This window comes from Tyto alba, unplaced genomic scaffold (genome assembly GCF_018691265.1).
Source record: "Tyto alba isolate M040663 unplaced genomic scaffold, T.alba_DEE_v4.0 Super-Scaffold_38, whole genome shotgun sequence".
Classification (NCBI taxonomy): Eukaryota; Metazoa; Chordata; class Aves; order Strigiformes; family Tytonidae; genus Tyto; species Tyto alba.
Genome location: NW_024881313.1, coordinates 5,343,964 through 5,415,301, shown reverse-complemented (window position 1 = coordinate 5,415,301; position 71,338 = coordinate 5,343,964). Strand labels below are relative to the sequence as shown.

Below are 71,338 nucleotides of genomic sequence, written 5' to 3'. Positions count from 1 at the left end.
ACCTATTATGTAAATGTAATAATTTTTGCAAAAATGCAAAAATGCAAAAATTTTTAGTTTTAAATATAAAAACTGAGGCATGAAATTACAGGTTGGTTTTGAACTTGGCAACCTATGTTTTTCAGTATGTTGGATTTTCTCTATTGCCTGGGTTCTAGACAAGTGGCAAATCTTCCTGAGATAACCTTATTATCCATCTTGAATAAGTTTGTTATTAAAATAAATTTTAATTTGTCAAAACAGATCACTGGAATCAGACATCTTACTTCCATTGAGTGAGTCACAGTGCAACTTCTGATTTCTTCGTAACCTTTTCCTAATTTTCTGCTACAAGTTTGCCAAGAAAATGAGAATATTACTGGAAAAAGAGTCAAGAAGATCCCGATCTTTGTAGTCAAGGAAAAAACAGAAGTATGTAGTTGCTAAATAAGGGGATTGTTGTAGAGCAGATTCAAAAGTCTAAAGGAAAAAGCAAGTGCAAATAATGAACTTGATGCCCACTGGAGTGTTTTTGTCCCCACTAGGTTACTGCAGCTAGACAAGGCACAATGGCATGCAGCCTCCTCTCCCATTAGGGGATCGCAGAATATGCACCATAGCCCATCTCATATTTGGTCTCCTAGAATATTTTTCTAGAACTAAGGTTTTTTTTTAGAAATACTAGGCGCCCAGCATGAATAAGAGAAGACAGAGTTGTCTGCCATCAATAAAACTAAGCCCTGGGGTGTTGGTTGCAGGGTACCACAAATCTGGTGGTTGGTATTATCTCCCATTACAACTAAACCTAAGACTTTGATTTTCGCTGTTGATATAGGAAGTCTGAATTTCTGGTTTACATCACTGTGATGTTTAAACTTTAAAAATATTTTGAGAAGTCTGTAGAAACCAATAAATGACATGAGATTGTAAACAGAGCTGACATGCAAAAGCCAAAGACCTTTTGGGAAAAAAATAACTTGTTGAAGCGCTGAAGATCCTCTTGGACTCTTTCAGAAATACTTGGCTACATCCATAATCTCAGTATTTTGGGTAAGCATGACTGTGAATGTATGCTTTAGTCAACAGTTCTGTATCACTCTAGCGAATGATGTCATGAAAGATATTTCATGATGCATATGAAAAATAAGTAACAGTCAGCTATGTCAGTGCCAAATACAGACCGAATAAACCTCCTCAGCTGCTTGATGGCTCAGGACTGTTTCTCTGTCACACTTATCCTTTCCCATTCCACATCCATGGCTGATCCTCTTCCTCGTCAAAATCCGCAACATTTCTTCAAACTTTACGTACATTTGAAAAATAAAGAATAAGTGAATCAAAAGCTTAATACACAAGCACACAGTGTGAGAGAAATTTATTCTTCGGACAGGTAGCTTGCTGCTGACTGTTGTGAAAAGGGTCTGCCACAGTCCAGGACAGCAAATACAGCTCTGGCCAGGGCTGTGCTGAAAGGAATAGCCCAGATATTGAGCTGCATTAAAGCCATGCTAAGCAGGTTAGGAAACAGGAGAAAAAGTTGATCCCAGACACAGGGGTCCCCTTCAGCCACCGATCTGCTCTCCAGTGTAGAGCTGGTGTTTTACTTATGAAGCACCTGAAAGTGATGCCGATGGGTGGAAGTGTGCAGAGCAGTGAGAAGTCACACTTGTGCCTAAACAGAAGAGAGTCGTTATAACACATATATTCCATCTGATTCCATCCCCTTTGCCATTTGCTTTGCATAGCTGGAGCAGGGCAAAGCTGAAGAAGTAGAGGGTACCTTTGGGCCTGCGCTGAGACACAACGCAGGCATGATATTGTGGAATTACTGATCGTTTTCATCCCATCTAGGAATCCTTTAAATATTTCAGGCTGCAGAAACCTAAAGTTGCAGACAGGCAGTGACTACAACTCCCTTGTTCCTGAGTCAGACATCTCACCTTGAGTAGGGAAGCAGTGTTTTTACTCATTAGTTTTGGGATGCTTTTCCATTAAAGTTCGGGGGCAGAGAGCCAAAGCATACATGCCAAAATGCAGGGAGTAACTGAGTGCTGCTTGTGCAGAAATTCAGGTGCTGCGGCAGTGACAATAGAGTCAAAAGTGTCATTAACATAGCTGGAAGGTGCCCCGTCACAAAAATTATTTTCATTATGAAGATGACAGTGTAACACCCTGAATCTTAGGGATTATTATTTCTTAGCTACAGCAATTGAATATCCTGGGTTTGATTTCTGGCCTTCAGTGCTTAACTTAGCTGTAATTACCCAGGACTGTGATTTAAGGAGACAGTATCTCATTCCTTTCTCCTCACCTAAGAGTAGCTTAAAAAAATTACGTATTATTTAAAATGGAGTCAATAACATGCTCCTATCATCTGAATGACCCAAGGACCAGATGTGGCAGAGAAGGAAGAACCATTATTAAATTAACTCTTTCATCAGGTGGGTCAGCACCTGACACCGTGGAAGCGAGTCAGGAGCAAGGCCCTTATCTTGGCCATGAGAGCCTATTCCAGAAGAAGACTGACAGATCTCTTTCAGTCCCAGACTAAGTGATGTGGGGCATATGAGTTGGCAGGAATTCACATCTCCTGCTCTGCCAGCTCCTTTTAGCCACGAACATTGGCAATGCTGCCTTGTGAGCTGTGGAGCCAGCAGCACCCCAGTGGGTTACCTAGCAGGTGCCTCCACTCCCTGCACTGACCCAAGATGGACAGTTTATTTTTTCCTTGCCTCCTGTGAAGAGCCGTACTGTTCAGACATTTAAAAACATCCCCTACCAGATGAACAAAAAAGCTCCAAAACAGTGTCAAGTCTTTGCTGATATTTCCTTGCTCTGAATTTTTAAAGAAGGAGAAGGATTTTTAGAAGTGCTTAAGAAAGTGGTGGTTCTAATTTATTTATGATATCAAAATCAATTTTATACTCAGGAATAATTTTTACTCTATTAATTCTGTGGGTTCAATACACACTGGGACAGAAGAGAGTGATTCACCCAACACAGCATTGGCACATAAGTGCAATAAGTAGCAGCTTCTGTCACTAGCAGACCCTATGTGTTTTGTTAGCTCTTCAAATATTATTGTTATTGCTATTCTTGTCATCCTTGTTGGTATTTTAGCAACAGCAACTGTATTAAGGGCTTTAAAAGAATTATGAGGTTCGGGATCCCAGCATACAAAGGTTTTTAGCTTTTTATTTAGACATGTATAGCTGGTGCCTTCCTACATGCTCATCACTTGGAGGAACTGGTGCAGAAGATGTTTTGCAAGAGGTTTTCAATCTGGCAATGATGAATTGTTTTGTGGAAGTCAATCCAGCTGTAAAGGATGCCATGGGGGAAGAAAAATAGATGCCTGAAAGAGAATGACACTGATGCTGAAAACATCAACAAAACAGAAAAAAAGAAATGCTACCCGAACAGTGTCCAGGTAAACACAGCATTAGCAATGCCTCTGTTTGCAAACAGCTTCCAAGAGAAAAGGCAGTATAATACACATGCAGTTCCAACATGTATTTGATCTAATCATGGTGAAGATCCAGCCATTGCAAAGGTGGCAGCAGTTGTACTAGTCTAGATCAATATGACTACATTTTCTACTTTTTCCACCCTTTCTCTGGAAGCATCCCAAAGCCAAACAGGTTAGGTATAGCGCATTGTTGGCACATAGCAATCTGAGGGATTGATGAGTCATATAGATTTAAGATAACACAAGGAAAAAGAGACAGAAAAAGATTTAAGAACTTTAAAAAGTTTTAAAGATACAGTTATGAAAAACTGTAAGCACCAGTAGGCACTGAAGTAAGTTTCAAAAATTCCTCAAGCAACTAGCAATAATATAAATGCAGCTTGAATAAGAAACCTGGAGCTGAAATCTTTTTTTCCAGACATAACAAAAGTTTCTGACAGGTATGTATTCCTAAATGCCTAAGAATCAATCTTTTGACCTGGCATAGGCCTCTGCCTAAGAGAAACTCCCGTGTTCCAGTTGAAATCTCCAACCTGACCTAAATTCCTAAAATTGCTAAATCATTTAAGACTGAAGTAAGTTTCAGAGCTACATAACTCTTCTTGTTCCAGCAAATCCACTTGAGTCAAAACGTGTTTGTCATTTAACCATGAACTCTATTGCTGGCTGGAACTATCTCTCTAAATGCTGTGGTTGCAAAATACAATTCAGTCTCCCCTTCCACCTTGTACTATCTTGCCTTTCTATCCTGAATTACTACAGTCTCAGTGACAAATTGTTCCTGGCGTACCACTGTGTCAATAAAGATAAAGAAACCAAATATAAACAGAGATTTGTTTCTTCCAAAAGCTTTCAACGTACAGCAAATATGTCTTGAAAGTACCAAGTGCTCTGTCTTTCTTATTTCCTTCCACTTTGTTCGTTAGTGGCCAACAGTAGCACAGTGCTTCAGGCTATCGAGATTATCAAGACACTGACTGCCTCCAAAAAGTCAGGATCTCTTATCACATCACATGTCCTTGGATCACACAGATGGCACTACCATGGAAGTGACTACTTCAACTGAAAAAGAAAGGGAAATACAGTAGTTTCTACTGGTAAGTGCTAACCAGGTGTGGCAAGCAATGGGTTTTTCCTCTTCCCTTCCTAGCTCCCAAACAAAGTCAATTCATTCCTGCCACCTCTATCAAATGACTATATTCTCTGCACTTCAGTATATTTTGTTCTGGTTGAGATTGTTTAGAGGACTTCCTCCTAGGATATATATATATATTTTTTTTTTTAATCTTCTTTTCTTTGGCTCTCAGCTGCTGTCCCTGATGGGTTTTTTTTGTTGTTGTTGTCTTTTGGCTTTGGATGTTGTTTTTTTGTTTTTTTTTTTTTTTTTTTTTATACGGAAGGATCAATTACTTCTAATTTATCACCCTCTCCAGGAAGAAGGCAAGTGTTCCTGAGGTCACAACTGTTATTTCCACTAGCCCTGCACTCCGAGGGTGTCTCTGTACGTGTGTGCCATCTCCTGCTCTGGCACATGCCATTGTGACTGTGTTGGTAGGAGGAATTCCTGCTGAGCTGCGGGCTTAGCTGGTGCCCAGCTACCGTGTGAAGAAGGAAGAAAGCATTAAGGCACAGGTTCAAAATAAGCATGTAGGTCCCTAACATCCATCAGTACAGGGCCACCACCAGCTGTCCTCACACTGAGATGCATCTACGCAATGAAAAGGTGTCCACAGAAGAACAAAGGGTGGATTTTCCTGAGCTAAGGCTAGTGGGCCAGGGCAAATGGCCTCCCTCGTGGAGGATGGAGAGGGAGCTGGATCCTATCCAGGCCCACCTCAAAGAAGATGATGGACTTCAGAGGTCTGCTGTGTTTTGAACTGTATGTCAAGGAGGGAAAATGGTACCTTCCTGGTTTTAAAAGGATTTGACATTTATTTTCTTTTCTTCAGATTGTAGAGAGAAATACACTAAATAGGTGGGCAAGGGTATTGATCAAAAGAGAAAATCTGTGCCCACCACTTCTCTGTGGGAGCCTGCTGTGCATACACAGAGAGTCAGCAAGAGCGGGGCAGTTTGGATGAGGTTTTGGAGAAAGAGCATTGGCAGCTTGTTTAAGTTGTCAGGATGAATCCAGGGGATAGGTTGCAAAAAGCAAGTGAGCTGCAGGTTCACATCACTTCTTGTTGCACGGTTAGCTAGTTCAACCTGTGAACGGGTGGCTCGATGTCCAGAAACAAAGCTTTTCACTTTTTCAGTATCTTGAATGTAAGGTCTTTCTGTGTTGAGACATAACTGACTTCCCAGCCCGAGTGTGTGTATATATATATATATGTATGTATATATCCCTTGCAAGGGGATGTACTGGGAGATGAGGCATGAAAGTATGTATGTATTACAGGCCTGTTTAGGAGGATTTCATGAGCTGCTCTCCCATGATCTGTGTCCAGCTCTATAAGCTGCAGTCTCAGCAGCACTGATGTAGCTATTTCAGAGCCCTGCCAAAGAATTTGTAGTATGAGCTTAGTAAGATACACGATACATCCAGGTATTTATACAGTGGTTTCACTGGTATAGTATCTGTGTATCTGACATAAAGGAGAGCTGGTTCGAGCCATGTGATGAAATTGTGACACGTAGAAAAATGGGTCTCAGGTATACGCGCAGCTTGTGCCATTTGATTCAGAATATGCCAGATCTGGCCACTGCAGATTCATTCTCTTTTTCTCTTTTCTGCCCGTGCAAACACCTTTAATGATTTCTCTTTTTTCAAAGCAGTGAGCAAAAATTTGAGCAAAATTAACAAAGGAAAGTTTTATTCTATTTGTTTTATACCTAACAATGCTAGGACTGATAACTGAAGCCCCTTATGCATGGAAGGATTCACAAGAGAGTGGCTAAAACCAGTACTGGTTGTAGGATCTCTTACGCTGCAAGAAGTACAATTAGAACAGGGGCAGCCGTTAGAAAAGTAATAAAAATGTTGCTACTTGATCACATTCAGGGTGACAAGCTAATGGGATGGTGAGAAACCAGTCAGATAAAAAAAGCAGGAAATTAATACAGTCTAAAACTAGTTGACAAATTCTTGACATTCGTATGTTTGTAACTGACAGTACCTGCCTGCCCTGAATAAGGCTCCAAACTTCAGACTTGCATTGGTTGTTGCACAGATTTCTACTCCATCGCTTAGCCTCCACCATAAATGCTCTGATGCTAAGGAGCCTGTCCCTCCTTTTCAACACTGGCATGAAGCACAAAGGCAGGCTGAGGAGCAGTGCATCCATCTAACACGGCAGAATCGATAGCAAGTAATCGAGTAACATATTTATTAAAGCTGATGTTAATGCTTCTCTGAGAGAAGATTATCTAGGAATTGCTTACCTTGATTAAAAGTATGTTTCACAAGAAGTAGGTTTATAAATTGAAATAATCAGAAATGATGCATAAAATGTCACGTGCAAGAAAATTTGCTGATGTGTTATTAAACAAAACAAATTATTATCAGAATTTAGCAATAAGGAAAACCCAAACAGATATTTATTAGATTCAGTGAATGTAAGACTAGAAGAGTACTTGAAACTATCAGGAGACTTCTCTGGAATAAATGACTACAGATGGATTTAGGAGCTGTAAACAGCTGAGATGTAATCTAAGCTCACCTGCAGCTCCATACACAGACACATATGCACTCTCTGGTCCCCAGGAATTCAGACCAGGATTCTGGTAAAAACACTGTGGTGCTTACCCATTCTGCATGGCCAGCTTTCCCTTGCACGGTAATGAGTCTAGGGGACCATACGCCATAGGGACCGACTCTGCTTTCCTTTTGAGTAACTGAGGAGAAACTCTGAGAAGCTACTGTACTGCAAATGGTGGTAAGAAAGGAGGAGGCCATCATTGCCACCTCGTAATATTTTTCACAGACTCAGATCAAGCTTTTAGTCAGACCTAGGGAAGTTGGTTGTCTCTTTTCCCCGATCAATGAGCTGCCAGAGCAGGGCAAACTGATATAAACCGTCACATTCGCTGTTGTGCTGAACTTGATTAAGAGGTTCAGGGAGCTCTCTTGGCTCACGCTAAAAGAAGCGTTCACGCTACGACACCATCTGTGTAGTGGTCTTTGCATTGATTTATGAGGAATCGTGCATAGAAATAATGCTGACTTTGCAGATCAGGATGAGGGGCTGACTGCCTTCACGGGCAGACGGAGTGTCTGACACGCAGAACAGGCGCGGCATTGACTGGGAGAGGGCACACCAACTCTGACACAAACACCTTCTCTGTGGCATACTGCTAACCGAGCACACCCTTATCCATCGCCGTTTGAGGGCAGGATTTTAAAGTCCTGAATGCTATCAGCCAGAGACACCTGACCAGCATCCCTAAATCTACCACCAGAAAAGCTCTTCCGAGTGAAGGTTATCTCCAATTTAAGGTACCAGGGCCAGCCTGACAGAGGTTTCAGTCCCTCTCAAGGGGCCTGGGTGCGCTGCCGAGGGTCTTAGGGACCACGACTCAAACCTCAGGTCAGATGAAGACCTAGCAGCCAAAAGCAACTGGAACTGTACAGAGCTTCTGTACCCTCTTAACCATTTAAACCCCACCATCTTGTTAAAGGAAAAGCCTAAGCAATTAAATGGGCCCGTCTAATGTACGTCGTTGTAGTGGCCTATGGCGACCACAAAGTTGTCTTCCTTGAGGAGTGGGATGTGCCAAGCTGCATGCAGGGGGAAAAAAAAAAAAAAAATTAACACCGATTACACCGATTATAATATAGAATGTAAGGACTTCTTGCAGTGGATGTCTGTCCTGGCATTTGTGCCATAAATCATAATGTGAAGTCTTCTGCATTTAGCTTAGCACACACATAAGTTTGGGTTTTTTTTTTTTTTTGCAACAGCAAAATAAACATTGTTAACTTCGGTTATGCTTCCAGTTAAAAATCCAGAGATCTCTGACATGGAAAATAAAAAGCGGGCAATGGAAGACCCTAGCAGATTCCAGTTCATTTGTGTTTTTGAAAGAAAACTGTTATTTTACTAGAACTCAAGAAACCAGATGCAAGAAAATGCTAGGAGTATCGTAACACACCACTGAATAGTATCACACTGGACACGATGAAAAAAGGGAAATGTCATCTGTGATAACAGAAAAATGAGAAGCTGCACCCATTACACACAGTTATCACTGAAGAAACACTTTCAGGGTCTGCCCAAACAGCCTTACGCCTTGTAAATGCCAAACCAAGTCTGAAACGCTCAGATAAGTAGAAGTGATGAGAAGTGATAAAAGGCCTTTCCAGGGGACAAAACAAGGTGGAAAAGAATCTCTAGGATGTGCGAGGAGAGGAAGTTCGGGTAGCTCGAAGTAGATGTGTTGGGGAAAATGCAGTTCAGTAGGTGGGAAAGGAAAGGCATCGGGTAGCTATTTAGACACACAGGTTGAGTGTAATTAAAATCCGTGCTTGTATTTTTTTTCTAATTTATTTGGGAATTCTAAAAAAGGGGGGTTAGGGCGAGGGCGCGAGAAGAACTTTGACTACCAGAGGCAGGTGGAGAATTGCTTTGCGTTTTTGCAGTTTGATTTTTATTTCCCTTTATTTCCTACCTTATTTCCAGCCCGCCGAGGGCCGTTACCCCCCCGGGCCGCAGGCGGGGTCCCGGCCCCGCGGCGGGGTGCCCGCCTGTCCCCCGCTCCCACAGACACGCGCCCCACCCACACCCCCCCCCCACCCCAACAGCCTCCTCGGGCTCCGTGGGCTGCCCGCCCCGCCCCGCCCCGCCCCGCGGAGCCGCCCCCGGAGCGGGAGGTGGCGGCAGCGGGCCCATGGCGGAGGTAAGGGCGGCGGGGCGGCCCCGGGGGCCGGGCAGGCCCCGGGACTACCCCCCCCCCCCCAGCTTCGGCCGAGCGAGGGGGGTGGTAGTTGGGGGGGGGGGGGGGGGGCGAGCTGTGGGGAGGACACGGAGGACGCTCTTCTGAGCCAGACCCCCCCCCCCCCCAAAAAAAAAAAAGCCCAAAGTGCCCCCCCCCCCCCAAAAAAGGCCAAAGTGAGGAGGGACACCTCCAGAAGGGTGCGGGGTGGGCCCGTGCGCTGCCCCCTCCCGCGGTGCCCCCCCCACCCCACCCCGGGAGCCCAGCGAGCTGCGGGCACACGCGTGGGTGTGTGTGTGTGTGTGTGGGGGGGCACCTGCCGGGGGGCAGGGGCCCACGCTGCTGCTCGGCTTTTCCTGCGGAATCGCCTCGGTTATTCCTCGTGGGGGGCACGAGAAGCGTCGTGCGGCCGCACGAGCGCAGCATCCCCGCAGGGCTGCACCCCTCCGCCGTGGGGCAGGGGCACAGGTGTGTTCGTAGCCCCGTGATTACACTCGCCAGGAACATTTCTTCCAGCTGGGGAGCCTTCCTGGGCCAGCGCTAACCTCCAGCCTCGCCGTGGCTGCCTCTGTTATCATCATCATCCTCATCATCATCCTCATCATCATCATCAGCGCGGCATCTCAAACGATGCACTCGGGCAGTGGGTGCGCGGCTGGAGCTCGAAGATGAGCCGGGCCGTTCAGCTGCAGGGGCTTGCTCTGCTCGGAGAAGTCGCTAGTGGGCACAGAGTTGCATTTTTTTCCTGAGTAGTTCATGATCTGGGGCTTTTGGGATACGCTGCGCCGATAAAAAAGATGCAGTAGTGCCAAGGTGATGATTCGGTGACTCAGATGTTCAGTGCCGTTTGAAATATCAAGCTCAACTACCAACATTTTTGAAGTTCGTTTTGAACCGTTATGAATAGCTGGGTCTTATTATGAATTAACAGACCAGCATCAACTGATAAATTTGTCTTGCATGGTAGGTTTTCCTATTTTCCTCTATTCCTTTGCTTTGTTTTGTTTTTTCTATTTCCCCATGTGATAACTTGGTTATTTTTGCAAAGTAGTTGCAAAACTAGTTTCAACATCCGAACTGTAAGAGATCACTCCTTTCTGTGTAGAGAAGATGATTCATTTATTTGCTGAATGTAAGCCTGGGCCTCTCTCCTAAGCATTTTTTTTTTTTTTAATTATTATTATTTAAGTGAAAGAATGATTGGAGCACGATAAGGCAGTATTAAGTTCTTGACCTAAAATATAAATGGACTACTAAGTGAAAACCCCCATGTCTCTTCCATCAGACTTCTTTTGAAGTCTGCATGACAGGTCCAAAACATGAAACACAGAGGAAAAAGTTGATCTTTGTTTTAAAAGTGACCTCTGTAGGGTTGAATAAGTCCTCTTGTGCTGTCAAAATATTATTCTAACTGTATAATGAATTTCAAAGTGGTTTAGCTGATTTATAACCTTCATTTTGCCTTTTGTAAAAATAGACCCGAGCTATATTTAGCATGTCTCTTATCCATGCTAGATCTGGACAGAGTAAACAGATGAAAGTGATTGCTTTGTTCTGCTCGGTATTGTGGGACAGTGTGATGCTCTGAAAAGTTAGCAGCTGGATTCACCCACCCCTGGATTAATTTTACTCACTGGGCTTCAGTCCCTGCTGAGAACATCGCTGGCAACACAATGCGGGCTGTTGATCCTCATCCTTAGGGAACTGGTATTTAAAACCGCTCTGGAAGACAACTGCAGATGAAGGAGAAAATTAATTCAGTGGCAGAAGCATGCTGTTGGAGCATGCTAAACTGTATGGGGTTGCCTGGCCTGTTTTTCTGTTCTGTGCTCAGATGAGATGTGGTGCAGCCCGAGCACTTTGCCTTAGACGATGGGTAAAGCAAACACGTCGGTTCCTACGCTCGGCTTGCTGCCCGGCGCACGGGGACCAGCCCTAACCTTTGCAGCCACCATGCTCCCAGCAAACTGTTTCATTCAGCCCCTTTCTGGAATCAAATGTAAATTTGCTGATGAAATTTAAACCCCACAATGTTTTGTTGCCTTAGTAATAAAAATCGCAGGATGTATTTCTTCTGAAATACACTTTTTAATGGAGAAAATAATGATGTTATTTCAGAGTCTTGCTGCCTGTTTTCTTAGATGGATGTGTGTAACAGGACCAGGGATAAAGAGTGTTTGTACCACAGCAGAGAGTACATTTTAAAAAGTTTTCCGTTCTGAATCGTATACATAATTCACCTTCCTACATTACTTACAGCAGATCGTAGTGGATCATTGATATCAGATGTACTCCTATGGCTTAGGACATTCACTTAATGCATCTGGGCTGCTCTGATGGGGGTCAGCTGTAGAATCAAAGCTTGTAGGTTTGGTTCTCATGAATGTTTAAGATTGGGATTAAGGTACCAGGGCTCCTGCATGGGAACCATGAGTTACATCTTTAGAGAAAATAATTAAAAAAGCAATAAACTTTTGCTTTGAATAGCCAGGAAAACATGCATTAGTTCGTCCAAAGAAATGGAGTAGTTACTATAGTAATGGAAGGTCTTACCATTTGCAGAATATCCTGGACCAAGAGTTTAGGCTCTAGTGGGCGTGTCTGCTAAGGAAATAGATAAAAAGCATAAGAGTGAACCTTGTCTTTTATTTGGGGTGAGTATTCCTCATGGTATTTTTTTTTTCCAGATACAGCAGTGTTTGTGCACCACCTAGTCTTCCTCTTAACAGTTTGCTGAAAAAAAAAAAAAAAAAGATTGCAATCTTTTGTTTTTTTAAGAATTTATAACAGGAGCACAACTTACTCCTTAAATGCTGACAGGATATTCAGCACCTATTTGAATGCCAACATCCGCTGTTGAAAACATGGGTGCTTAACTGATTTTGCCCTGCTCAAACCTACTTACACAAGTGGGTCACATAGAGTAGGCCATATGTGAGTAGGTCAGGTTGACTTACACAGGTAGTTAGGCATGCGTGTTTTTTTTTCCCAATGTGCTTGTAAATTATTGTTGGATAGCTATAGGAATGCGTCTTAAGTAAAATACTAAATTACACTGGGTGGCTGTGTAAATTGTGAAATTTTAAGCAAAGAAAATGGGGGAAAAAAAAAAAAAAAAAGGAAAAAAGACATGCAGCTGACACTGGATATAGGTCTTATATTGGTGGGGAAAAGAGAGAAGCCATCCCACAGGCATGTAACGTGGGATGCAGTCTGCCCCACTCTGTCAGCTGCCTTTTCCTTAGGCTTTTGACTGTAACCCTCCTCCAACAACATTTCTAAAAGCTCTTACATTGAGCCGTAAGTCCATATGCAAAATGAATGAGACGCATTTTCCAAAGCACCTTAAAAACTGTGTGTGGGGAAATGGGAGACCTCAGCGCTGCAAGTTGTGGCATCAGTCCTACATGTATGGTGATAGTATTCACAAATGCAGAGAAAGTCTCAAAGCTTGTCATACAACAGTGTCTTAGCTGAAGATCATGCAAGAGTTAAGAGCTGTGCTACTTGATTCAGTGGTTTTCTTTTCCCTTTCTCTCTGTATATTGGCATTTCTATGTGTACATGTATCTGTATGTATATATATGTGTACGTGTATATATATTTGAAGAAAGGGAGTATAAAAATTGGATGGGTTATTAGTCTTTCACAAAATATACACGGGGAGTTATTTAGATTAGCAGGAATGGACTGTGTAGCTCTTTGGGTTTTTATCTGTGGCCTGAATCTTGGAGTAAAATTGTTCTCACTTTCCAAATCGCATGAACCCCCAAGCACTGGTGCTGCCCGTGGCAGCGGGAGAGGTGGTACCTGAATGAGTGCGGGGTCACCGCACCATACGTGGGACACGCTCCAGCTCAGGCTGGGACAGAGGAGGAAGGCTCTGCTCCCCCCCAAACCAAGAAGGTTTGTTGTACCTGGATGTATTACATTCCCTGTGGACAGATTTTGAAGCCCTTACCAAGAGCTGAATTCCTGTGCTCAGTGAAAGAACACCTGCTCTAATTATTAATTAACAGCATAACATTGCCGTTGTTTACGAATTACAAAAGTTAAGGAAGAAGGTGCACAGTGAATAATTTGTATTGCTTGTACTATAGTCTCTATGTTCATGTTTTGGAGGCAGTTTGGGTCAGGTTACATAAAACATCAGTTCTCTGAATGCTGGTAGAGGTGGAGTTTCACAGTATTAAAGCACTGCAGGGGGTGAATCCATCCTGGACTTTGGGCACCATTTGAAGTATTTACACCGAGCGAAGGTAGTTTGAGTTATGATTTTTTTTTTCTTGGTGAGCGTCAGAAGTTTGCTAAAGCAAAGGTAAGTAGAAACAAGGTAGGCTTTTTTCTGAAGGCTTTTCTCCAGTCCGAGGACAGTCCCGCTGAAGCTGTGTGCTTAATTTACAGAACATATTTCAAATTACTGTTATTTCTTTTTTTTTTTTCTGTTGAAGTCACTGAGCTCTAGGACATGGCAATATTGCTGTGGAGGGACACCTGCAGATAGGTGAATGGGCCGGGTCCCTGCTCGTGGATGGCTCTTACCCATTAGCCAGAACTCACCTAGGTTTAATAAGAGGGCGTATGGAGGACCATGTGGTGTTTTGGAGAGAGGTGGGGTAAAAGAAGAACCTCAAGCATTTGAGGTACGTATTGTTTTGAAAGACTGTGAGTTTGATTTTCCTTACAGTGTGCTGCGGGAGGCACAGGGGTTTTGAAAAAGCCCAGTCATACGAGGATGTGGAGGGAGCCAGTGGCGTAGGGTTGACCTTCACCAGCATTTTCCTCCTCCCTGGGGAGTGGGGAAGTTGTTCCCGGGGCAGGGCGTGCATGAGAAGTGTATGTGAGAGGAGATGAGGGGAATATCAAGCGTAAAGAAGAAAGAATCAGGGTACGGTAAATGTGGGAAATAGAAGAGGAATTACATGCTGTGACAGAGGGAAGGTGAAGGTCCTCAAATCCCAGAGGAGCTAGAGTGTCAGGCTGTGGATTTTAGCAGCGGTCCCCGTTCAGAGCTGGGAGTTGGCAGGGGTTTGGTGCTGCAATGGGGCTGGTAGCTTGAGAAAGTTGGGAGCTGGATACCTGAGGAAGTGTGTTTGCCTGGGCGGGCTCAAAAGGAAGACATTGGGAACTGAGTTGTGGACAAAGTCATATCAGAAACATTGGTCCCTGGATACTTTTATGTTTATTCAGTACTGTCCGCATGATGCCACTGAAGATATATTAGCAATCTAGCCTGGGTAAAGATAAGAAAGGAAGAGAGTCTCAGAGAACCCCAATGTTGTGTAGTTCAATGGCCACGATGGAAAGTATCTTGGGACAACAGAGGCTCTTTCTTTTTTAATGTGCTCACTCTGGAAGAGTGACTGAATAGATTTAATAACCTTCATCAGATTTACTGTCAGAGATGTTGTATCCTATGGGAAGAAATCAAGTTCTGGTGCAAAACACCAGCACGGGACCAAATGTCTAGCTTGTAAAACTGTTTGGTTTATATTTCAGAGGTGGTTTAAAAGGTTCATTTTGAAGGGGATATCGAGCGGTCTTCAGCATGAAAACTGATGGCTTCATTGAAGTTACTGATGATAACATTGGTGTCTGTGTCTTCAACTTCTACCCGTCTCTGCCTCCATTTGGCGAGTAGGGTGGTGTTAATTCTGTGTTTATGCTGGACGCATAGAGCGCACACACTATGTGTGTTCTGTAATAGCTGACATAGCTGAGCCATGCTATGTAAAAACCCTAGTGCTTTTGTTTCCAAAATGCACGTGGTCAGAGAGGTGCTAACAACTCACCCCAACAAGCCTGAGCGCCTTTAACAGTGTGCATTTGGTTGCAGCCTGGATGGTATTATTAGGATTTAGAGTAGATGTGTTGTAGACATTCGATAGGTCCCACTTTTGGAGTCACAGCTGTGTACTCAATTTGGTTTACTCAATTGCGTTGCTTAGTTAGCATGGTTTAGTGTGATTTTTTTTAAGCTTAGCCATATATAACAAAAAAGTTACTTTGATGTTTGGTGTTTCCACCCACTATTCCACCCTCCATGCTTCTAAACCCTGGCTGCATTTCAAATAAAAAAAGTAAATACTCTTCGGTTTCTGTGCTTTCAAGATATTTGAGGACTCATTATGAATATAGAGAAACAGCAAGAAGTATTTTGCCTTTTAGCTGAGGTTAGGTAGATATAAATTGGTAAGATTAGTTATCATTGCATATTTAAAGTACACAGGCAAAGAGTGACATCAGTAACCTTAGAGCTATAACAGCTATGCATCATTATATTTAATTATTAATCATATTTAGTCCTATAAAGTAGTAAAGTGAAACTGCTGGTTATGTTATTAAAAGATGTATTTTTTTTGCCTAACTTCTACTGGTGTGGGACAATTTTCTGGAAATGCTACTTAGTTATTCAAAACGTGACAAAGATCACCAGGCCTGTGCCACATCTTTTCAGCTAGTAGCAAGGAGAGGGCCAGTTCTACAGAGAAGTGCAGTTTCTAAAGGAGAAGGGACACAAGTTTGTAGAAAAGCATCTTAAAGGTTAATGACTGTAATGGAGCAATTTAAAGCTTGACAGCTAAAATAAAGAGAATGTAATGTAGAGGAATTAGAAGACAGCATGTGAACAAGATACGTGAGTAATCTGCACAAAAAAAATATGTCCTTTTACGACTAATGGTAATCATATACCTTTGCTTCAGTGCTGGGATATTTGTAAAGATAATTCAGAGTCTGACTACAGTGAAACAGCTTTCCAGGGTCGGGTGCCTCTCAGTCCTGTCTGTACAGCTGGGCAAACCACCCTGTCTGCTCTGTTCTGCTGCAGCGAGACATTCCTGTTACTCCAGAGCTAGTTCAGATATTTCTGTGCACTTCTAGCTCTGCGCTGTGTAGTTTTAGCCCTGTTTGCCAACTGCATGCTGATCAGTAGCTGAAAAGAGATTATGCTTATGCTTTATGCTGCTCCTAAAGAGAGGGGTCTTGTTCACCCACCCAATGCATCACAGTAGACCCATTCATATTTTGATATCTTTACAGGTTCTGCTCCCTATACATTGTTTTATGGCTAACAAATAATACATAGGTGTGGGAAGCAAGGGGAGGAGATACGTGGAGGGATAGTTTGATGTATGGTGCACCCAATTCATGCTGAGATCAATAATCTGATGTACTTAATTGAAAATTTAAGGCTCTATTTTTAACATAGTTAAGAAACTCTGGAGACCTACCAGAGCTGAAAGCATCCTTCCAATTAGGCATAGGCCAGGCCATCCAAAAAATCATACTTTCTTTCACCTCCACATTGATTCTCGGACCACATTAAGTACTGGTTTTCATATTCTGAAGACTGACAAGTGGAAGCTGATGGTTGACCTGTGGTAAGTTAAAATTTAGAGAGAGGGTAGATGCACAGTTAAAGCCCAGCCCTCCCACCTACAAGACTGGTGGATTATTTTGTAAATCAGATTTAGTCTCAGATTGTTTTCTCTAGCCCAACTGAAACTAGTAAATGGCAGAAGACTAGAATTTGAGATATTTTTGTTGTTGTGGTGGTTTTGTTTGTTTGTTTGTTTTGTTGTTGTTTTTGTTTGATTTTGGTTTTGTTTTTTTGTGGGAGTTTTGGTGTAAATCTCCTGCCTTGTGCTTGAGCAGAAATCCTTCCAGATGCAAATCAAAGGTTGTCTTCAGGTAGGGTTGCAGTTTACCATTCAGAAACAGCCTGCTGTGGGAGGTGTGACTTTCCACACCCTTCCAGTGGTAGAAGTGGAAAGGCTGCTGTAATAAATGGGTTTGGTGGTAATCTTAAATCTTATACAATCAGCAAAAATCAGCCTTTTTCTCTGCAGAAACACCAACCACATGTGGTCCTGATCTAGCTCTCGGGCTCATAGTGATATTACTATAACTCAAGTACTGTTTCTTCTGCTACCATTTATGCAAAATAAGCAACAGGACAGAAATGCCAAGTGTGGCAGCGCAATACTGAGTAAGGAGTGAGTAGTATTTACAGCTAATCCCTGTTGTCATAGGTGTATATTCAGACTGCGAAATTAAGCTATCTTTAAAGAAATGCTTTATTCAAAATATATGGCTCTTTCTGGGGGAGGCACCCCTGATATTCTCCCCGCAACAGTAGCCCAGCAATCAATCCCAAGGGATGTACAGGCATGGAAAGACACGTTCAGTTGTTGAGCAGTATGGTTCAGCTGTTCTTCGTTACTGGGAAAGACTCACAAGCTGGTGGGAAGCATAATGTCAGAGAGTAAATCTGTAACAGCATAATTCAGGGGATTTTTGTTAAAAGCCAAAACTGATAAATTAAGGGGAAAAGGTTCTGGTTGTGTTATGTGATTTCCATGTAGAGTGTTTCGCTGAAATGATCCCATACATAGAAATTGGTGCTGTGAACAACCTTACATGCACTGTATCTGTACCACCAGTGTTGTGAGAAGCTTATCACAGGGCCATGCTCCTTCAGAAACTGCCCTGGTAGTGGTGAAAACAGGGGTTTTTTTAAAGGATTAATAACTTATTGTGGTAATAATCAGTGTGAGCAGGGATGAGTGTATTTTCGTATCATCTGCTGGAGGAAGAAATGGTGGTAGTAAGAGTAACCTGCAAAGCCACACGGTGCAGCATTAAGCTCATTCAGTAGAGATGATACATTCCCTTTGGGAAACTACAGTGAACGGTCGTGATTGCAAATGTGAGACCCTGCCTCCCTCCCATCCCCGCTGGCACCTCCAGTCACATCCGCAGGAGCTTTGCGCGAGGATCGGAGGGAGAGACTGACCTCTGTCCTGTCCTTACGGCAAAGGGTCCTTAGGACAAAATGGGATGTGATCCTGCAGTGCCATGGGTGGCTCTCAGCCTGGAAACTAAGATTACTCACTCACTGTCTGTGGCTTGGAGAAAAGAGTCAAATGAGTTATTTTTTTTTTCTTAAAAGATTACATAAAAAAATCAATGCAGACTCCAGATAAATTCTAAAATTCATGGCTGGATGTATCCCCCATCTCCTTAGTGGTCAAAAGCTCTTATATATTGATAGGAAAAGACCTGAAAGTTCAGTTGACTTCCTGGGGGAACTGAAGCCATGACAGTCTTCACAAACTTCTGTGAGCTTCAGGAGCATTTACTTTTTCTCAGAAAGCAACTGTCCCATCAGGCACATCAGAAATTCAGTTGTCCGCACACTGGTGCTGGGATGGACCATCTCCATAGTGGAGTTTAGCAGATGAGCATCACCGGGGGGCTGATTTCCACCATAAGCAAGTTGAACTGTGAGGGTTTCGGATGATCTGCAGGACACATTGTGGGCTCTTCACAAAGTTACTACAAGCTTTTCCCTGGCAGTAGAATAGGTTTGTAACCCTGCTAACTTCAGTAGAAACCACTGAGTTGTCACTCATATACTTTCTGTATTCAGAACCAGGGCTTACAGTTGTTTTTTTGAGGGATCAACATCATAGATATCACATTTCTAACTGTTTCCTGCATTTGCCTGTTCAGCTGCTAAAGTAATGAATTTGCTGTTGTTATTCAGGAGCTGAATGCTCTGCTTTAGCATCAGGAACATAATTTTTAATAACTTGAAATTGTGTTGGGCATCATTGAAGGAAAGTACCCCTTGCATCCGAGTGACAGATGAGTGCCCCAAAATAGATATTTGTTGCTAGAAATTACTGTTTATAAAATTAAATTTCCCTTCCAATCCTTGAAAAGAAAATACAGAAAAATGGAAAACCAACAAATAAAATCAGTAAAAAAAAAAATAAATAAATTTTAATAGAATTAATAAGAATGAAATTAATATTACTTTATTTTCAAATTAGATTTAATTTTACTCCAGAGTTCTAGTTTTAAACCTTCTTGCATTTAATTTTTAATATGTTTTGTATGAAGCAATAATCTTAAAAAACTCTTACACATTTTGATGACTATTACAGCTGCAGTTTTTATATAGTTTATGCTTTCATATAAAATATGTATATTTGTTGTGACTTTTAGAACAGAACGCTAATTCCTTACATTTGTTGCTGTTGAAAGCTTGTCTTTGCTGCTCCTGCCATAGCATTTTGCTGGGGATATACGGAGCTAATGCAGTGTGGCCACTTGGTTTTCTGGGTGTCATTTCACTGAGTTTCACATTTTAATAACTCCGACTTGCCCTTTAAAAGCTGAAATATCAAAGTTTTTAAAAATATAAATGTGCAAAGTCCCTAGCAGTGATTCCTTCTTACCCTATCAATATGCCAGCCCTATAATAAAAAAAATAAGTCTGCTGATATGACTGTAGATAAAGGATAACTTGAAAAATGCTTCTGAGACCACTAAATCAGAACAATTTAATTGCTGGAGATTAAAAAAACCACCATCATTTGGATTAATGGGAACTGGGTAATGACTACATGGGGATTTTGCTAACTGGCCATGTATAATTGCCTATTTTAAGATTCCATCACTGAGTATATATCTGGCTAGGATACGTTGTTGTGAAATGACATCCAAGAGACACTGATAGCCCAAACTTTCCATGAAATCACATCATCATGTGTCTGTTTCAGAAGAATTTGTTTCCAGTGTTTATGAGTGTCCATTTCTACCACAGATGGGTTCAGTGCCTGGGCACCGAAAAAGGAGGCGGTGTCTGCACTCCCGAACTGCCCTCGGTCTCGTTCTGCTCCTAAAGTCTTCCTAGTCAGTTCATCCACATGAGTGAACTGTTCTGTGTATATTTTACTTGAAATTCTATCGCTGTAAAAAAAAAAAAAAAAGCAGTTTAATTTTGACACCATGTTGCTTAATAGAACCGTTTTGTTTGTGTCTTCAGGATTTTGACCTGAAAGCATGTCAGGAAGCTTTGGATGACTTCTGTCCACACCAAGGAAACGATCAGCTGGAACTGCAAGAGGAGGAAGACATAAATCAAGTAAATGATTAAAAAAATGGAAGAAGGGAAAACTGAAGAGGAAGTAAGGGAGGATGTAGGTCTTAACACTGAGATAGAGTAGCGAAGGAAGTGGAGTGAATAATTTTGAAAGGAATATCTGATTTCCTCTTTTCATTTGGAGTGTCTTTTGCAAGGGCAGGAAAGGAACAGTGACTTCAGACGATACTTTGTCAATGATGCCCTTGTACACCTTCTCAAAAATTGCACCTCCCTACCCCCCAGTATGGCTGATGTAGTTGAAATGTTCTAAAGTTTACAGAAATCTCTTGCAACTAACCATTTTTTAATTTGGTTTTATTTGCTCCATCATGAAGTTGTTGTGTTTGTGGGACAGGATTTTTTTTTGGTCTACTGACGCTTGAGACATGGATGCTAAATTATACTGCTTTCAACATTTATGTAAAGCTTGATGCTCAGATGTAGAGTTACACTTGGGAAACTGGGTTGTTCAGATCTTAACACATGGATTGTAACTAGAAGGCAGAGAAATACTCTTCATGATGTTATAATTAAATGGGTACACTTTGGGTTTTGTTCTCTCTTATAACAAAAAAGAGTATTTATTGTCTTGAGACCTTATGAGAGCTGAGAACTTTGGATTTTTCTTGTCAGCCCCTCTGTTCGCCACCTCCCTGGTAGCTAAGCTTTGAAAAAATATTTGATTTTTCCGCAGCAGTGGGTAGGTGCAGCCTCAGAGAGGAGGGAAGCCCAGTTCTGCTGTTCTGGGGTGGTGTTAGATGTCTTTGCCATGGAGTTACTCTGCTCATTCTAGCAACGTTACATCTCCCATCAGGATGAAGACTTGATGGGGAGAGTCAGCAGCAGTGTTTCGCAGAGCTGTGCTCTGTTTCCTCTCAGACTTTGATTTTTACCTCCTTTTATGTAAAATAACTGTGCTTTACAAAGCGTTTCTGTCTTGTGTCACAGAGCAACCGCAACCATGTAGATTCCCTTCTCTCCTTAGAGGGCTATTTACAGCTTCTGTCATCGCAGATGGAAAACATGCTAGAGGTAAATGGGAAAACACGTGTTGCTCATAGATTGGGATACAGATTGTGATTATTGGATAATGACTTTGTTTTGTCTAACTAAAATACCCCAGTGAATATATCAGCAAATCGATGCAGTAAAACATACCTGAGGATGTTAAAGACACTAGCAACCACCTTTTACAGCAACTGTCATTGGCTCTACTTGAAAAATTTTCCCCAGTATTTTGTCTGTGATGTGAAAACTGCAAAGTCCTGTCTTCTCTGTCACCTGGTATTCAGTTGGATGGAGCCGCTGGACAACCTAGTTAGTTCAACTAATAATTCCCTTTCTGAAGCCTAATGCCCGTTTATATTCATACAGCAGCTCTTGGTGTGTTTCTCTAGAGCAACGCTGGCATTAAGCACTAGCAGCTATTAAGCATTTGCAGCCAAAGATTATAGTTGCCATAAGTATTTGTGCAAGTGCTTACAAGAATAGTACCCTCAAGAAGAACAGACCCATTTTTGCCACAGATCAGGTCAGTCAGCAATAGTGGCAAAACCATTTTCTTTTTTTATCTTCTGGACTTCTGATACTACCGTTTTCTTTCTGGGTGCCTATCTTCACAAATAAACAGTTGTCTTAATTGGAGTCTCCATCTTGTCCTGCGGCTCATAGCTGCAATCATTAACTATGAAGCTACTCCCTACATTCCTTTTTTGCAATATTCCAAGGACATCTTACATATACTTTCCATCGGAGGAGCCTTACAGGGTCATTAATATTTTCCATATATCTTCATGTTTATCTCTGGAACAGCTAGTTTTGGGAATAGCTAGGTTGGATAGTGCCTCCCAGCTCATAAATTAGCTTCCTCCTCTGTTCAGCTTTGGTAATGGGTTCCACACTAACAAGGTTCAGAAGTTCATCAGTTCAGTCTTCTCTGTTCTTTTTGTAACTTGAAAGGAATTTGGCTGTAGCCTTTATGTAGCTATAACAATACACAGTTGCATATTTTATTTAAGACTATTAATGCACTGCCATCTTGTGACAATCTATCAGGTGAAAATGGATGGCTTGTTTTTCCCAGGTATCAAGTCTTTACAGCGTGGGGGATATTTTTTATTAGTTACCTTGCTAAGATTATTTATTTTCAAGGGCTTAATTGAAATTACCCGCTCTATCTCTTAGACTACAGATGGTCTTGTAGAAGTCCCTAGGACAAATAAGGCAAGACTTTCTTCTGCTACCTGAGCTCCCAGTAAGCATAGCAGAGTACTTAAGATGTTCTGGTCTTTGTGGTACATCATTCCTTCCCTGTGGAAAGTGGTTTTTAGATTGTTTAGTGAACTGTAGTCAGAAAAGTCCTTTCCTGTACCACAGCAGGGATGCTCAGCTATGAAGGAGTCATATATACTTCCTACTTGATGTATTTACATGTTCAAGTTTTTTGTATCCCTGTATTTACTTGTCAGCAAGTGCCCTGACATAATCTTGCACGGTGGCTTTGTACTTCTAGGACCCAACAACTATAAGCCAGGCCCACAAAAGATGGGCCTTAATGCTACTGGAGCACTTGTTTATTGTCTGGACTTCAAGACTGAGGGATCATACAGCAGCTTTATTTTTGCAAAGAAAAAATGAGCAGTAATTTAAAGTCAGAACACATCCACAGGAGGTGTGATATGGTGAGGGGCTATCCCCTCCAAACTGATCAGCAAAGGAGTTGAGTTGAAATCGGAACACAGTAGATCTCTGTTAAGAAGGAGCTAAGGCAAATGTGGCAGCTCACAGCCCCAAAAGTTTTATAAACTGTGAAAGAAAAGCAGTGAGAATGTGCCAGCATGACTTCAAGACCTTAGTGTTTCTGTCCTCCTCCCCTCTTTTCTTACACCACTGTTCTCACTGGTTAAGTCCTGCCTGCAAGCTATTTATCTTTACGAGGTTAATTTTCTAACCGTTTAGCACCTTGAGCCAGCTCACCCTGGAACTGGATGATCATCAAAACCACTACCAGGGAAGGGGCAGGACAACCCCTCCTAGAAGGATGTTTTCTTAGACCAGATCAGATGTAACAGATAGACTGCAGTTTAATGTACACTTAACACCAGTCCCATTTCCAACCCCTTGACACTAATCAGTCCCATACTGTGCGAGTCCTCCTTCCATCCCTTCAGTCAGTTTTCTTCTACACCCTTCTTGCTTCCTCTTCCCATGTGCCAATGCAGGTTATACTGTGTACAAATGGGAAACAATATTCAGGATAGCTAGAAGAAGAGTTCAACATAGAAAATTTTGACTTTTAATAGATTCAGACAGTGGAATATTAAAACATAAATAGATCAAGCCTGTGTAGATGAGAAATGTTGAAGCATTCATTTTATAAAAGATCCCATTTTCCCCATCTTTTCATCATCTTTTAGGCAAGTTTACTGGAAGATACACAAGTTGCCACTTCTAGTAGAGGCCAAGATCCATCATCCTCACACCACAATATAAGTTTGACCCAGACGCTTTGCCACTGTTTCAGTCCTCACGATGCCACACTACTAAGAACAGACTACCCCACTCAATCAAATTCAGAAACAAGACATTTACAAAGGCATGAGTCTTTTCCTCAGTCAAGCTCTAATATCACAAATCCAGAATCACTACTTCATGGGTCAGATTTGACAGGGCTGTTTTCAGCTGCTGACGTTAGAAACCTAACAGCCCATGATGATAATTTTGATGAAGTTAAACTCATGTCTTTGGCTTTGGAGGAAGGCTTTCATCCTATAGAAGTTTCTAAGCTCTTTGAAGAACCTGGCTCAGATTTGGGACTGTCTTTGAATTCAAGTCACAGCACTGCCTCTTACTCAGCCTGCAGTGAAGGTGCTGTTGGGTACAGCAGTGATGTTAAATCTGCTTCTTCACATGGCTTAGGAGCTGTCAGTGTCCATAGCCAAGAATGCAGTAAATACGGCCATGTCGAATATCCAGGTGATTCAGAGTGTTCTAGCAAAGCTGCACTTCAGTTTCTTCATAACCACACTTACAATCAGCTGCCAAGTCAAGCAGCACCCACTCCAGAGCATCAGCAGCAGATGAGGATGGAGAAACCAAATAAAGTAAAGGATAGGTGCCATAATTCGACTGATACAAACCTTAGCAGTGATGAACGCTGTGCAAAAGCTCTGAGACTACCATTTTCAGTAGATGAAATTGTGAGCATGCCCGTTGACTCTTTCAACACCATGCTAGAAAAGAACCATCTGACAGGTACTCAGGTATCACTGCTACGTGACATCAGACGAAGAGGAAAAAATAAAGTTGCTGCCCAAAATTGTCGTAAACGTAAACTGAATGCAATTCTTAACTTGGAAGAAGACATATGCAATCTTCAAACCCAAAAGGAGAGCCTTAAAAAGGAGCACTCTCAGTGTAGCAGATCAATCAGCCGGATGAAGCAAAAGTTAAACAACTTGTACTGTGACATTTTCAGTAGATTGAGGGATGACCAGGGTAGGCCTGTTAACTCTTGCCAGTACGTTATTCATTGCAGTAGTGATGGCAGTGTTTTTATAATACCCAAACGCTTGGTCAAATCAGAACAGAAACAAGATAATGAAAAAGAGCAATAACAAAAATAAGATGGATGAAGGTCACTTAAGTGTTATTTTTCCTGAAAGAATGATGGATATTTGCGTGAAGACTGGAGGTCAGCGATTACTGTAGTACAAACAGAAAGACTAAATTTGAGGAGGAAGACTGCATGTTCCAGGGTCTGGCAAACCCAGCCGACTGCGATGTTAGAAAGTCTACCAGCTGAGGCTTCTGAATGAGGACATCTGTTTAGTTTTAGTTCTAATTAAAGGAGCTAAGGCCATCGCTGTAAGTGTATTTATATAGGCCTATGTAAAACTAGGAATTTGGTTTCTGGTGAGGGTGGAACGGGGAGAATATCAGTGGGGGGAAAAAAAGCTGTAGATCAAAGTTACACATGGAAGAAAAACATGCTTTAGTCTTGAGTACTTAATTCTTCATACACAAAGTGACCTTATTTTGTTACTCTTTTTAGCACTGAAAGAAAAATTGTAGCTTATCATCACCTTAAATTCACTGTGGATTTATGTATTCCCAGGGATACTCTCTGCTTTCTATCTCTTCAGAACTGTTCTGCTTTTCCCAGTTTTCCTTTGAGGAGAGAGGCCCAGGAGGCTATTGCATTTTTCCTCACTGCTTTCACTGTCATATCTCCCAGCAAACATCACGTACCAATTAATTTTACAACTCACATGATCAATCTGAAAATAGGTTCTGAAAAATTAGTATCTGATTCAATATTATCTTACCTTCATCCTCTGCAGCGCAATCATTCTGAACTTTCTTCCATGAAAATAAGTGATGGTGAATGAGCTCCTGTTCTGTTTCCCTTTCTCCCCACAGTTGGATACTTCAAGGAGAATTACTAAAGTTTTTCTCTTTAGCTTTTTAAAACTGGTATTTTCTAAGTATCTTCAATGTTACGGATTTAAGATTTTTTTTGTTTAGATTTTCCCCACATCTTTAAAGTAAATTAAATTGAACCAAATTACTATTTCTCTGTACTTGTGATAACGAGGTTACACTCTGATAGTGGCTTTCAGTGAAGAGAAGGGCTTTATGGTTTTGATATTCATTTGTGCTGTGAAAAAGACGGTATTTTATTTACTCACATGCTTATTGAAAACAGCTTTTCCTTTTCTATTTTACAACCTGAAAAGGGTCTGCAAAAAAGGCAGCCTAAAAGGCATGTAATAAATGATAAGGAAGTTAAGAGGTATACTAGTTTGTAAGATACTAAAATCATTACTAAAATGAACAACTAGAGAGCAGCAAACACTTTCTCTTTTATAAACAAAACCTGTAAAACTGTTATTAAAAAATATCTCATTGGCCATGGCGTGACAACAGCATAGCAACTTTATGGTCAGGTATGTTAAAAAACACACTTGCACCAAATGCACAAAAACTACACATACATGCAAGACAAGTTTAAATGCTGAATTACACCTTTTGAAGAAATAAACTATGCCATTATCATGTAAATCATAGTTCGTTTGCACTTGGGTTTACAGTAACTGGTAGCATCAAATGGTGTTTTCTACAAAGGGAGCACTGCCTCCAAGTGCAAAATACACTGAATTACCAGTAACGAAATCAACCAGTTTAAACAACGTGATCTGCATTTTAAAAATTTTCTTTAAATGTGTGCATCAGTTCTTGTATTAGTTTTGCCAGTGTCTCAAACTGACAGGGTAAATTCATAGCAGAAACTTTAATGAGTAAGACCCTGAAATTTCTTGCTGTTGGTTAAGCATCAGTGTGAAGCGCATCTATCCTAACTGGTATTCACAAGAAATTTAATCGCTAGTTTGTGAACTTTAACCAAAAGTTCACAACTTTTGCAACAGGGAACAGATACATATGATGAATTGTGAACTGTATTTTTAGTTTTGGGGGAAAAAAAGTGTCTGAGTCCACATAATTATAATCTTTTAATTAAATGACATAATACACATTTTAAATTTTGTGTGTAGCCTTTGCAGGGCCAGGGCTTTAAGCCTACTTCATTGTCCATGTGCACAAATGCTGATGGGTATTAGATTAGGCCTGTAGCCAATAAAACCAGAAACCCACGTATTTCTGTTTTAGGGCCTTGCAACACAAGTTTCTACAGCCCTACAACATAAGGGAGAAAAAAAAAAATATAAAAATGGCTCAACTTTGTGATGCCCGCTCCTCCAGTAGCAGTAGAGACCGAGCACTACGGACTTTTGTAGAGCCAGCTACTAATGAAATAAAGCACGCACCCAACTAGGTGAGTTACATGGTCAAATTTTGGCACACGCTGAAATTAAGGAAGCATGTTGGAACTCTTTCAGAGAGCAATCCTAATCAAAGCAGCATGCTCCAGCTGATCCATATAAAGCAAAGCCATCCACCCCAACCCCATTCCCCTATACGTCAATTTGCAGACAGGAAAGTATCATGAACTGCTGTCAGCTAATTCCACCCTCATTGTTTAACAACTACATTTCTTTAAGAAGTCTACGTAGGAATCTCAATCTCAGAGAGCTCAGCTAGCAACTATACCCCTACAAAATCTCTCAGGTGAATTATTAATTTAGGGTGGGCTGTAACAGTGCTGATGATGCAGACACCAAGCATTAGGTCTGGATGTACTATGTCATTTTCTCAAGCCTTCAGCTACCTACCCACAGAAAGACAAAACTAAGAATTCAGAACAATGTCCTGTTTTGTTTTTTTTTTTTTTTTCAATTTTGGTAGACTATTTTTACCTAAAAACTGATAGTTTTTAGTGTCTTCCCTTTCTGTGACAAGCATGTTTAAGGAAAAACAAACTAATGTCCTTCAATTATTTGAGAAAGCCTAGACAGAAGAGTTTTTCTATCAAGCTCTCCTCCCAAGACAAAGTGTGCCTGGAGCTACTTTTCATGTGCTTCATACAACCGCCTTAGACTGTACTTTCACCTGACATACAAAAAAGAGACACTGTACAGAAGCTGGAGGGAAACAGCATTAGTTAATAAAACTTGCAATGGCAAAGGCTGTAAAAGGTAGGAAACCCCTGACTGAAGTGTAGCTTGACTTTATTAGTGATAGCTCATAACTTTCAAGAAACCAAAATCCTAAGTGTACAAACCAGGGACCAGGCTGCGTAAAAACATGTGATTTGGTACCAAACGTAGTCTGGAGCCAGGTATCTAGGGATAAAAGCTGCTGGGGCTGCATCCTACCACACCAAACACCGGGCACGGAGGAAGGTACCTCTCACTAATAGCAACAATGGAAACACTTTAGGAAACTGCAAAGCTAAGGATTGTAGATGTAGGTGTTGACACAGCAACAAAGTGGAAATACCAACATAGGCATTCGCATTGAAATACCATTCCCAAGGTAAAGCTATTAAGTAGTCTGAAACAGCTGAGCAGTAAACTGTGGTTCCGTTACATTGATAATGAAAAGGTTATCTGTAAGGTTAGCAAAGATCAGATGGAGTATAGAGGAAAAACAGCGTGGTGGGGAAATCACAAAGCGCAGATTACCTTCCCCATTGCTGCTGGCAGCAGCACACACAGGCCCTACGGAACAGCGCTAGCTGCTCCTAGATCCATCGCTCTGCCAGGGAAACACCCACTCAAAGCAAACACCCCTTCAGTACTTTATTAGACCGCAATACCCTCACGACGTGTAAGGCCACACCGCCAGTGAACCCTCCCACAAGAGACACGGCACGCTGCTGCTTTGAATGACCACAGCTTTAGCTTTACGGGTTAGTTTTATTCACTAAACATGCCTTTTTGACAGAAGCTGAATTTTACAAGCTAAAGTTGTTCCTGCTCAAGAGCTTACAATCTAGTTTTAGACAGGGTGACCAAAGTAATGAACTTCAAAGAAAGGACAAAGCAACTTCATCAACATGTTTGTCAGTTTTAACAGCTCAGCATTTGCCCCAAAATACAACTGCATCTTACAGGAGTCATAAATATGGTTCTGATGAGAATCTCGAGGACAGAGTATGTAGAGGCCTATAAATGAGGCAACAGGACACTCAGCACCAGGTTTTAGTGAAAAACTTTATTCAATAAACCAAATAGGGATGACACGTGTAACCATGTGAACTATTATTGCCGTAGCACACCTCAAAAGCATTGCAACTGGATACCCACTGCACAGCTACTAGAGCTCTCTTAAATGCATCAGCCATTGATTTTCATACAAGAATGCCCCAAAATGGACCAAGAAAGAGCAGACTGAGTAAGAGGAAGCCGGGGGGAATCATGTTTTGGTGAAAACTCAGGGGGAAGAGTGATTTTCTAGAACGTGCAGTCACCTTGTTCACAGAACGAAGCAGCATGGGAGGTCGCACAAGCTAATTTGTAAACTACACGGTCCCCAAAAGCTGTTGGCCTGGTTATGTTCACAGCACTCTGCCACGCAAGTCACACAGCCATTTAAAGTTAAACCCTGTTTACTTTTACTGTTGATAAATAAACCATTCTTGCTACATTAACTGGAGTAACTTCTGACAACATAAACTTGTGCCGTAGTGGAAATCAGCCCTGGCTGCAAAGCAAGAACGCACTGTTAAAAAGGACAGTATGGCTTCTGGCAAACCAGCGGCAGGCAGGAAAACCCTTCCCGTGTTACTCTACACTCCTACCCGCATCGCTGTACACGAGAGTGAACCTGGCACCTCCCTTGGGAGGTGAAAAAAAAAACAAAAAAAAAACCAAAAAAACAGCACTACTATGGGATCGTGCTTGCATCATGCACTCTGCTTCAAAAAACAAACCGAAACGCTACAGCTGCTGGGAATGTACTGTTGCAGTATGTTCTCTGCAAATCCTCCTCTTTCACGGATGTGGTCAAGCTGCCAGAGCACGCTTGGTTGACAGCTCCTTCAAAATCCACACCTATGTTTTTTGGCATTTGTTTTTTCTTCCCCAGTAGTATGATTTCATGCCCCAAGTTAGTATGTACATTCATCAGAAAACTCAAAGAATACAATCTTCAATTCCTGCTGATTTTGCCCTATTCAGAGCAATTTTTCACATTTTCCTAAACACTTTTCAGCACCTGAAGCACAAGTAATAGAATAAAATTCAACTTTCATTGTAAATAGCACATAGAACACAAAGCCTGCAGAGCCAGAGCCCTAGCACTGGCTGACCTCTTTTGACCACCACTTTATAAATCCAAGTCATACACTGCCGTTTTGGGGGGCTTTTTTTTTTTTTATTCCCAGTTATAGGTCACGTTGTCTTTCACATTCTTCCTTCAGCTTGCTGGAGAAAGTGTTTGCTGGGGGCAAGCTGGGCCTAGTACTGACAACCTGATCCTCAGTTCTTGGCACACCAAAACACACTGACCAGCAATGTTACCCAAATTTGAAAGAGAAAGTCTGTTAAGTGACATAAACCCCAACTTGTTCAAAATTAAAAGTATACGTTGTCTACAAATTGAGGACCAATAATTGACCACACACTGTTCTTTTTGTTCAAAGTCTCTAGCTTTCAGTATCGGCTTGACTCAACATGGTGACTTCTCCCATTGAATTCATCATTAAACACTGTATTGTCACTTGCTTTAATTCTTAAGAACATACCAAGAAAGAAAAATCATGGAAGTTCAGCAGGAAGACAACAGGAAACTTACTCAAATACTACAAGCCTTCAAGACACTAAATAGCCAGTAACTTAGTTTTTGCATACTGCTGTCCCCTATACACTCACTCCCCCCACTGCCAGTAGATCAAAATTAAAACATCCTCAGCACAGAAAATACAATGTACTTAAGTACATTTTAAACCTTGTTGCAGGATTACTGAATGAGTGTAAGTATCTCGAAGAGAAAAAGAATACAGTCCCATTTAAAGTGGGGGGTTTTGTTTGGTTGTTTTTTTTTTTAAATGTCATATGAAAGTGGACTTGGCAACTGCAAAGAAAAACTTCCATCAACTAAATTAAGTTACAGGAAAGAAGGCAAATTCCGTATCATCTGGTCAACTCATTCTGTTGGAAAGAAGAAAGTAAAGCAGATTGTGCACGTCTTCCTTTTCTGCTTCCGTTGCAGCCCACTGGTTACCTATGCAAATATTTCAAATTTCAACTTAAGAAACAGAAAAAAATTGTATGTGAATCCTAATTTTGAATTACATAATGAAGGTTAAGAACACGATTCTGCCAAAGCTAAGCATATAAATTTCAAGTTTAGAATAAACTGTGTATGTAGGTAGCAGGTTATAACGGCACAGACTGAAGATACCTTCCCTCACATACATTCCAACTGAAGCTTTCCCAAGCTCACACCTCGAGTTTGGTTTGTTTTTTGGAGGGTTTGGTTTGTTTTTTGTTGGTTTTTTTTCCCCCCACAAGATCCAGCTATCAGTAATACAGTTCTGGTACAGCAGGAACTCTATTTCCATTCAATCCTTCTCTCTTGATGCTAAAGCTCTTTACAGCTTTATCTTGTACAGGATAAAGCTATTTGTCCTATCCCATTTTGACGAACTGTCTTAAGTGGTTAGTTTCATTAACAGGAAAGGAGGAGGTGTTTTTATAAAGTGATATAAAACACAGCCAAAAAGCTACTTTAAAGCAATTGTGTCCAACAGCAAAAAGATCAGTATTTTTAATTTGTAGCACTGTTTCTCCCAAAAGAGAACAGGCGCCTACAGTCAGAGATACAAGTTCAGTGAATACACTTGCCAAGTTGACTTTTGTTTTTAAATCGACCTCAAAATGGAATGTTTCAAATCATGAAAGGGTCTAAAAGCTGCACATCAACATTATTTAATGTTAGACACACACTAAGTTTTATTAATCATTACACTAGAACTACTTTGGTATAAAAAATACTTTATTTTAAAGCTATGAAAGTTATAAAAATATGTAGTTAAATTTTCTACTCACAGAATGTTTGCTATTTTAACATTAGTGATTTGTTTCTCCTAACGAATCTGAATTTTATTCGAAAGGTTTACAAGACATTATTACTATAATTTAAAAAACCCAGCATTACAGGGAGCTGTACTAATTGTGATGTTTTATCAGTATTCATTTAACCTCTAGATTTTTATATGAAGGCAGCAAAAACAACTATTTTCTGATGATACAGAATTTCTTATTTCTTGAAGCGTTTCTGTGGTTGACCACTTCTTCATTAGTTACCTGCAGCATGGCACCTTCCTGCCAAAGAAAAAAAAAGTGTATCTGAAGATGTTTATCACATATGTCTAAACCAAATTACCAATAGGGGAACTTCAGCCATTTTTTAAAAAAAAAAAGTATAAGCAGTTCACTGGTGTGTCTAACACAAACAGGACTTTTGTTAGCTGAGTCCACATTCTTCAGTGGGTAGCCTTTTAAAGGCAATGGAACTTTGGAATTAGGGCATTTTTTTTGTTGCCTTTTTTTTATTTTTTTGGATGGGTTTTGTTGATTTTTGTTTAAAAACCAAATCTAGTCGAGTATGCCACCCTTACTCTGAATAACTCATTATTTGATTAATTTTCATTAATTTGAGGTGCAAACATTCAATGCAGTGAGAGTAAGGCTGACTGAATTTGGCACTAAGGTTTATTAGCTGCAAGAACTATAAAAAATGGTGGAAACCTCAACATTCTAGCCAAATTCCAATTTACATAATTACATTATACACTTGTGAAATACCACCTGCAGTTTCATTTGAAGTTTTCACTTCCCCTCCTACAGAACTGCTTATGCAGTTGTTAAAAGAATGGACGACACATTCCTTCACAGTGGCAGATGTATTCTGTGGTGCAATTTTTTTTTCCTTACACGTAAACAGTCTACAGTTACTTGGGAACCTTCAGGATGAAACGTGTTATAGAAAATAGATTACAGTAGACAAGACACATAACAACATAGCTCATTTTCAACAGCACAGAACTACCTTCATTGCATTACCTTGCAACCACCATAATGCATAGACTCCCAAGAAAAAATAAAATGTTGCAGGATGCAAAAATAAAGTTGTATGATTTAATTAACTTGTGACCTACCATTTTAACTACCAACACCAGGGATGGAACCCTTGCAAAGCTTTACTAATGGACACTTGCAGGTCTCATTTGTTCAACTGTAGCAGTGTACAGTGGCAGCAGTCTATGCTTGTCCAGGGTTCATATCATAGCTAGATTCCAGTAGGAAAAAAATATGTTAAGTAGCTGAAATTAACAAAAATTTGTTTGTAAAAAATTTAATAATACAAGAAAACAGGATTCACAAATTTCTTTTCAATTGGTAATTGTTAACTCAATTCATTGCTATGTTAAACTAGATAACGATAATCACTATACTGAAAGAATACTGTCATACAATATTAGTTTCTTGGGTTTGGAACATTAAGAAAGGAAAAGTAAATAAGATCTTACCTAAAGAAGTTTAACTGAAGCTTAGAACTATTTTGCTCTACACCCTCAGCCTTCGTTGGCATCCTTATAACTACTGTAGTTAAAGCTTTGCAGAAATACAGCGCAGCTTTTTAAGACTGGCTGAACTTAGTGACGTTTTCAAGAGTTCTCTTGTACTAGACCTGTGTCCCTGGAAGAGTACCTCGCTGGGGATATTTCCTTTCCTTGCCATTGAAGAAGCAGCATCTAAAAGATCTAAAAAGGTGTTTCTCCTTGCAGAGATATCCCTTAAGTTATCTAGATACTTTAAACCTGATCATTTACAGACAACATACTTTTTTCTGACCAGCATTTAATTTTACATGTACAACAATAGCTTTATATTATTTGTGGGACCTTATACTACCCACTCCTTGCCTTATTTTACAATATTAAAAAAAAAATCTAAAATTACACAATATTTCCTTTAGAATTATTTTATTAAATCATAAATGTACAACAGCTTCTTAACTCTACACACGCACTTAAATTTTTAAAAGGAAAACGTTATGTCTTATTACACCATGATCCTGGCTAATAGCTTTTCAAAACTTTGAGAAAAATCTTAAAAAAGGTTTCACATGTCACCTGAAACTTACAAATTTAACATTATCAAAGGAATGCTTCTACACTTACAAAGACCACTAGAAAGAAACAACAATTAAAAAGCTAAGAAACTGTCTCAAAGGCATTTTTACAATCCTTCCTCCACAGTAAGGTAATGTTATTAAATAATCCAAATCCATTCACAAAATGGCTCTCTGCATCTGCTCTGGTGTCTTCTGCCATATCACTGCATATTTATGCATGACTGAGATAAGTGTTTCCTTAACATTGTTATTTCGATAACCTGAAGCTGTTCTGTTACCTCTGGGCTCTCATCCTCTCCTATTTATACAGTGAAGCCTGTTTCAACAGAAGTAAAGAGTAAAAAAATAGGTTATGAAATTGTTCATCTAACCATTTTTTAAAGGAAAGATAATATGATCCTAAAAAGCTTTTAACTCCTGCAGCTACTCTCACGAATCACTGCAATTTTAATACTTAAAAACATACTTACCCATGGCATGCTTGCAGAAACTCAGTAACGGCTCCTCCCTCCATATCCACCACTTCCTCCACTGCCCCCGGGACCATAGTTTCCTGGAATTGCAAAAGAAGGAACAGAACATTTACATCAGTTCACTTTTTAAATCTAGGAATGCTTTTGATTCTGTATGAAAATCAACACCCACTTTACTTCCAGAGATGGCACATATAATGAAGATTTTAAACATTTCACTGTCTTCTTCTATAGAACCTCCAAGAACTGCATGCTGAAATCTTAGAAGATTTAACAGTGTTGCATGTAATTTGATGCACTGTACTGTCTTAAGCCTGTGAGGGCTGACTTTACTTCCATGCTAAACCTTACAGGAAAGGGCCTCATGTTTCAGATTCCATTTCACAGGCTTTACATACCACACTGAATAACTTTTAGACAACAAGCAGCAGAAAATGTCAGAAAAAAAATGATGCTACAACAAAGGGGGGAGGGGGAGGCCAAAAAAGAAATCCCAGCATGTTCAGTGGACATTAACTAGACTCTTTATAAATAATGCCAGCTGACAGAAAGAGCATGAAACTTTGCTACAATCTTTACAAACCAGGAGCTGAAAAATATTTCATAGTATTCTGGAAAAAGTAAGTATCTTTTTATTTATCTTTTAAAAAATAGTAGTAATAATTTTCCCCAAGACAAACTTTATAGTCTCAAGATTAGACATTGTAGCCAACTTGCAGAAAGAACACTGGTACTGCAGTCCATCTATCGCAGAAGTTTAAAGATTTCTACATATCAACCTTACAATCATAGCATACTTCAGGTTGGAAGGGACCTTAAAGCTCACCTAGTCCCAGCCGCCCTGCCCCGGGCAGGGCCCCCTTCCCCCAGCCCAGGGTGCTCCCAGCCCCGTCCAACCTGGCCTTGAACCCTTCCAGGGAGGGGGCACCCACAGCTGCTCTGGGCACCCTGGGCCAGCGCCTCACCGCCCGCACAGGAAAAAATTTCCTTGTATCTCAATCCATCCTCTTTTAGTTCAAAACAGTTACTCCCTGTTCTATCTTCCATTCCACCTCCCCAAAAAGCTAAAGCCCACCCACTCTGGCTCCAAGGCAGGTCAGGACATATACAATACCTCCACCATATGGTCCCCCCATGTTCCGGCTGCCACCAAAATTTCCACTCTTCATTGGACCATAATTTGAAGGTTGTTGGTTGTAGTTTCCAAAATCATTATAGTTTCCACTTCCATAATTGCCTGCGTTATCAATACAAAAGTGGAGAAATATCTAGATGATCTAAAACGCACAGAGCATTCACCAAGTTACCCCATCGTTAGAATTTCAAGTAAAGTACAAAATCACACAGGTATTCCAGCAGTGTATGCAATGAACTGCTATTTCATACTTGTTTGGGAAACAAGAGCTTCCTTAGACAACATTTACAACACCCCCACCCCCAATCTCAAAGACTAGCAATAATTTACAACTGAAATGTCTGGTCATTTCAAGCCAGCAGGTTACCTCCTCCATAGTTGTCATAACCACCTCCATAGCCCCCACCCTGGTTGCCATATCCAGGTCCTCCTCCACCATATCCTCCTCTTCCTCCTCCATAACCAGGACTGCCACCAAAGTTGCCACCTACGACAATATAACCCTTTAAAATAAACTTTTCAGTGTAGAATTGGAGGTTAATTTTCTGTTCGGAAGTCTACAGAAGGGCAGGGGTTTTGAAAATTTACTTCTATTAGCAGTATTTTAAAAGGCACATAAATACCAACTCCCACCCCAACTGAATTGTGGTCAAAACCCACCAGTCAGACTGCCTAAAAGCCTCAATTAAGAGGCTTAATTAAGATACTGATTTTTCAGGAAATTTAAGAAACACTGCTATTTTAAAAGAAAAGGGCATGGTTGTCCAAGAAATAACCATACAATTTGCTATATAAAGGTTTAACATGAGCCAACGGCCACGTGTGATTCCTAAAGCCAACAAAATGGCTTTGGCAATTAATATGTTTTATACAAATGGGAAGTGAATGTTAAAAGGTTTCTGAATGAGAGAAAAACCACCACCACCAAAATAAACTAACCTCCAGGTCCTCCACCATATCCGTTATATCCATCACCAAATCCACGGCCACTTCCATATCCATCTGTTGGGGAAAAAAAAAACAAAGTATTTCACTTTACCCATACGCTGAATTCTCAAACCCCTATGAATTTAAGGACTAAATCTCAGACATCATTGATTAAACACATGTACACTTGAATTTAGAAAAATATACGTGAAATAACATCCAATCATTGCTCTGTATATTCTATTTTCTTGCATTCGTAAGGTATCCAGTTTTAATTCTGGACACAGCCCTTGCACTGTAAAGGTCTGGCAAGTGCTGCATAGAATTACAGAGCAGAAATCTCTGAATTCATTAACAAAATTAATTTTATGTTAATTTTGGCTTTTAATAAAGTCCTTTAAAAAAAGTAGAATATCTTCATTTTACTAAATATCCACACAACCGATTTGTGTACTACAAAGAGGTTTCCAATTTATTTTCCCCAAAACTTCTCTAACTGCTATAGCTGCATTTAAACATCAGTAGTTTACAAATTTACCCAGAACCAGACAGTATAAATAAGGGAGAAAAAAAAAATGCTACAAACATGCCTGTCTTACCGGCTCCCCCTCTGAAATTGCTGCCAGGCCCTGGACCAAAGTTGCCACCACCTCCACGTGCATCACCAAAACCGAAGTTCCCTGTAACATTTATAAACAGTGAAATCATGGAAAGCGAACACAAAAATCAACAACAAACCATTAACTGTTACTTGCACATACCTCCTCTCCCGCTCCTAGAGTTCTGAACTTCCTGCATTTCCTGTCTAGAGAGAGCTTTCCTTACTTCTGCATTATGGCCATTGATGGTGTGATACTTCTGCACTGTAACCACATCAAATAAGATACCATCAGCATTTAAGTACTGATCTGGCAATAAGTAAGAGTATCAGGCTTCCACAAATGAAATAATTTTCAAATTAACCCATATTCCATGTAATTTAAAAAGCACAAAATACCATATACATTTTAAGCAAAGCTGCCAAATCTTATTTAAAATACATGTTCCCACACAATTCACCAAAGCTACAATGTAGCAAATATTCATGCACATAACTAATCCCATTATCTCTGTAGTTCAAGTTTAGCTCTACTCAATTACCAAGATTTAAATTTAGCTTCACAGAATTACCATAACTACAAGGATTAATACTATCAAATGAAAGAGTGAAATGAAGTGTACTTACATACAATTTTATCCACAGGATCATGGTCATCAAATGTAACAAATCCAAACCCTCTCTTTTTACCAGACTGCCTGTCAGTAATGATTTCAATAGTGTCGATTTTTCCATATTCCTCGAAGTAGTCACGAAGGTGGTGCTCCTCAGTGTCCTCTTTAATACCACCAACAAATAGTTTTTTCACAGTAACATGAGCACCAGGTTTTCCAGATTCCTGTTAAAAGAATCCTTTAAATTACTACCAAGAAAAACAATTTCACAAAAAAATATGAAATGCACAAAAGTAAACAAAAGGCCTTTAAACATACTTGGAGAAAACATAAGATCAACTGTTTGAAAGAAATGCAAGTATTCAACAACTTGAACTCAAGCGCAACTTTTGTAACTGAAACAAAGATGTGTCAGCTTCCTCTGCCTATTTCCCCAACAGCAGTAAAATCCACATTCCACTGGTATCAACAGCAAACGTCCTTCGACCTCAGTGATTCCACAGCTGTGCATTTTAACCCCTATTCAAAATACAAAGACAACTCCTCACATTCATGGGTGTTTTTTACACTTTGAGCATGATATCCAAGCTGCTGCACTAGGTAAGAACAACTTATTCCTAAAGCTTACCAATATCTTTGTGTGTACAAACAGTATGCACTTAGGCTGCTTTAATTACCTTTTTCCAAATGCTAACCAACCCTGCATTCTCTGCAGGGAATAGAAAGAAAACTGGGATAGCTAACAGGGGTACCAGTGGTTAAGATTTCCATTTCCCTTGACCTCTGGGACAGCTCATTCAATTCCAGTTCATCAGTCCAAAGGCATTAAACAGCTGGGTCCAACTTTAAACTGGTAAACCCTCCCAGAGGTCCCACAACATGGTAAACAGAAGTCACCTAGATTCTTCACTGTGTCACAGTAACCTGGCTGAAAAGTTTACAGGTGCACTGCACTCCTGTGCACACACCTAATTTGTACCCTGAAGTTTAAAAGCAAATACACCTGGGTGTAAACCCATAGTCTTAAGCTGATTTCTGTACACCGCCACTGGAGAGAATAACCGTTTCCCAACTACATTCCTTTTTTCTAATCACTTCAGTTATGTACCTTTTAGAAATACCCCAAAAGATCTTGGAACAGAGTCAGGAGAGATTAACAGGACTTTATTAATTTGAGGTCTAGTGACAGTAACCATTCTGGAGAAGAATTAGTTTGGAATTTGCATAATTACAGGCATTCAACATGTTTTCAGACCCCAGCTGCAGGCACGATTCTACAACCAGAATAACTTAATTCACTGTAGTAAAAGCCATTTATGTAATAGTGCCATTCAACAGACCAATAGTGCCCTACTACAACTTTTTAACTAGATAATTTAAATCCAAGCAATTTCAAACAAGAACAAAGCATTAACTGTCTGATCAAAACCGATTCCTTTTTTTAAGTATGAAAAGTATCTGCTTTCAAAGCCATACTTACCTCTCTGGCCACAGCTCTCTTAGGCTCAACCACCCTTCCATCAATTGTGTGAGGCCTTGCAGCCATGGCTGCATCAACTTCAGCCATGGAAGAGAAAGTTACGAAACCAAACCCCCTTGATCTTTTGCTTGCAGGATCCCTCATTACCTAAAAATAATAAATGCATTTAAACCATGTCTACCTGTCTCATATTAAGTTTAACACTAACAACACTTGGAGAAAACATACAAACTTAACTTAAATTTTCCTTGATTTGATTTCAAAATAGAATTATAATAAAGTAGCTGGCTATGCTGATTAAGTACATGAACAGCTCTGCTTAGCATCACAGAAATCCAAACCATGATTGTTCTCGCAACACTCTACTGTAAATCAGAAATGCTGCTCTATCAGTGATGTTTATATTTATCTTCTCAAAAAAATTAAACACATGATTTCTTTTAAGCTTTCTGAAGACCACAGGCTTTCAATTTGTGTTTTATGTATTTACTGTTCCCAAAACAAATTGAGTGGATGAATTTATGCAAGAGTCACCATGCCTGGAGGTTTTTAAAAGACGTATAAAAGTGGAGTTTAAGGACATGGTTTTGTGGTAGACTTGGTAATGTTAGGTTTACGGTTGGACTCGACCTTAAGGGTCCTTTTCAACCTAAATGATTCCATGAAAACACCACACAGGGAAGACATTCTTTTCCAGCTTTACTGAGGCTGTTTACCATGATACCAGCTTTCTGCCAAATGTTACCAGTCACACAGATGCAGTGACGCTCTGTGTAATCACTCCCTAATGCACTTCAGCCAATGACACCCAAGTCAACTTTAAACTGTTAAAACCAGAAGCTTATCTAGGAGATTTTACAGGAAACAGACTATGAATGCTCCCTAAGTTTACCAACAGAGTTTGCAAGGGCAGTCTGTACAAAACTTCAATGACTGAATAATGTATAAGCCAACCAACTGTACACCTGAGAAAATTGAATATTCCATCTTTTCATTAAGCTATCCAGAAAACAAACTCCCCACTTTTACAACTTCTAATTGTTCATTGTGCATTAGTATGCCAAACTTACCACACAGTCTGTAAGCTTTCCCCATTGCTCATAGTAACTTCTCAAGCTTTCCTCTGTTGTTTCAAAGCTTAAGCCTCCAATAAACAGTTTGCGGAACTGCTCCTTTTCCCTCTATCACAGAAAATAAGATTACATTAATATAATTAACAATACCTTCTCTGCATCAGCATAACTAGATAAGTAAGCCTTTCTTAAGTGTCAGAAACTTTCAGTAAGACATATTTTTCAAAATTAGGCTTGGCTCTTCTGAATGTTCTACCACTATTCAACAAATTAAGCAAATTACGCAATTCTATGGGTCTACTTTTATGATTTAGATTTTAATAATGTGCTTCTTCCCATCTCTTCCTCCAAATATTAAGAACAAGGAAACACACTCAAAGACTTCCAGAATAGTCTTTTCAAAGATCCTTAGAAGATGCTTTTTAAATAAAAGGTAAAGAAAAACAAACCCAAAAGTTCTCATTTCGTACAATACAAATTCATTAATACTGTCTGACTCTATTCCAGGTGGTATTTATTTTTTAAAAACATTCTGGCTCACACTGTTGTACACAAATACTACCATGCTGTTTTCCCAAGCCATTAAAAATAAAAACAAATGAAGATACAGCCAAAGATGTTCTAAAATGGGTCACTGATTCATATTTTCTCATCAATTATGAAAACGAATGAAAGCTAGAGCATCTGCAAAATTGATCTGGGATCCTGAACTGTTTGAATTAGTGGTGAACCTATCCACCCTCAACAGCAGCAGTATCAAAAATAAGTGGGCTCCCTTTAAAAAAAAACGTGAATAATATATTCATATATGCATCCACTAATATAAATCATGCTTTCAGCAAGACTTTATAGTATTACCTTTCAGAGAAATGATCACTATCCTTGTTCAACAGAAATTTCTGCTGTGACGACAATACATCAATAGAAAAAAAAAAATGCCTGACCAATAATAAGGTATTGCACATTCACTATTTTGTATGTGGTATGATAGCAAAGTGGGAAGGACAACCTTCCAACCTCCATCATTTAAAAATACCTTTATACTAACTTTCACTAGATCCTACGTTTTGCAATTTCATGTGTCATGCAGCAACAACGAAGAAAATGCACTAAAAAGTAGTCTCCTTCCACAAAATTTAAGATTTCAGAATGTTGTCTGAAAGCAAACCGTCCTGTTAGGGACAAGAACTCAAACAACTATTATTTCAGCTTTATACTGTTAACTAATTTTAAAAATCAAGAAAACGTGCTTGGGTGTTTGGTTTTGTTTTCTTTAGGGTGATCGTTGTTTTTTAAGCAATCCAAACACTGCATAGTTAACTGTAACTGACAGACACAAAATGACCAAGGACGCACTGGACATTAAGATAAATGTAAAAAGGAAATTAGACAACCAATGACAAACAATGAGATTTGAGAAATAAGCAGAATAGTTCAGTGCACAAATGCTTTTAAAAGTGCATGTAGATCAGTATGTTTTCTGAGGTGGTCCAAGGCAGGCCTGGATCTAGATGCATATAACAGAAAGACAGCTACTGTGGGTAATACTGAATCATGTCTTGTTCAAAATGCATCACCCTATTACCAACCTGAGATACTGCAGTCTGAAAAGGAAGTCAACCATTAGAAAAAACAAACTTCCCCCCACCCCCCCGTAATAAAAACTATGTTTGAAAAAGATCAGTTTAAATGTCTCCTAAAAACAGCTGGAATCTGCTGTTGATCCAGTATTTTTTCTTCTAACAGAGGAAGCTATTACTGTCCCTTCCTTGTACAGACAGGCAAAATTAGACACAAGAGTTTAAAAGCCATGTTGTGTCAAGTTGCCTTCCACCTCCATCTCTTAGAAAGAAAAAAGAGGATGCTGTGTACCAGACCTGGACTAAAATGTCATATGCTGCAAGTCTACTCTGCTATGTAATTTCAGTAGGCTAGCAAAGAAATAATTTTAAACAACAATACTGCCAAAAAAATCCTTCCTTCAAATTACTTCAGTTCTGCTGCTTGAAAATGAGGGACTATTTCCTACAGTTTCATAGTCTCACACTTTTCCCTATATAATCAACTATTACACGTCTTAATAATGTACTTTTATATCTAATAAAAATGAGACTCAAGCAAATTTAGTAGGCAGATAGGATTTTTCCAGTGTTAGGTTTACCTCTGAAAACAGTTATAAATGTGTAAATGAAACTCAAGAACGGTATCTGTCAGCTGTAACGACTGCATTTGTTTTTTAAAGGACACACATATACTACACATTACTAGTGAACATTAAACAGAATAATAATACACGTCACAGATGTATGAGTTCTTAGAAACTGTGATCTACTGTGTATTAAGTATCATGCAGTACATGCCCTACCCAAAACAAAATCTAGGCACCACACATGTCAGGATATGGCAGGAACAAAATTCGCTACCGGTTCTTCAATTAAAACCACTGTGTGACAGTATCATAAACATGTTGTTTCACTAACGCATGCAACAGCCTCTGGACATAGAGAGAGTATTTGTCTTGAATGTATCAGTTTCAAGAAACTGGTTAGTCTAGTGTCAACCTCCCGACCAGATGGTCAGAGCTCTCTGGACCCTGAAGTTTATGCTGAAGCTGTAAAATGTATGATAAGAATTATTATCACTCCAGTCCCTCTCAATCTTCATGAAAATCCTCATTTGGTAAAAACAACCCCCCTACACATACAACCCACCCCCACCGAGGCCCACAATATAGAATTTGGAAGAAAAACATCTTTCAAGATTTCCATTGTATGCTCTATGGCAAGAACTAAGTGCGAAACGAAATCTTTATGAACTCTGTAGAATCATGAGTGCTTCCACACAGGCTTAAAGCAACACTTCAAAGACTGGAAAATGCATAGCCTTTGCTGGAAAGCTCATCATCAGTTCAAGTAAGTATGTTATATGTATCAAAAATGGGTGCACAAATACTCTAAGCTGACCACAGACTTCTGCCGTGTTAAGAACCCGAGTCACAAAAATGGTTAATAGAGACAGCCAAGTGGGATCTCTCAACGACTATGGCTAGGCTTGCCAAAAGCAAAGCTGGGTTTGCTGGTTCCAAATCAGAAAGACACTGTTCCCGCCGCCGAACCCTCCCTCCCTCCCCCCCCCGCCAAGAGCCCCGTTAGTCCCTAGACGTTCTACGGGGTTTTTTGCTATCCAACAGCCAGTGTCGTCCCCCTTCCCCCGCCGCCTGATGTGATCAGGAGCGAGGCGGTTACCGTGCCGGCTCCGCCATGTGGCGGGTATCAGGAAAACAGGGGCCCCCGCAGCTAGATGGGGAAAATGGCGCCCAAAAGCCGCCGTCACCTCCAGGGACAGCGATGCAGCGCGAAGGAAAGAACGTCTGGAACCACCGACCCCCGATGAAAACAAAACAAAACGCACCCCCCCACCCCCCAAAAAAAAACACCACCAACAAAATAACAGTCGAGTCCTCAGCCTGAACAGAAACCAAGTGCTACAAACCGCCTCTAGCGTACACCTACACACACGGTGCCAGGAAGAACTTGCAAGCGCTCTTTTCCGACCCCCGCTGGTCCCAGACTACCACACCTGCCCTCTCGCCCCACTCGCTTTCTCGCCCTCGGAGCGATCCTCACAGCCTCCCGCACCGGCGGGAGTCTCGGCGCCGCCATTTTACCCCTCCCCCTCGGCACCGCCATTACCAGCAGCGCCGCCCCGGCCGGTCAGCACCTGGCAGGGCAAAGGCGACCGTCCGACCTCCATAGCCGTGTGCCCGCCGCCTTAACGGCGGCGCGGCTAACGGCCACGTCAAGCCATTTAAGAACTCGCCACCCGCCACGCGCAGCTACCGCAGCTTCCGCCGCCTCTCTCGGCTGCGCGTTAGCCCCAACCGCCGCTTCCAGAACCTTCCTCCCCGCTAACGCTTCCCCAGTGGACAGACACCCAGCCCCCCCCCAGCACACACACCCCCCCCCCGCAGCACACCCACCGGCGGCCAGCAGCGGCACCCAGACCCGCGCTGACAAGGGCTCAAGCCAGCTCGCAACGCCCAGACCCGGAAAAAAATTCACTCCGCACGCATAACCCAACGTCCCACCCTCCTTAAAAAGCAAACTCTGAATTTTCCCTTTTCACGTACCATATTCTTCATGGTTTATGTATTCCGGCTTGAGAGTACCGTACAACTGGTCAGTAATGGCTGCCTTAACTGTTACGTAATTTGAAATTCAGCTCCACCTAGAGCTAGCGCCCTCCTTCTCCAGCCCAGGCTCGCTCCGAGGTTTTAGGGTTTTTTAAAAAAAAAAAAGCTTAAATCTACTGCTTAAATATCTCCAAAGAAGCAGCAGTTCTATATAACACCCCTCCGTGTTTTTAACACGTAATAAAAAGTCATCAACTCCGTTAGTAATGGCTGTCTCCGAAATGAGCCGAAGGAGCCGTCGTCGTCGAGCTTATCCGCTTCGACAGTCGCCGGAAAAAGCCGAAAGGGGAATGGAAGCCCATTCGACTCGCTTCGGCAATTTCCGGAACTTGCCGAAGCAGAGAAGAATGGCGCTCGCAACCTCCTCGGCAATTTCCGGAGAAACCGACGCAGCAGTCATTGCCTATCCAGCCCGTTCGGCAATTTCCGACAACGGAAGAGACTCGTCATACGTGCCCGAGCGCAGCCGAAACGGCCCCGATCACGACTGGCACCGTCACTTTTTTTTTTTTTTTTTTTTTTTTCCGGAAATAACCGAACGGCCCCGAAGGCTCAAACCTCAAAGCGAGGGGTTATAATTAGCCGGAGGCGGCCTCATATCGCCCCCCCCCGCGGCCACCTGCAGTACTGGCAGGAGCAAAGCGAAGCGTGCCCCTGAAACCTCCCCGTTGTCGGCGGCCTGGCCCCCTTTCCCCCTCCGCCCGGGCAAGAAGTGGTAACCACCCAGATTTTGGCGGCAGCGCCGGCACATCGCGGGGACCCGGGCGGCAGCGGAGGGAAGCAGACTTCGCCGCAGCCTGCGCCTCTCTACCCCGCACCGTCGACATCGGGCGTGCCGCCCGCTTCGGCAGTCCGTTCTTCCTTCTCTCCTTCCTCCCCTCCCTCCCTTTTTCTCTCTTCAGCGGCCCCGCACGCACCGCGACAAAGGGTGAGTGCTGCCGCCCGCGCACCAGGGAAATGGCGCTGGAGCTGCTCCTTTCTTCCCGCCCCCTCTTCTTCCCCCCCCCCCCCCCAGCTCCCGGGGAAAGCCAACGCGGATCCACCCGCGGCTCCTCACCCCGAGCGAAACCCCCACGGCTCAGTCCGACCCCTTTCCCCACTAATAAAAAGAGTTTTCGAGCCTGTCCCCTCGGCGCTTCCCGAACCCCCCCTTCCCCCTCCCGACGCCCGCAACTAACGGCTGGGCCTCCCCGCCGCAACGCGGGAAATGGCCGCGCTCCAAGGCAGACCCCCTCACCCACCCCTCCGGTGCTCCCTGACCGCCCTCCCCGCTGCTGGCGCTCGCCGGGGCCGCGCCCCCCCCCCCCCCCCCCGCACCGCCGGGCCTCGCTCCGCGGCGGGGCACCGTCCGCTCCAGCCCAACGCGCCCTCATGGCGGCGGCCATCATGGCGGCTGCAGCTACCGGCCAACACGGGCCCGTTCCCGCACCGCACACACACACACACCCCCCCTCCAACTCACCCAGTCGCTTTCTCTGTCGCCGCGCGGCATCTTCCTTCTTTTGGACGCCTGACGCGGTCCTGCGCTAGCCCCCCGTTGGAGAGACGTCTTGGCCCCCCTCCTGTGCTGGCGGCGACGACGGGAGGAGGTTGCAGCTCGCGCGGAGGCGGCGTCGTGCGCTCTGCCCCGTCAGCCGCCGGCGCGCACTGCTCGGCCAGCCCAGCCCCGCCAGCCGCCGCGCCCGCCCTGCGCCGCGCCGCGCCGCCGCTCCCCACCCCCTCCCGCCTTCCCTCCCTTCCCTTCCCCCACGCCCCCCCCCCCCCCGCCTCAACCCCCCTCAGATGTCGCTGTTGCCGCCGCTGCTCAGTGCGCGCACGGCGAGAGCGAGGAGGAGACGGGAGACCCAAGCGGCTGGGCACCATTGAAGTCTGTATCCTTCTTTCTCTCTCCCTCTTTCTCTCGCTCCAGCCACCTCCCCTCCCCGGCTCCCCCTTCCCTCCGCGGCGCGGGCCTCGCCCGCGGGGAGATGCGGGAACGCAACCCGCCCGCCTTTCCCCCCCCCCCCCCCCCATCAATGCCGCCGCTTCCTTGGTGGCGGGAGGGGGAGGGAGGAACGGGCGGAGCAGGGCTGCCGCGGCCCGGGAGCGAGCGGGCTTCGCCGCGGGGAAGGAGGGCTGCGCCGGGGGGGCGGGGGCAGCGGCGCCGGACGCGCTCGGGAGACAAAGCCAACCCGCCAAGAGCCGAGCTCCGAGGCCGGGGCGTCCCCGCTCCGGGCAGGCGGCGGCGGCGGCGGCATGTGCCGGGCCCGGGGGAAACGTGGCGGGGTGGGGGAGGCGGCGTGGAAGGGGCCGTGGCGGCGGGGGCGCGGCGCGCAAGGCCCTCCGGGCGGCGGCGGCGGTTGCCCGGGGCGGGCGCGGCGGGGCCCCTCACCCGGCCCCGGCGGCGGGCCGGCCCTGCGCCGCCTGGGGCACTCCCGTTAGTTCGGCCCCGCCGGCGCCCACCGCAGGCCCGAGGCGAGGCCTCCTCAGCAGGGCTGCCTTTATTTTTTGGCGGGGCAGGCACGAGGGATTTCCTATCGTTATTATTATTGTTTCTTTCCCTCCCCCCCCCGCTTTCGCCTGCCTTTCAAACGGGGACGAGACAAGCCCCTCCGCGCTGGGGCCCTCGCCCCGGCCCTGCTCCCACCTCAAACCGCCCCCCCCCCCCCCCCCGCCTGCGAGACTGCCAAGATCCACCTCCCGTGTCAGGGGAGAATTGGGCGGGATTGCCGAGTCCGGAAGGTTTTCTGGCCTTGAAGGACTTTTCTCTTCTGCCTTGCCTGGGCATATGGGGAATTCTAACAGTTCTATAGTTCGCGGTGGGGCGGGGACCATACATGCCTAAGGAGGTGGCCAGTAGGAGAAATGACATGGAAAGGGGGATGGATTGTGTTCAACGTAATTTGCATAGGTTAAATATGTAGTATGTACAGCTTAGCTGAGTTAATGTTGCTCTAGGACCTTAACTCTTGCAAACTTGAGAATCAGAAGGCAACGCTATAGTTGCATTAAGATAAATATTTGCTGTTTATAAGCATTTACTACCATGTAAGAGCCATGGGTGACTCCTTATTCCACCACAGATACGTAGCTGCTCCCCACCAGATTCGCAGTTAATGTACTTCGCTATATCTCAATTAACTGCTAGAATCTGAACTCCTGTTCTATTGGGTTTAAGGAAATATGCATCCCTGATGGTCCTCCCCCTTTTCCCTAGAAACATCTTTATGCCTTAGAAGGCCTTGGGAAAAACCTTTTTTCAACCCTATATACCACTTTGTCAGTATCGCTTACCCTGGCTAGCATAATGGTACCTTACTGGGTTATGCCGGACGAAGTAGTAACCTACTTTTTGTTCTGGATTTAATCCACATTAGAAATGTTATATGCAGTGAATACATGGGGGTTGGAACAAGGACCATGATTGTATTGGGATGCCTTTCTTTGAGTAATGTAAACTTCCTTTTAATTGTCATGCATTTTTCTAGTAAAAGCTCTGCAAGTCTGCAATAAAAATGGCCTCCAATAAAACTACATTGGTAAGTTCATGCACACCTAAAGTATATAAGGATTTAATCAACATATTTTTCTTCACACTTATAACTTGGCATCTCCATTTAAAAGATACATCCACATCTCCCCTCCCCAGCATTATTCTGACCAAAATTTCAGATCCAGAAAGTAAGGCTACTAGAAAGGACATTGTCTTTGGCTCTAATAAATCTGCCATTTGTAAAGAGACTTGTTGGGAAAAAAAATAAAATACTAAAGGACTCTGCACTATTACATCTTGTCCTACAGCAGAAAACGCTAAGGATTTTTTTAGCCTCCTTTCAGCACACCATGTAATCCATCATATATGTAAAAAATAAAATCCAAATCGTGTATTCATTTAATTTCTCCTGATGTATTTGGGGAAAACTATTTGCCTGAGAAAAGGCAGTCTTTACAAACGAAAAATAACATTATTGGGAAATGATGTGGCGTAGTTAAGATGCCTTTTGCAATTATTTTTAACAAATAACAGTTTCTTTGAATTTCATAGGAGCAGAGATTATCAGATGCCAACCCCTCCTGGACCATTTAATGATGCATTCATGGATCTCAAGTCCTGTAAAGCTTTGCTTGACATTTAAATATGGACTTCTAAGGGCAGTTGGTAGCTGGTTACCATTCAGCTAATAATGATACATAATTTTGTGAAAGACAGAACTGAAAAAGTATAGTGTGAGATGCATCTCAGTTTGCGGTGGGGAAGTAAGCAAAAATACATGTGTACAGTTCAAAATTTGGATAGCAGGACAGCTGATTTATAATGCACCCAAAAGGCCTGTTCTTAAATTTACTGAAATGGTTACTGGTTGACTCAGATTGAGATATATAAAAAACTTGTATTAACTCCTGGCTTAGAAGTGCAATGGAGTGCTTCCTTTATATTGTATTAGAACAAACTATTTTAAAAGATTTCACCAAGGTGAATGTCTGAACTTTCTGTTAGTAGTTGATTGCCTGCTTTTCCCTAGTTTGAGGAAGAGGAGTTAGCCAGCCTGGGAAGGGGATGCCTCAGGGAGAGGAAAGAATCTGTGAATGCAGTATTTTTAATCTTTTGATGTTGTTGAGAATTTTGCTGCACAGGTCAGGAAAATCAGTTATGGTTCCCATGGGAACCATAACTAATTCTGCTTCATTATGTATTTGCATGCAAAACCCAAATGTATTAAGCGATAGCGTAGCTCTGGAACTGGAATTCTGATTTTGTTACCTCTTGTACGTTAAAACCCTTTACCACGGTGTCACATCAATGTTTTAATCTTGCCCCTCAAAGAAATAGTGATTATCCATAGATGTGCATCTGTCATACGTGACTTCTGAATGCAGAAAAGGGAAACAAAGTCATAGATGAGCATTCAGTGGCCAAATGCCCAAGTTTCAGCTTACAGCATGCAAGCCTAGAGAAGGGAGCTTCGGGGGTCTAGTGGGCATTTAGTACCCTTTTAGGTGCCACATTCGCTTGTGGGCCAAGATTTACATTGGTTTGTATTATCTCAGAATGTACAGGTTTTTAACAAATGTTCAGTATTTCTGCAGGCTCTGCAATCAAATAGTATTTTAATAGGCTGGAAAGGCTCAAGAGTTGGAGAGCAGTGCTGATGCACACGAGACCTAATTAAATCTCCAATATTTAAAACAAAAAGCAACATACTTTCAATTTTGTTATTTCTTACTGCATTTCAAGAAAAAAATACAGAACCCCATGACATTCATTTTCTTCTGTGGAAGAGTTTATAGGTACTTAAGTCTTTTAAAGTAAAAAAAAAAAAAAAAAGTTGCTTTGATACAGAAATCCAAAACATTTAAGTGACAAGAATTAGTGATGCCAAAAAGAATACCAGGAAACAATCTTCTATTGAATTGAATAATTGTACTCCAACAGAGAGCACAGATGGAGATCTTCCCCACTTGTAGCCTGCTTGCCTCATCACCAGTAATTATAATGTTATTACTATGGTATAGTGAGTCTGTCTTTTTTTTTTTTTTTTTTTTTCTCTTCTGCTGCTTTTGTTGCTTCTTTGTTTTCTTCATCTCTACCTGTTTCTCTTTTTCACGCTTCCATTTATTGAAAGAAGCTGCCTTCATAGAAGCGTTGGACATCTTCATGTTTTTATTTTCCTTCAATTTCAGTCTTACATTATTTTTCGTGTGGAGGCAAAAAAAGCCAGTGTGCTTAAGTTGATACTTTTCAGACATGAATGCTGTGGTCAAAATACACCTGGGATATACGGGCAGTATCTAATTGGAAATACATGCTCTGTTTCAGATAATCTCTCTTCTATGCTTCCAAATCAAAACAAATGTCACATAAGATGTAATCATATAGAGAAACTTGCTGTTGGAAAGAGCAACTTGAAACTTTTCCTCCTCTTCGTTGTTTGCACTTTCAATTTATGGGTTGCTAACCAGAGTAAAGTTATTTTGGGGAGGGAGGGAGAAATTAATTATGAAAAATAAGGGGTACAAAGACAGGGCTTTGGAAAGAAAAAATCATCGAATCTTCAGTTTACAAAAATAAGACAGTTTTTCTTGTGTCTGATGTACATTTTTTTTTACCTTTCATCACATCAAGACAAAATTCTTCAGTCTAAAAATTTGACCGTTTCAAAATTGCTTCAATGTATTCTCAAACTAACCCATATTCATTCTAGGGAGGATTAGAGAAAGGCCATCAGGCAAATAGAGGTGCTCTGTGATTTTTGCTTGTCTGCTTTCTGTTCTATAGGAGGTGCATTAGTGAGGTATTAGTTCTGTCCACTTTGATTTAAGGTGCTGCATGACTATATGTTTTAGGAGCTTAATATTCCTCCCATTAGTTTATGGCTGCCACTTTAACTGTTTCCTTATAAGGTGCAGTCCAAAATGGCAAGCAAACTGCTTTTGGTCTGCTAGTGCTTCAGAAATGTGATACAACAACATGATAGGCTTGTTCCAACCTTTTGAAGATTACAAACAAGGAAATTTTGAAATGTGTCCTTCTATTACTATTTAATTGTGCCTTATTAAACTGGGAATGCCTTGAGGATGATGTGGATGTAATATTTACTTTAAGAACTTAATATTATTTGAAGTATCAAATGTAAACTTAAAACACAAAGTTTTTTAAGTTAGCAAAATTTCATTTACATGTTAAGTTCTGTACTTAAGTCTAGCTGTCTTCAATTTTTGCACCTTTGTGACCTATGTAAGTTACACTGGTGCATGGCTAAGAATGAGAAGGGACTGCAGTAATGGAATGCTTCTAGCATACATCCTGTTCAACAGTTACAGGTGATTGTTGAGTATTTTGCTTATTGTAGCAATACATCATAAAGTTTGCTCCCGTCAGCGTTTCCTTTTTTTTGGTAAAGGTAGTAACCTTTTTTTGAGTACCATCACTTACCTATTTTATGCACTTTCACAGTTCCCTTATTACTTTTCTCTGCTTCTGCCTTATGCTGTTTCTTGCCCTCTGCCTTTTCACAGGCATAGAGATAACTTTCAGAAGCTTCATAAATTTTTGAGCATGTAGCATTGAGAATTAAATTTATAAGACAAGTAGAGGCACTGAGTGTATCGACAAAAATATTTCACCTTTTTAAAAACTGGTGTTGCATATCTCATTAAGCAACTGAAAAAACCCAAAACATTAACGTGTCTTGCTCAGGTTACCTGACCACATGCCCTAATGTAAAAGGAGTCTGAGCTGGGTTTAGTGTGAATAAGTAGATGATTCTCTGCTGTTTACTGAGCAAAGTTGGATTTGGCCAGTGAAGTAACTGTGTAAAGCAAAAGAATGAATAATGTCGTTCTGAATTTCTTTTGTAGCACAAAATGGGAAAGAAACAGAATGGCAAAGGTAAAAAAGTTGAAGAGGCAGAGCCTGAAGAATTTGTTGTGGAGAAAGTCCTGGACAGACGTGTTGTCAATGGAAAGGTGGAATACTACTTGAAGTGGAAAGGATTTACAGAGTAAGGCATTACCTATTTTTTTTTTTTTTTTCAGATAGAATGCTAAATACTAACCATTTATGTGAAATAAATATGCAGAGAGGGGATTGGGTGATGGGGGTACATTTTAACCTCAGGGGAAGGAAAGACATCCATAAATGCATATTCAAGTGGGGCAGTCAAGTATGAAAATAAACCAGAAGTTATGTAGCTTAGTGTTTATGCTCCGTAAAGTGTTCTGAGACTTTTACCAAGTCCTTAGTGATTGTTCTTTTACCACTATTCTTTGATTTAGCTTGTGTCAGTATCTATCAAGATAGATAGATAGGCTGACAGTTGTTACATATGTGAAGGAATGAATGTTACTTCTGAGTAAGAAATTTTGCAGGTATTTAAACTGTAGGCAGCTCTAGAGTGATGAATTCAAAGCAGATAGTTTGCTTATTATTCACTTTCTGAACTGCTCTCAAATTAGATTAATTTGCATAAGGAATTCTGTGGTATGGTTGCCTTCATCAGGCATACCCGAAAGGTATCTTTTGAGTGTCTTTCTCAGGACTTAGGGAAGCACAAGAAAAACTTACGGTGGACCTAAAAGTTGATTTTTAAATAAGGCACATAGTTGTGCCTCCTACCTCCTTCCCTTGACACTTCCTGTCAGACTGCTTTACTAGCTGAAAAAAAAGGTGATCCACCTACCATTTGAACATAAGTAGTTACATATGCAGTCATATTATTGTTGCGTACCTCACAAAGTGCATTGCAACTTTCTGCGGTAGAAATTTGTGTAGTAGTAAGTACATCAACACAAACTACGATGTGTTTAGTATTCAGGGGTCTGATTTGAAGTTGTACTGTGTTTTGGTAACTGAAAATAATTTGTAGGCATCCTGCTTGTGCAGTAGCACTGTGGCAGTATTTGTGCATGAGGACTGATGAGGTGCTTAGTTGTTGTAGGGAACATTCACAGACGTCTTAAAAGTTTAGTTAACAAAATGCACACTCACTGGAACACTTGCAGTGCCCAGCTCTAGACATGGAACCTTTGCTCCCTCCTGTAGTCAACTGAAGGAGGGAGATAGGTCTGGGTATAGTTGATGTCAGTGCACTGAGACAACTTTTGAGACCATTCTTTGTGCATAGAAGCTTAGATGAATATACTTACACTGTTTGTAGTAAGAGTTGTGTACATTCTGTTTGCCATAAGCCTTAGCGTTCGTATCATATGTTTCGATTGCATGAAGTCTTCAGAGGAACCAGGGAAGGGAGTCAGTTTGAATGGACAGGTAGGTTTTGGTAGAGTGGGGATTGCTTGCTTTAAATCCTATGATCCCACTGTTGTGCTTTGAGCCTGGTCGGCAGCCAACCACCACGCAGCCACTCTCTCTCCCTTCTCTTCTGGCAATAAGAAGGGACAGAGAGCCAGGCTTGGGGTTTGAGATAGGACTGGGATGGGGAAAAAATCCCCCTTTATGGGCACGAGCAAAAGGCAGGCTCGTTAGGGGAAGGAAAAAAAGAACATACATTTATTACTGACACTAACAACATTTAACAGAGTAGGACAGTGAGAAGCATTGCCACATCTTGAGAACACCTTCCCCCCACCCCTCCCTTCTTCCCGGGCTCAGCTCTGCTCCCGATATCTCTACCTCCTCCCCCAGGGGCACAGGGGCAGGGAATGGGGGGGGGTGTGGTGTGTGTGTGTGCAGTCAGTGCTGCCGCTTCTTCCTTCTTCAGTGGGGGGAGCTTCTGGAACTTGCTCCCCCTGCTCCATCGTGGTTCCCCTCTCACAGGAGACAGTCCTCCACAAACTTTCTCTGACGGGAGTTCCTCCCACAGGCCGCAGAGTTCCCCACACTGCTCCGTCATGGCACACCTCCCCCCTCCTTTCTTCCTCCGTTCCTCCACTGACCTTGGTGTTCACGCAGCTGCAGCAACTCCTCCTCACCAGTCCCACTGCCCGTCACCACGTCCCTTCTTAAATACGAAATTGCAGAGGCGCAGCTGATGGGCTCAGTTTCCAAACAGAGGTGGAGCTGACTTGGAGCTGGGGGAGCTTTGAGAAGCTTCTCACAGGGGGCTGCCCCTATAGCCCCCTCCCCTGCCACCAGAAAAAACCCCACCACTCACTCAACCCAGGACACCCACTCAGATTGTAGGAGTTAATATAGCTGCTTATTCTCTATCTCCAGTTTAAGAACATTGTTTTTCAACAACAGCAGAGCATAATTCTTTCAGTCATCAAATGCAGTACATGAAGGTTACTAAAGATGGCAAGATAAGTATCCTTAGGTTTAAGAAACCTGCCTTACATAATGAGAAAAAATTAACTTGCTTAAGGTGAGCCACGTGGCTAGTTTTATGTTTTTCTTCTTTCCCTAGTTTTACATAAATGTGTGTGTGTTTCAGTGCTGACAACACATGGGAACCTGAAGAAAACCTAGATTGTCCAGAGCTAATCGAAGCCTTTCTGAACTCTCAGAAAGCTGGTAAAGAAAAGACAGATGGTGCCAAAAGAAAATCTTTGTCAGATAGCGAATCTGATGATAGTAAATCAAAGAAAAAGCGTGACTCTGTAAGTATATGTTCATGTGCTAACCTTTGTTTTTCTTGAGTCTCTTCCCTGTCTCTCCATACCCATCCTCCCCAAAATACTGTTGTGACTTTGAGAATTAGACCAAACATGGGTTTAAAAGTGAAGAAATCACACAGCATCTGGAACTGGGGTTTGAAAAGGGTAATCATTCATGGTGGTTAATGAAACTGTCCAAATGATGGGTAAAAGGTGATTGATTGACATGATAACTAAAAGTTCTTGCATTGTTCCATGATGCTTACTGAATAATTGAAAGTAAGACTGGTTAAGTTATTTATGAATGATACTAAGTGGTAGTTTGTAGTAGAGCAAAAGGTTCACAAATGGAACAAAGATGAAGTTCTGTTTTGGCTTTCATACTTAGTATATGAGATTTAAAATTGGTGAGTGGCAAGATGGCAAAATGTGAAGACCAGGCAGTTGCTTAGATTAGAACCAGACATGATGGTGGAGAGGGAGTAGAAAGGGTGACTGAAAAAGCCTACCTTTTCTTAAAAGTCTGGGTTTCTACTGCAATGTAAATGAACAAACAATTTGACAAATTTAGTGCTGATAGGTACCAAATAATGCACATATAATAATGTGCTCAGTAGTTCACATTTTTCTCTGTAAACTTTCAAACTAGCAATTTGAAATGAAACTTGTTGGCAGTGTCGGTGGTTTACTGAAGACAGCTGTTGGATGTGTGGTGACTGTCAAAAAAGGTGGAAAGCATCGGGAGTAGCTGATGAATAATACAAGGAATATTTTAGTTTCTGTATAAAGTCAATCGTGTGTCCTTATCTGGTACAGTAGTGGCCACTGTCTGCAAAAAGGATATTGTGAACTGAGAGGAACTATTACAGGAAATAGTCATGATATTCTTTACTACCAGTGTGATCTCAGTGAGCCAAGAAGAGTTGAGGCATTCTGCAAGGGTGCAGTTTCACAGTTGGCTTCAGCGAACCCAAGACTGTTCTGCAGAAAAGGATGTGTTTTTCCCACTTCCAGGAGTGGATTTTTGCTTTGCCTCTTTTGTTGCTTTTACTGGCCATGCCTGTTTGTTTATCTGCTAAAAGGATGTTTAGATCACTTGTTTCATCTATTGAGATTTCAGAAATAAGTGCTAGAAGCATTGATGTAGAATTCCTTCATTGCTACTATACATCTAAATGACTTGACCTGAAGGTCAGTCATGGAGAAATAAAATCTTCATTCATAAAACGTCATCTTCAGACGATTATATATAATTATAGCTTTTATAATTATGTAAGGCTATATTTTTTGTTCTGATACACACGCACATGCACACACACAAGAGTGTGCATATCTAGCTCTAATGTCAAAATAGAATTTTCTCTTAAACTGGATAATCTTCTATCTTACTTAACAGGTTGATAAACCAAGAGGGTTTGCAAGGGGTCTTGATCCTGAGCGGATAATTGGGGCTACGGATAGCAGTGGAGAGCTTATGTTCCTCATGAAATGGTGAGTCTGACATCCACAGTTCTTGTCCATGTTAAGGGAGGGCATACAGTTGCACTTAGGCTAATGAGACAACTTAATTTCAGGAGTAAGACAGAGAAGCTGATAGTCTGCTTATTAACCTTGTATTCTTAGAAAAGCAAGGCTTCAGTAATCAGTTAGTACTTTGGGTTTTGAAGGAAGAGGGATTAAGTAACTTTAGTTTCTATTGGTTCAGTTTTACAGAAGTAGAAGTTTGAAAGGTAAGTGCTGATAAAATATGGAAAGATTGGCATATGTGTGGAAAAACTGGATCTCAGTAGTGTTCTTGCTGAGGGAATGGCAGGCAGAAATACAGCTTTACATGTTTCAGTAAGTAGAAGCCAGCTGCTGGATAGCCAACCATTTAAGCAAACATAGTGCTAGCTGTTCTGTGTGCAGTGAAGTGGAATTGGAAGCAACTAGTGGAGGAAGCTGCAACTGAGATGATGAATGAACAATATGAAGGAGAGGTTTATCATTATTGGCTAGTAAGAGGGGAAGCGAAGGTTGGGAGGGTAGATGGAGACCAGCTTCATCAGCTACAGTGTTGGCAGAAGGACTTCTGGCTTTGAGAAGAAGCAGGACAAAATTTTTTTTTTTCTAGTGTTGAGAATACAAAAGATTGAATGAACATTTGCTGGGGGTTAGATTTCTTATGATGGTGGGATGAGATGAATGATAGCTTTCCACAGCCTGTGAGAAGGGCATAATTTTCTGAATGGAGGAAAACCGAGTGGTTTCCAGAGACATGACTTGTCATGTGATATGCCTGGACTGCTGAAGATTAGTGCTTTGGAAGATGCTGTATCCCTTCTGTCTTTTAAAATTCTCTGTATGATTTATGTGAAACTTAGAAGAGATGCAAAATACATATCGTGACTCTTTGAATTTTTGTGGCGATAAACCAAACGCAAATGAAATGTACAAAAAGCTTTTTTTTTTTTTTTCTCATTTAGTTCAGTTGCAGTTGGTTAGTTTTTCATAATTGATTGTAGGCAAGAAACAGAGACAAGCACGGATGCACAAAACTGACTTGTAAAGGTAGCATATGCTTTAAAATGGAATCTGAAGCATGTCAGACTGGAAAGTTTGCTGTATTACCCCAAGACAGCATCAAGAAAAGAAATAGGAAATACAATAAGTTACTTGCATAGACAATAAATATAATTTGGATGCAAGTACCACCTCTTGAGACTGATGGTATTGATTTTTAAAAGTCTCACTTTGAAGTTTTGATTATGCTTTAAAAGACAAAATTGGCAGTTTTACTTCTTTCATTACATACTGCAGTAGGTAACTGTATAAATGGATCCCTTTGAATAGCGTTTTACTTTCAAACAGAAAAAAATATGGGAAGGGAAGGAAAATGCAGCTATGAAACTTTGCCATTAGGATGGAAATTCTTGGTAGATACAGTGAGAGGTATACTGAAAACTGATTTCTAGCTGACATTCTTTTCAGAACTTAGGACCTATCAAGAGCTGCTAAACTTACTGAATTGATGATTATGCATTTTCTTAAATTCCACTCTCTTCTACATCAGGAAAGACTCTGATGAGGCAGATCTGGTGCTGGCCAAAGAAGCTAACGTGAAGTGTCCTCAGATTGTAATCGCTTTTTATGAAGAGCGACTAACTTGGCATTCATGCCCAGAAGATGAAGCACAATAATTGTTTGCATTGCTTTTTTATATATATGAATATTAAAACCTGAAATTTGTTTTATTAGCAATGTGGGAAGCATACATTCTAACAAGAATCAAATTTGATATTTTTTTGAAGTAGTATGTTTTGCATCAACAGCAAGTAAATAAAAGCTTTCTGCAACTTGTTCCATTTATCACAAGAGAGCATTTGATACTACTACTTCCTCCATATTAGGTAAAAGCTTTTATAAAACATTCATAAACTTCCATAGTTATTACAGAATCGTAATGAATGTCTAAACAAACTCACAGATGTTTTGTAGTCTTCTATACTATTGATGTGCATGTATCTTCTTTACCCAAACCTAGCCCTTTAAACCTGTAGAGTCATTCTTTTTAGTATTTGGGATCGCTTGGTCTCAAGAAGACCAGGTGAAAACTAACTTTGTAGTAATTTGAATGTTATCAGACTGTATATTGTTTACTTTATTGTAAATACTGGTGAACAGTGGTCAATAAAATAGTTTTATATTCTTCCTTTATACTGATAGGCTGTGACTCTTTTGAAGCGGTATGATATTTCTGAACTTTTGATATGTTAAGCTCTCAATTCGTAATATATTTAAGTGTAAGTTGTTTTTTTTTGGGGGGGGGGTAGATTGATTAATTAATATTACCCCATTACTACTCTGTAATCACAATACCAGATAAATACCAAGCTTTGATTCTTTGTATTTTTTTTTGATGAACAATGCCTGAACCTTAGGAGTTTTGCAGTGTGGAAGGGCCTGTGAAATGAATGTGCTTTGGGTACTTGTTTAAGTCACAGATAGCAAATGCCTAGGTGTGGCTGCTGGTCACAAGGCCAAGTGGCCTCTGCAGGAATACCAGGAAATAGTTGACATGTGTTGACAGTATCAGCCTTTGCTTTAATTGCAGGGCTTAATACAAAGCTGTAGTGTAACTAGCGGTGGTTCAGATGGAATTATTCTTCAGGCCGTCAGCTGAAGAATACTTGCAATAGCTCTGCCTTTAAAGTGGAATATCTTAATGAAGATACTTAAGTCATATACTTTAAACAAAAGACTTTGTTTTTATTTCAGATTGAATTTTAAAATAAGTCCTATAGTGCACTGCTTGGAGAATGCCTTCAGGAGGGCAGAAGTAAGGGGTGGGGAACTAAGGAAGAGGAAAACTGCCTTTTTCCTTCTTTCTCCAGTTGCCATTCCTCTCTTCACTTGCTTTCATCTACACGCCTTCTTTTATTTGTGTTTTGACTACCATGGTATAAGTCTGCCTTGAGCTGTGCCTCTCCATATGTCAGTGGCCAAGCTTGTTTCAGAATTCCCCTTAATTTAGAGTTTTGACTAAAAAAAAAAATAATCCTGTAATATGCTACTGTCAGTGTCCTAGGTGAGACAGTTAAGACTGCCCAGCTATGTTTTCTTAGAAGGTTAAAAAAAGATAGGTATTCCTGGAAATCCTCATATGGTGTGCTGAGGAATCTCTGATTGATGTTCTCTTGATACTGTTTCACAAATCATTACTATTTGTCCTCACCTGGTTTCAAAAGCCACCTACATTGTGAATCAAAACTTGTCCTTGTAAAACATTTAATTATAGTTAGACACTGCAGTGGCTAAACTGATGTTAAATTACCTCTTTATGTGTAACTGCTTTGTTTTGTCAAGCTTTTTTTTATTGCTGGGTTTGTCAGAATTCAGTTGCTGTCTGTTTGTGGCTCTAGGAAAAATCTGATATACCCCCTTGCAAGGGTTCCCTTACACCAGGTCATGATAATTTCAGAGCTTAGCTAGCTTCTCCTGCCTGTTTCTTAAACAAATTACCCTAACTTTGTCATATATGTAAGTTTTCTTCACAGTTCATGGCTTAATTCTTTGGGACCTATAATAGGTGTATTTATACACCCAGTATATAGGATTCTGAAATCCCTGCTTTTTTTCCCAGTAGCTTGAGAAATGCACGGGCTAAACAAGAATTCCAAAGCATCTTGCATTCTGCCTGCTTCTTCAGTATGGAGTGCGGTTTAGTCTTAAAACTTATTCTGCAGTTTGTGTTTTATTGTCTGAAACTTAGCAGTTTATATACTTTGTTTCAAGTGTGGGTATAAGTTTATATGAAATTGCTGCTTTGAAGCAATACAGGTTAAACAGTTGATTTAAATTATTGCTTATTGTAAGTGGTGGACATAGAGATTTTTGTTGAAAGGTTGACTCTCCTCAATTTGTAACCTTTAAAATACAGATTTGCAACTAAATACAGCTTTTACATTATATTTGGTTCTTCCTTCTGACTGTCCGTAAAAATGCACTGTATTGACATTTAAACAACTTTACAGCTTGTTAGACAACTACTTAGACTTCTCATTTTTACATTATGATGGTAGAAATGCTGACTGGTGTTTGTTTCCTTTTTTTTTCTCTCCTTACTTTGTGTCAAACTGCATTTTGATAGTAATGAAATGCAACACTTTAAAGCTACAAGTTATGTAAAGTTATGCTGAATGTGCTGCATACATATGCAAAAAGTTAACAAATGTTATTAATTTAAAATTATCTGATTAAATAAATGAGATATCTTCTGTAGTTAGCGAGTTGTGCAGAGGTTTCTGGTCCTTGTCCTTTCTTATACCAAAACCAATAGGTTTCAGGCTGTCATTTCACGATCACTCTCTGTTGATGCTGCTGTCCTGAAAAAAACCCAAAAAGCCAGTTGTGCTTGCTCCAATACCACTCCTCACCTGGCTGTAGAAAATACTCAAGTTAAACATAACCAGGTAGTGCTAGGTTATGCAAAATTCAAATCATGATCAGTTTACGGCATCATCCTCTCACAGGCTGGTTCTTACTTATTAGTGAGAAAAGAATAAAACATTTATTCGTTAGTATTAAATTAATGGCAAATTAATTGAAGAGCAATTGCTGTTAAATGGAATGAACCAAATAGTCTTGGTACCTGCAAAGAAAGCTATCAGCATTGCAAGTAAATTGTATCAGTTCAGCACAAATGGATTCTACATGCTTTGTGGTAGTTCTAGGTTTAAGGTCCAGTTCTCTTCAAAACTGCTTGACAGTTTCTTAACAATAGATTATAATACCTTTAGGACTCAACATATGTTGCCATAATTTCAAATGTAACTAGAAATATGTTTTTCCTTTAATCACAAATCATTATTTTATTTACTTGCCTGAATTAGGCTCTTACACTGTAAAAGACTGTTCTCCTCTCCTGTTCTAAGAGCTTTCTCCAACATTGTCAGCATTTTCCATACTGGTAGTGTCCTCTTTTTGTCTGGAATTTCTTCTCAAAATGCCACCTTTTATTCAACTTTTGAATTTAGCTGCTTATGTTGAGACACATCTACTCTGCTGGCAGAGGCGTTGGACTAGCAGCCAAGTCAGGTGGCCTCAAATTTGTTTCTGAGGTGCCTCCCCCAAAATGAAATCTTACTGCACTTCACAAGCTGATGTACAATACCATGGAAATACAGCTGCATGGCTCCTGAACAAAATGTTGCAGGGTCAAACCGAGCCACATTTATTATCCCTGTTGATTTATGAAGCTGCGTCTCCACTAGCTCAAGGAGCTGTGCTTTGTTTTGCAGAGCAAATATGCTCGCTAGCTGTTGGGTTTATCTGACTTGGATGTATGCTGTTCATGGGCAGTTTCTGACAGTGTTTGACTGTTCTCCCAGCCTTTAGTTGTGACAACGCTTGAGGGGGTGTGCAGTGGCTGAGGTAAAAGTGGTAGTACCTTCATCTCAGCAGGACCTGGAAAGAGCTGCAGAAGCTTTGAGCTTTGCTCCTGCTTCTTCCTGTTGGGACAATGTCAGCCGTCAGCTTTGGGTAACTTCAGATTCTTGAAGTTCAAATGGATAACGTCCATCTCCCAAAATCTCTTTCAGGGACTCCTATGAAAGCACTCTGGGCTGTCATTAAAAAAAAAAATGATAGATTATTTAAGCTACAATAAAATAAATATGCTAAGCAAAATTGAAGCACTTGTCCCAGAGAAAGAGCCTGCAATTGATCCACCCCCATGCAAGCAGGAACAGTGCTTTTCTTCCGTGTAAAGTGCTGTGGGATTATTAATGTGGTGAGTGAATTGGATATGATTCCCAGGGCTCCAGATGGCACCTGCCAGATGGGAGCTCGTATTCCATGTCTAAAGATGTTGTTGTTGATGGTATGGTGTTTTGAGAATGCAATAACCTTTTGTTACAGATTTTCTTAGTAGATAATGGGTTTTGTAAATGGTCAAGTACTTCCATTCAGTGCAAGATCTGCAAAATTATTTTAATCTGGTGACAAGATTGCCCTTCTGGGCATGGTACTGTATGGCAGGGTTTAGTTTGTTTCCTTTGTTGAATATACAAATCCCTCAGATTTGTTAGACCAGCAGAGGCATCATTGGCTTCTATGCCTGCTTCCTCCTTCCCAAAAATGGTTTCCTTATTCAGGTGCGTTGAGTTCTCATTTGAGATCTGTATGTATTTTTGCTTCAAAATCTCTGTCAAAAACCACTGGGCCCTGTCTGGCTTTTTATAAGCAGAGTCAACACTCAGGAAGTTCTGTCTTTATAAAGAAAAGGCATGTTAAAGAAACTTAGAATCATAGAATCGTTTAGGTTGGAAAAGACCCTTCAGATCATCGAATCCAACCATTAACCTAACACTACCAAGTCCACTGCTAAGCCATGTCCCTAAGTACCACATCTACACCTTTTCAATCCCTCCAGGGATGGTGACTCAACCACTTCCCTGGGCAGCCTGTTCCAGTGCTTGACAACCCTTTCGGGGAAGAAATTTTTCCTAATATCCAATCTAAACCTCCCCGGGTACATCTTGAGGCCATTTCCTCTTGTCCTATCACTTGGGAGAAGAGGCCAACACCCACCCCACTACAACCTCCTTTCAGGTAGTTTTAGAGAGCAATAAGGTCTCCCCTGAGCCTCCTTTTCTTCACACTAACCAACCTCAGCTCCCTCAGCCACTCCTCATAAGACTTGTGCTCCAGACCCTCCACCAGCTTCGTTGTCCTTCTTTGCATGTGCTCCAGCACCTCAGTGTCTGTCTTGTAGTGAGGGGCCCAAAATCAAACTATCTGAGGCGCAGCCTCACCCGTGCTGAACACAGGGGGATGATCACTTCCCCAGTCTTGCTGGCCACAGTTTCTGATACAAGCCAGGATGACATTGGCCTTCTTGGCCACCTGGGCTCACTGCTGGCTCACATTCACCTGGCTGTCAACCAGCACCCCCAGGTCCTTTCCCGCCAGGGCAGCTTTCCAGCCGCTCACCCCCAAGCCTGTAGTGTTGTAGGGGGTTGTTGTGACCCAAGTGCAGGACCTCGCACTGAGCCTTGTTGAACCTCATACGATTGGCCTCAGCCCATCGATCCAGCCTGTCCAGATCCCTCTGTAGAGCCTTCCTACCCTCCAGCAGATCAACACTTCCACCCAACATGTTGTCATCTGCAAACTTGCTTAGGGTGCACTCGATCCTCCTGTCCAGATTCTTGACAAAGCTATTAAACAGAGGTGGCTCGAATACTGAGCCCTGGGGAACGCCACTTGTGACTGGCCACCAACTGGATTTAACTCCATTCATAACCCTTTGGGCCTGGCCATCCAGCCAGTTTTTTACCTAGTGAAGAGTGCACCCATCCAAGCCATGAGCAGCCAGTTTCTCCAGGATAATGCTGTGGGAAATGGGTCAAAGGCTTTACTAAAGTCTAGGTAGACAATATCCACAGCCTTTCCCTCATCCACTAAGCAGGTCACCTTCTAATAGGAGATCAGGTCAGTCAAGCAGGACCTGCCTTTCAGAAACCCATGCTGACTGGGCCTGATTGCCTGGTTGTCCTGCATGTGTGTGTGATGACACTCAAGATGATCTGCTCCATAACCTTCCCCAGCACCGAGGTCAGACCAACAGGCCTGCAATTACCCAGACCTTCATTTTGGCTCTTCTTGTAGATGGGCATCACATTTGCTACCTTCCAGTCAAGTGGGACCTCCCTGGTTAGCCAGGACTGCTGATAAATGATGGAAGGTGTCTTGGTGAGCACCTCTGCCAGCTCCCTCAGTACCCTTGGGTGGATCCCATCTGATCCCATAGACTTGTGTGTGTCTAAGTGGTGTAGCAGGTTGCTAACCATTTCCCCTTGGACTATGGGGACTTCATTCTGCTCCCCATCCCTGTCTTCCAGTTCAGAGGTCTGGGTACCCGGAGAACAACTGGTCTTACTATTAAAGACTGAGGCAAAGAAGGGATTAAGTACCTCAGCCTTTTCCTCATCTTTTGTCACTATGTTTCCCCCTGCAACCAGTAAAGGATGGAGATTCTCCTTAGCCCTCCTTTTGTTGAGAACGTATTTATAGAAACATTTTTTATTGTCCTTTACCGCAGTAGCCAAATTCAGCTCTGTTTAGGCTTTGGCCTTTCTAATTTTCTCCCTGCATAGCTTCACGACATGCTTGTAGTCCTCCTGAGTTGCCTGCCTCTTCTGCCAAAGGCCATAAACTCTTTTTTTTTCCCTGAGCTCCAGACAAAGCTGTCTGTTCAGCCAGGCTGGTCTTCTTCCCTGCTGGCTCGTCTTTTGGCACATGGAGATGGCCTGCTCCTGTGCCTTGAACATACCCTTCTTGAAGAATGTCCAGCCTCCCTGGACTCCTTTGCCCCTCAGGACTGCCTCCCAAGGGACTCTGTCAACCAGGCCCCTAAACAGGCCAAAGTCTGACATCTGGAAGCCCAAGGTGGCAAATCTGCTGACCTTCCTCCTTATTTGTCTAAGAATCAAAAAAATCATGTCATGGTTGCTGTGCCCAAGACAGCCTCCAAGCATCACACCACCGACAAGTCCTTCTCTGTTAGCAAACAGGTCCAGTGCTTCCCTAGCTGACTCGCTCACCAACTTGTCTAAAATACAAACGCACTGATACTGTTTAATTTTATCCATGGAATTTTTACAAAATAATCCTAAAGATAGTCCTAATCTCAAGATAGGATGTAGAGGCTTTATGCAACATACTATCACAAGACTGTAAGTGGAGCACCTTGCCCATCCAGAGCAAAGAGGAATTATGTCTCTTTGGATGGAAGATGAGCAAATCTCCGCCTTGTTCCCAACTTGAAGATATTTTAAATTCCAGAACTGAGAATATTTGTTCCACATCTAGAGGCACATGTCTGCTCTGGGAAATCATAATGAAAAGAAGATGGTGGTAATTTTTTTTTTTTTTTTTTTTTTGCCTCTCAATCATTTCAAGATTAAATGCTTTCAAGCAGAAATGGTCTCTTTCAGCTAATACCTTTGCTGTGCACTGTGACACTGAGCCTTTTCTTTTTCCATCACTTTCTTCATTAAGTTGGAAGGATTTTTGGGGCCTGAGATCCATGACTCAGAATTGGTTTAACTTGTTAGAACTCTTTATTTGTAGGAGTTTTTACAGACTAAAAGACAACCTTGGTTGTGCTTCTCATTATTTCTGTGTTTATTTTGAGTCTAAGCTAACCTGCTCCTAAGTTTCATTCACACATAGTAAAATATGTATTCCTTTTTTTTTGTTTTCTGAAGTAGTTTGATATTTTGTGATGATGTATACAGAGGCAGCTGTTCACAGACTCAACACGTATGCTGAAGCAAATTGATGCTCTGCAGGAACATTTTTCATACTGGAACACTGCTTAACTTCTGAAATTGTTTCTCACAGTATTTCTACCTGAAGGGAGAAGAACAAGGAAGAGAAGTCTTGCAGGAGCACGCTTCTCCTGCAAGTCACAGCTCAGCTTTTCACACTCAGCGGATTTAAAACAAAGAGTTTATACTTTCTCCATGTTTTCTCAAGCTGCAACTTCAGACCTTCCAAATCTTGCTTTCCTTTGGCTTTGTCCCATTTAGATGCTTCACAGGACACCTTCTCTTGTCAGGGAATTAGTTTTTCTCCGATCAGTATCGCATTTAGCCACTGTACACAGAATGCCTCCAAGCAGAAAGGTCTGATAAGGAGCATCATAAGAGATTGGTCATAATATATTGAAATGGTGACAAGCTGGTGATTTTCCTTCAACGCCATGATACTTCAAAGTTTATATGCTCAAAGCTTGTTTTAGTTCTTGCCATAGAGTTTTTTGGTGAAAGAAGATAGACAGGAAATATTTGTATCCCAACTTCTCACCCCCTTGCCAGGTAAAACCCGTGAATTCTAATAATAACAAAGGGGATGATTTGTAGTAATTTAATGCGTTATCTTAGTGTCTCAGTGCATGGCATCAATGTAACACAGACGTTGGCAGGAATGTTGAGAGGTGGTTTGCATGGTCAGGAAAACAGATGATACCTGAAAAGCTCCTTGAAATGCAGCCTGTGACACAGAAACCTCTGTAAGCTGCTGCTTTTGACATGTGTGGTGTGCATCCATGGGTGACTCAGACAGTGACAGGAGCTCTAACAGCTCCTGGGGTGTTACAGGCTGTGAAGACTGCTCTTTCTGTAAAGGGACCGTTGGTACAGGGCTGACATCGGGGCCCATGAATGGACCTGCCAACCAGTGCTGAAGGGCACCAGTCCTTCCCCCGGCAGAACAAAACTCATCAGTACTGCCCTTTACTGAGCACACGACGTGTTTCTCTAACACAGAGATGAGATTTCAATCCATCGCCTCCTTTCCCCCATGGCCTGGCTCTTCTCCCAGCTCCAGAGGTCAGCATTTCTTGATCCTTCCCTTCTATAGCTCACCCTTCCCTTTCGGTACCAACTCAGGACATCGCATGAACCAGCAACAAGCTGTCCCCTCGTGGCTTCTCCTGTTTCCTGCCTTTGCTTATGAACAGCTCATGCAACAGCATTGCTGTTGCAGTTCCCTCCAGCTTGTCTCCCTTTGCCTTGACTGCAGCTCTGGTATTTCAAACTGGTCTCCTCAGCACGTGCCCTGCATTGGACTTAACAGGACTGCTGTGACGTGAGGGTTTATTTGCACTAACTCAAGAGATAGGTATAGAAATATGTAGATGTAGATACGGCTATGGAGATACATATATACACACATATAGATCTGTGTGTGGTTTTGTGTGTGTGTGTGTGTGTGTGTGTATTATTTCTTCTTGGTTGTTTCTAAGAGGTGATTATGCTTGTTTTGTCCCAGCAGTGGGCAGAGGCAGTAGCATTTCCTACTGTTGTTTTCAATGTGAATAATGGTGTTTTGCCTAAAAGAACAGTTTGTTCACACAGACACCAAAACTTCCTCATTTCAGGTAGGAACCCAGCTGGGGCTGTCTTCTGCAGCCTACAGCAACATTTCCAATAACAAACTTGGCGAATTTCCCTTTGCCCCTGATAGAGGACTCCAGAAATAAGCCTTCTGGGAGAGATACCAACAGTCCTTCTGCATTTCAAGGATTTGAACACACTCACCAGGACGATTTGTTGTCAATCTCTACCCTCTATGCAGTACCTTTAAGTGATATTTAGCTGAGGTTTTTTCAACTGTTCTGCACAATGGAGTCAGTTTTTTGTTTTTCCTGAGTGCTGCAGGGAAAACCTCCTCGGTCCACACAGCTTAAAACAAATTGGGATCAAAGCACTTTATTGATCTATCAACATCATGGACTTAAGCAGCAATCAATGAAGTGTTGCATTCAAGTAGTAATACAACGGCTAAAGCCCCAAACTAGATGCATTAACGTTAATAAACACCAGCAAATTTCTAAAAACCCTCTGCAATAAATTCAGAAGAGATTTATGAAATGCTTCAAGCCTTTCCATGGAGGGCCTACAGAAGAAGATAACTAGAAGGAGCAAGTCAAGGGCTGGGAGGGCTGCCATCACTTTCAGGAAAGATACCAAGGATGAAGTCCAGAGGAGGAAAAGAGATAATGAAGTGCAAGGAAATATATGGTCAAGAATACAAAACAATTCAGGACTTCTTTCCAGGAAGAAGACTTCACCACAAGCAGTGCAGTAGCAAATGTCACTTGGCACACTGATAAGGAATGGTGAGGAGGTCCTGCACGCTCTCTATGTCTCTGCAAAGTTCACGCGAAGGGAATCAAAACCCTTCCTTTCACCTCTGTCATCGCCACAGTCAAATTAAGGAATACGGTATAGATGCCCTTATTAACCTAGTCTGAACGTACAGATTGATTTTCCGCCTTCCTCTGCAGCGCTGAGCACGGCCCCTTGCCAGGCCTCCTCTGGGCCATTTTGGCTCCGCGAAGGTGCCCCTCGTGCCCGAATCCAGGGGCAGGAAGCTTTCCAGACCCCCCGGGCGGGTCCCGGAGCTGCCCCCCGGGGGCTGCTTCTCGTCCTCTGTCGCACGGAGCCCCGGTCGGGGCCCCTCCGGGCCATTTTGGCTCCGCCCTTCCCCGCCGCTCTCGCACCCCCAGGCCCCCCCGGTGCCCCGGCTCCCGCCGGTCCCTTTGCCCCGCGCGTGGCGGCAGCGAGCTCCGCCCGTCCGTGGCTCCGTTCCCCCCCCCGCGCGGTCCCGGCGCGTGCGAAGGGGCTCCGGGCGCGCTGCAGCCCCGCGAGCCGCCCCGGTGCAGCGCGCGCCGGGCCGGCGCGGGAGCGGTGTGGGCGCGGGGCCGGCCCGGAGGCGCAGCGGAGCCGCGGGTGGGAGGCAGAAAGCGGGACGGCCGGCAGCGGGTGGTGCGCTGGTGAAAACACCCCACGGCACCACGCGCGTCCCCGTCTTCTCGTCCTGTGCGTGTGGCTGGGAACGGTCCTCGTTCTCCAGCTTCCCGCTCCTCGGGAAACAGGGAGCGCTTGGGCTCCGCTCTGCTGCTGCTGGCTGTACCCCGGTGGCTTTCCTTGGCCGGGCTGCAAGGGGTGTTTTGTCAAGCTAAACTGAGGCTCAACATCAGCCTCCTCCGGGCTGCACGTGCTCATCGTGTTAGTGAGTACTGACGCTGAAACAGGTGCAGAAAAATAAAACAAAGTAAGAAATTAAATAAAATGACATAAAATCATAGAAAATCAACTAACATAATTTTTAAAAAATTAAAATAAATGGAATAAAATGGAATAAAATAAAATAAAATAAAATACAATAAAATGGAAAAAATAAATAAAATACAATACAATAAAATGGAAAAAATAAATAAAATACAATACAATAAAATGGAATAAAATAAAATAAAATGGAATAAAATAAAATAAAATACAATAAAATGGAATAAAATAAAATAAATTAAAATAAAATAAAATACAATAAAATGGAATAAAATAAAATAAATTAAAATAAAATAAAATACAATAAAATGGAATAAAATAAAATAAAATACAATAAAATGGAATAAAATAAAATAAAATAATAAAATTAAAATACAATAAAATGGAATACAATAAAATAAAATAAAATACAATAAAATGGAAAAAATAAATAAAATACAATACAATAAAATGGAATAAAATAAAATAAAATGGAATAAAATAAAATAAAATACAATAAAATGGAATAAAATAAAATAAAATAAAATAAAATAAAATAAAATAAAATAAAATACAATACAATACAATAAAATGGAATAAAATAAAATAAAATAAAATACAATAAAATGGAAAAAATAAATAAAATACAATACAATAAAATGGAATAAAATGGAATAAAATAAAATAAAATACAATAAAATGGAATAAAATAAAATAAAATAATAAAATTAAAATACAATAAAATGGAATACAATAAAATAAAATAAAATACAATAAAATGGAAAAAATAAATAAAATACAATACAATAAAATGGAATAAAATAAAATAAAATAAAATAAAATAAAATAAAATAAAATAAAATAAAATAAAATAAAATACAATACAATAAAATGGAATAAAATAAAATAAAATAAAATAAAATAAAATAAAATAAAATAAAATAAAATAAAATAAAATACAATACAATAAAATGGAATAAAATAAAATAAAATAAAATACAATAAAATGGAAAAAATAAATAAAATACAATACAATAAAATGGAATAAAATGGAATAAAATAAAATAAAATACAATAAAATGGAATAAAATAAAATAAAATAATAAAATTAAAATACAATAAATTGGAATACAATAAAATAAAGTGGAATGAAATCCTGTGTCCACTTGCAGTCTTTCAGGTCTGTGCAGTAGAAAGTATGTTCGGAGCTGAAGACCCCTGGCACTTCAGTCCCGTCCCTGTCCCGCCCACGGGGGTGCAGGGAATTCGGGCAGAGCGGAACAGTTACGCCGTGTCCTGCACGTGGATGCGGCTGAGCGGCGCTCGGGCAGGGGCTGGAGGCCTCCGGCCGAGCTGAGACGCGTCCCGGGGGCCCTTGGCAGGAGAGAGTGGGGGGGGGAGGGCCCGGGGAGGCCGGTCCCAGCCCCTGAGGCCCACGAGCCCCCCCGGGACCCTGACAGAAGCGGAGCTGCTCTGCTCATCTGCGCTTCTGTGGACGTTTGTGGTGGCCGCCCTGGAGGCCTCTGCTCTGGTGGAGCAGCGCTGTGCTCAGGCGCTTGTGTTTGCGATGTGTTTCCGAGGGAAACAGCTCAGGCATTTCTAAAAATGAGTACAGTGTCCAGTCGGAAGCTCCCCTGGTGCAGCTTTGAGCCATCCCCACGCATCCCGTCACTGGGTCCCGGGGAGAAGAGACCGGCACCTCCCTCTCCGCTTCGCCTCCTCAGAAAGCTGTAGAGAGCAACGAGGTCTCCCCGCAGTCTCCTTTACTCCAAACCAGACAAACCCAGAGCCCTCAGCCGTTCCTCACAGGACATTCCTCCCAGCCCTTTCACCAGCTTTGTTGCTCTCTTGATGCCCCCAGGGTGCGGTTTGCCCTCCTGGCTGCCAGGGCTCGCTGCTGGCTCGCCTCCAGCCCGACGCCAACCAGCACCCCCAGGGCCCTTTCTGCAGGGATGCTCTCCAGCTTTCCTCTCCCAGTTTGCACTTGTGCCCAGCGATACTCTGTCCCAGAAGCCCACATTTGTTCATGTTAAATTTCATCCCATTGATGATCGCCCAATGCTCCAATCCACCTAGATCCCTATGCAAGGCCTCTCATCCCTTGAGTCAACAGCCTCCCGCAGTTTAGTACCATCAGCAAACGTGCTGATGGTGCATTCATTCAGCTTCTGCATCCAGATCATTGATAAAAAAATTAAACAGAACTGCCCCTAGAATTGAGCCCTGAGCACCACCACTGGTGACTGGTCACCAGCCAGGTGTAGCCCCATTCACTACAACCCCTTGAGCTCTGCCCTTCAGCCCACTCTTCACCCCGCTCACTTCACAGGTGGACAATTTATCCAGAAGGACGCTGAGGGACAGTGCCAAAAGCCTCACTAAAACCCAGAAAAACTACATCCACCACCAACCCTTCACTCACTAGGTGGGTGACCTTACTGTAGAAGGATACCAAATCAGTTAAGCAGGACTTGCCCTTTGTGGACCCGTGTCGACTGCGCCTGATGATTTAATTGTTCTTTAAATATATTTCAGTAGCACCCAGCATGATATCCTCCACAATTTTTCCAGGTACTGAATCAGTTTTGCACATAGAGTTGCAAATCCGTTTTACATCTCCACAGTAAAGGAGCTGTTATAATGGATTAGGTGAGGTCTAATGATTCTACCAGACCCCATGGAACACTGCACTGTAATTCAGGGCTTGGTCTTCAGTAGATTGTTTACCATAATTTGAAACGATTGACGCAAAATCAAAAAACTGCGCAGATAAGCAAAGCAGCATATATTGGTGAAACCACAGTTACGTAAAGGAAGTCTCTTTGCATAACTAAGAAATAGTACTTTTATTAAGTAATTAGTTTTGGATTATATGAGCAGAGCTGCAGTTTGCTTTTTCAGTTAATTTCCATTTA

General features: G+C 41.8%; 3 protein-coding genes across 15 annotated transcripts; 2 read left to right on the top strand and 1 right to left on the bottom strand.

Annotated features, from left to right (window-relative positions):
* The first annotated feature begins 21,252 nt into the window (after positions 1-21,252).
* On the top strand, positions 21,253-25,950 carry NFE2L3 (nuclear factor, erythroid 2 like 3). Its single transcript, XM_032991380.2, has 2 exons — positions 21,253-21,287; positions 23,672-25,950. The coding sequence occupies exons 1-2, from the start codon at positions 21,270-21,272 to the stop codon at positions 24,869-24,871; spliced, it is 1,218 nt and encodes a 405-aa protein (XP_032847271.1). The 5' UTR covers positions 21,253-21,269; the 3' UTR covers positions 24,872-25,950.
* A 2,603-nt stretch (positions 25,951-28,553) lies between these two features.
* On the bottom strand, positions 28,554-45,997 carry HNRNPA2B1 (heterogeneous nuclear ribonucleoprotein A2/B1). Of its 10 annotated transcripts, none has more exons than XR_004406894.2 (12): positions 43,821-43,868; positions 40,098-40,208; positions 39,028-39,174; positions 37,561-37,771; positions 37,097-37,198; positions 36,926-37,015; positions 36,348-36,410; positions 35,776-35,895; positions 35,388-35,510; positions 34,271-34,353; positions 32,821-32,951; positions 28,554-31,984 (listed from the first exon to the last, which is right to left on the bottom strand). XR_004406894.2 is itself a non-coding variant. In XM_032991422.2 (11 exons), exons 1-10 carry the CDS (start codon positions 43,851-43,853, stop codon positions 34,292-34,294), a joined length of 1,062 nt encoding a protein of 353 aa, XP_032847313.1. In that variant the 5' UTR covers positions 43,854-43,868; the 3' UTR covers positions 28,554-31,984; positions 34,271-34,291. The 10 variants fall into 10 exon arrangements, 8 of the variants coding, with proteins under 8 accessions (XP_032847313.1, XP_032847316.1, XP_032847312.1 ...); XR_004406895.2 differs by having other exon boundaries at positions 36,935-37,015; XM_032991422.2 differs by lacking the exon at positions 32,821-32,951.
* Positions 44,711-58,022, top strand: CBX3 (chromobox 3). 4 transcript variants are annotated; one of them, XM_032991427.2, is made up of 6 exons: positions 44,711-45,220; positions 47,760-47,810; positions 51,631-51,773; positions 54,162-54,327; positions 55,721-55,815; positions 57,377-58,022. In XM_032991427.2, exons 2-6 carry the CDS (start codon positions 47,787-47,789, stop codon positions 57,501-57,503), a joined length of 555 nt encoding a protein of 184 aa, XP_032847318.1. In that variant the 5' UTR covers positions 44,711-45,220; positions 47,760-47,786; the 3' UTR covers positions 57,504-58,022. The 4 variants fall into 4 exon arrangements, with proteins under 4 accessions (XP_032847318.1, XP_032847319.1, XP_042657778.1 ...); XM_042801844.1 differs by lacking the exon at positions 44,711-45,220 and adding an exon at positions 46,053-46,159; XM_032991428.2 differs by lacking the exon at positions 47,760-47,810.
* The last annotated feature ends 13,316 nt before the right edge of the window (positions 58,023-71,338 follow it).

Bases quoted from the DNA above. Each gene is read 5' to 3' on its own strand.
- HNRNPA2B1 (XM_032991422.2), bottom strand. From the start codon at position 43,853: ATGGAGGTCGGACGGTCGCCTTTGCCCTGCCAG. The intron at 37,772-39,027 runs GTAAGTATGGCT...TTCTTTTAACAG, and splicing joins AGAGAGCTGTGGCCAGAGAG to GAATCTGGAAAACCTGGTGC. The intron at 35,511-35,775 runs GTAACCTGCTGG...TTGATAACGCAG, and splicing joins TTATGACAACTATGGAGGAG to GCAATTATGGAAGTGGAAAC.
- CBX3 (XM_032991427.2), top strand. From the start codon at position 47,787: ATGGCCTCCAATAAAACTACATTG. The intron at 51,774-54,161 runs GTAAGGCATTAC...TGTGTGTTTCAG, and splicing joins AAGTGGAAAGGATTTACAGA to TGCTGACAACACATGGGAAC. The intron at 55,816-57,376 runs GTGAGTCTGACA...CTTCTACATCAG, and splicing joins CTTATGTTCCTCATGAAATG to GAAAGACTCTGATGAGGCAG.